At 39.9% G+C, this 72,089-nt stretch overlaps 1 long non-coding RNA gene and 1 other non-coding gene across 2 annotated transcripts; one reads left to right on the forward strand and one right to left on the reverse strand.

The window, feature by feature from the left end:
• Positions 1 to 14,745: 14,745 nt before the first annotated feature.
• LOC127108822 (small nucleolar RNA R71) lies at positions 14,746 to 14,852 on the forward strand. Its single transcript, XR_007796332.1, has one exon. It is a non-coding gene; the product is annotated as a small nucleolar RNA R71 (small nucleolar RNA).
• Positions 14,853 to 46,480: 31,628 nt separating this feature from the next.
• On the reverse strand, positions 46,481 to 49,526 carry LOC127107963 (uncharacterized). The gene is made up of 2 exons (XR_007795874.1): positions 49,312 to 49,526; positions 46,481 to 47,045 (listed from the first exon to the last, which is right to left on the reverse strand). It is a non-coding gene; the product is annotated as an uncharacterized LOC127107963 (long non-coding RNA).
• Positions 49,527 to 72,089: the final 22,563 nt, after the last annotated feature.

The following is a 72,089-nucleotide window of genomic DNA, read 5'->3' on the forward strand; positions in this document are numbered from 1 at the left end:
GAATGAAAACTATTGTTGTAGGTAAACTCAATCAAAGGTAAATAACAATCCCAAGCACCTCCCTTTTCCAAAACACAAGCCCTCAAAAGATCCTCCAGTGACTGAATCGTCCTCTCAGTCTGACCATCAGTCTGCGGATGATATGCAGAACTCAATCTCAGCTTAGTTCCCAAAGCCCTCTGCAAACCTTCCCAGAACTTCGATGTAAATCTAGGATCTCTGTCCGAAACAATACTCGACAGAATACCATGCAAACTTACAATTTTCTCAATATACAACTCAGCTAATCTCTCTAACGGATAATCCATTCTGATCGGAATGAAATGAGCCGATTTTGTCAATCTGTCAACAATCACCCAAATAGCTTCAAAATTCTTAATTATCCTCGGTAAACCAGAAACAAAATCCATACTGATACTATCCCACTTCCACTCTGGAATAGCCAACGGTTGCATTAGCTCAGACGGCTTCTGATGCTCAATCTTTGACTTCTAACAAGTCAAACAAGAATAAACAAAACTCGCAATTTCTCTTTTCATTCCCGGCCACCAAAATAACTTTTTCAAATCATGATACATCTTCGTAGCCCCAGGATGAATACTCAGGCCACTATGATGTCCTTCCTCAAGAATACTCTTCTTAAGTTCGGTAACATCCGGAATACACTCCCGATTACCAAATTTCAAAACACCATTCTCATCAACTCTGAATTCACCACCTTGACCTTGATTCACTAGAGTCAACTTATCAACCAAAAGCACATCGGATTTCTGACCCTCTCTAATCTCATCCAGAATACCACTCGTTAACTTCAACATTCCCAATTTAACACTATTGTGAGTACTCTCACACACCAAACTCAAGTCTCTAAACTGCTCAATTAAATCCAATTCCTTAACCATTAACATAGACATATGCAATGATTTCCGACTCAATGCATCAGCCACTACGTTTTCTTTACCCGGATGGTAATTCAAACCAAAGTCATAATCCTTCAGAAACTCTAACCATCTCCTCTGTCTCATATTCAGCTCTTTCTGATCAAACAAATACTTTAAACTTTTATGGTCACTGAAAACCTCAAATCTTGACCCGTACAAGTAATGCCTCCATAACTTCAGAACAAATACCACAACTGCCAACTCTAAATCGTGTGTCGGATAGTTCCTCTCATGAACCTTCAGTTGTCTCGAAGCATAAGCTGCAACCTGCTTATTCTGCATCAAAACACCACCCAAACCCAACAATGAAGCATCACAGTAAACCTCAAATGGTTCCGACGGACTTGGTAATATCAGAATAGGAGCAGTAGTTAACCTTCTCTTTAACTCTTGGAAACCTTCTTCACACTTTGAGTCCCAAACAAACGCTTGCCCCTTTCTAGTCAACATCGTCAACGGTAACGCCAACTTAGAAAATCCCTCAATGAATTTCCTATAATAACCTGCAAGTCCAAGAAAACTCCTTATCTCAGAAACTGACTTCGGAGCTTCCCACTTAGATACCGCTTCTATCTTAGAAGGATCAACAGCAACACCACCTCTTGAAACCACATGACCAAGAAAACTAACCTCTTCTAACCAAAATTCACACTTAGACAGTTTAGCAAATAACTTCTTTTCTCGAAGAACTCCTAAAACCACTCTCAAATGTTCAGCATGCTCTTCTTCAGATTCCGAATACACCAAAATATCGTCAATAAACACCACAACAAACTTGTCTAGGTACGGATGGAAAATCCTATTCATATACTCCATAAATACCCCAGGCGCATTAGTCACACCAAAAGGCATTACAGAATACTCATAATGTCCATACCTTGTTCTGAAAGCAGTCTTCTGAATATCCTCAGTTTTCACACGTATCTGATGATACCCCGATCTCAAATCTATTTTGCTGAACACACTCGCACCAACCAACTGATCCATCAAATCATCAATCCTCGGCAAAGGATACCGATTCTTGATCGTCACTTTATTCAGTTGCCTGTAGTCCACACACAACCTCATAGTACCTTCTTTCTTCTTAACCAATAACACTGGTGCACCCCACGGTGACACACTCGGACGGATAAATTTCTTATCCAACAGATCTTCCAGCTGACTCTTCAATTCAGTTAACTCAACAGCAGACATACGGTACAGAGCCATCGATATCGGCCTAGTACCAGGTACCAAATCAATCGAGAACTCAACTTCACGCTCTGGCGGTAATTCATTCACCTCTTCAGGAAACACATCAGGAAAATCATACACCACGGCTAGATCGCAAATCACCAGTTTATCCTTAGCCTCCAAAGTCGCTAACAGCATAAACAACTCTGCCCCATCTGCTACTGCCTCATTCACCTGCCTTGCTGATAGAAGCAAACTCTTCCCTTCCTCAATCTCAGGAAAGATCACAGTCTTATCAAAACAGTTGATAGAAACTCGGTTAAACACCAACCAGTTCATACCCAAGATAACATCAATCTGCACTAGTGGAAGACACACGAGGTCCATCCCAAAGTCTCTACCAAAAATACTCAAAGGGCAATTTAAACAAACTGAAGTAGTAGTCACTGAACCCTTCGCAGGAGTATCAATCACCATACTCCCATGCATCTCAGATATCTCTAATTTAAGTTTCACAGCACAATCCCAAGATATAAAGGAATGAGTCGCACCTGTGTCAATAATAGCTACAAGAGGAAAGCCATTAATATAACACGTACCTCGGATCAAACGATCATCTGCAGAAGTCTCAGAACCCGATAAAGCAAAGACCTTGCCTCTCGACTGGTTCTCTTTCTTCGGCTTAGGACACTGTGGACTGATATGACCCACCTCTCCACAGTTGAAACAAGTCATAGTCTTCAACCGGCACTCTGCAGCCAAGTGACCACCTTTTCCACACTTGAAACACTTCTTCTCAGTACTGGTACACTCATGGATACGATGTCCAGCCTGACCACATCTGTAACACTTAGCAGGGGCACTGGAGTCTCCCCCACTAGGTCTCCTCATCCCACTCTGTCTCTGGAAACCTTTGCCAGCTGCATACGGTTTCCCACGATCATTCTGATTCTTGCCTTTCCTATCAACCCTCTGCTGATAGCTCTCCGCTCTGGCCTTGGTATCCTGTTCAAAAATCCTGCAACAGTCAACCAAGTCAGAAAACACTCTAATCCGCTGATACCCAATAGCCTGCTTGATCTCGGGACGTAACCCATTCTCAAACTTCACACATTTTGAAAATTCCCCAGTAGCCTCATCATAGGGAGTGTAATACTTCGACAGCTCTGTGAACTTAGCAGCATACTCAGTAACAGACCGGTTGTCCTGCTTCAATTCTAAGAACTCTATCTCTTTCTTTCCTCTGACATCCTCTGGAAAGTACTTCCTCAGGAATCTCTCTCTGAACACCGCCCAAGTGATCTCAGCACTCCCAGCAGCTTCCAACTCAGTGCGGGCAGCAACCCACCAATTATCTGCTTCCTCTGACAGCATAAGCGTACCGAACCTGACCTTCTGGTTATCGGCACACTCAGTCACTCGGAAGATCCTTTCGATCTCCTTCAACCACTTCTGAGCACCATCTGGATCGTATGCTCCCTTGAACATTGGAGGATTGTTCTTCTGGAACTCACTCAGTTGACGAGCAGCTCCCATTCCCACAACATTCGGATTCCCTCCAAGTACTCCAGCTAGCATACCCAGAGCCTCAGCAATCGCAGCATCGTCTCTACCTCTTCCAGTCATCTCTATTCTGAGAACCCAACAAGCTAAAACAATAAGTACTGATAGGGTTACACAACACCTATCACATACAGGGAAACAGAATAATTACGACTCGACTCGACCGACTATGCTCTGATACCACTAATGTAACACCCTTCTAAAATACCCCAATAATTAATTAAAACAACATAATATAAATCAGAGTAGATATGCAATTTCAGGGTGTCACACTTGACACTTCACACCATTCACCAATATAACTTGTCATGCTCATTTATTAATCAAAATAAAACATTGCACAATTCGCAGCGGATAGAAATCCAACAACCACAAATGAAAACAAAGTAAACATCCTGTCCCGATGTTACATATACCAGAGCATGACCCACTAAGGAACTACACTAGACTCCAAGCACTAGCTTCTACTCAATCATTGCTCGTTACCTGAAACATAGTTGTAAGGGTGAGTTCCTCAATCGATATAATAAGCATTATAAAATATCATGTAATGCTAAGTAAATTAACACATTCATCACCCTAATCAGATCACACATTCAGCAACGACAACATCAACTCAAAATCATACTCAACACAAACACAAAACACACGTATAATATTGGAATACATCCATTCATATTATACGCCATACACACATTATGAAATGAGACTCCATGCATGCGGTACCGACTATTCATGAACACATAGTTCAACCTCACCGATCAAACCCAGATACGGCTACCAAGCTCACTAGTCCCACTCATTTGAGACCTAGTGACTCACTCACTAATTCCTCACCATGGGAATTAGCTACCACCATAAAGGCCATGCTATGCACGCTAAATCACCTAGCATGCAAACATCAACGACAATCCACAATGGACATATGCTCAACTCTAAGCCATAAACAACTCACTAATTCCTCACCATGGGAATTAGCTACCACCATAAAGGCCATGCTATACACGCTAAATCACCTAGCATGCAAGCATCAACAACAATCCACAATTTCATACATATTCACAACATTATGCATACCATCACACCTCATCAGCATATTTATCACCTAATCATATCATGTCATGCCACAATAATAAATCACAGTATTAGCACACTCTATTAATACCTATACTGCTCAAAACAACGGGAAATGATCCCTACTATATCATACATGCAATATATCACTCGCCAATATAGGCCAATCATCAAATATGTATACATGATTCCATTCCAAAACGTGCACAATATTTAAATACCAATTTTTTCACTTTTCAAACAGTGTTAACCGGTTAACACCCTGGGTTAACCGGTTAACGCAAAACAGAACGCGCTTCCTGGCAAATTTTAACAGTGTTAACCGGTTAACACCCTGGGTTAACCGGTTAACGCAAGACAGAATTTAATTATTTTAATATCATAACAGTGTTAACCGGTTAACACCCTGGGTTAACCGGTTAACGCAAGACAGAAAGTTGTTCCTGCGCTAACACGAACAGAATGCAGAATTACCCGCATTTTTCGCCATTGGAGGCCTTCCGGACCTCCGATTTCGATTCCGTAAAAAGCTACACGTCCAGAAAATCACAACTCATCCAATTATAGGTTCATTCACAGTTTTAATGTAACTTATTCATCCCAATTCAAAGGTATTTCTCAAAACCTAATTAGAGTCAATCAATGGCTTATTACTACCCATCACATGTTAATCCATAATACCCATTAAACGACGATAAACCCCCCTTACCTGAGTTAATCCGGCAAGTCCTTCTTTGACCTTCAACAATCGTGAATTCTCCTCTTGAGCCCTAGCCTCTTCTTCTCCCTTTCTCAGTTTCTTCTCTTTTCTCCCAATTCTTACGTGTTCTCTGTTTTCACATGTAAACAACCTTTTTACCAAATGGGACTCTTTACTGATTCCAACTTTATTATTCCAATAATAATAATCCAATAATATTCCAATTATTTAATTAAATTAATAAATATAGTATTAACTTAAATTAAATAATTATCATATTTTATCGGGGTGTTACAGTCCGCCCTACCAAGTTCAGTACCAGATACCTGCTGAACCAACTCATAATGGATCTTTCATATTATGCTTTTGTATGATCTGCAACCTTTAGATTAAATGATCTGGTAAGGATCACCTAACTTAATTAGTGCATTTCCTGATATATATATATATATATTTTTTATGTTACTTTGGGAATCATTCACTTATATTCATCGTCCTTCCACGTAGTTTGCTATTAAGATGGTGCTGACTTCTCGTATAAACTACTCGGGGTTACTATAAAACTAAAAGTTCAAGGGATTGGTATAATAGGTACTTATCCTGATCTAACATGTTGAGGTTCTTAGAGCGTTGTTATGGTAATAATTTTTGTCTTGATTTCACTCAAGTTTTATAAAATAAGCGACCTTTATACTTATTGAGTGTGATGAATTTTTGTTATGGCTCATGAAAATTGAGGGGAATAGATAATAGAAGGTTTTCACATTTGGGACTTAACTTAAAATAAATCTATATTATAAGAAATATTATTTTATTATATATATATATATATATATATATATATATATATATATATATATATATATTTTATAAGGGAAATAACAATGAAAAGAAAGATACATACTTGAAAAGGGAAAAGGAGGATAGAAAGAACATGGTTTTCCCCCCCATACTTGAATGAAACATTGTCCTCAATGTTTGAAGGGAAAAAAATGAATTACAAAAAGAAAGGAAAAAGGAAAAGAAAAAGAAACTAAAGTTAAGGTTGTCTGCCGCCTCTTGTTCTTGGACCTGGTGATCTTTGATGTATTTCTAAGTCGTCGAATCTGCTAAACAACTCAGTGAACCGCTGATCGGTTATGGCATTCCTCTCTTCCTGTTGTTGTTGCATTTGGCGCATCATTTGCATCATTTCGAGATTCTGTGCAAGCATACCATCAATAGCATCCATGATGTCGTCGTTGGTTGCAGGCCTTCTTCGTCGACGACGTCGGGAGGATGGGCCAGCTGCAGTATCGGAAGGGTTGAGCGGGACTGATTGTTGTGCATGAGCGTTATCACCTTGCTCCATTTCTTCGAACTCGTCTATAGACGGGTTTGTATGTGAAGGCTCGGTAGCTTCGGGAGCATTCAGATCATAGAGGTGGCGGTTGGGATTGGTGACATCAGTTAAGGCAATGTTGGGTAGAACAACGCTTGGGACTGCCTGGTTATTCACCATAAGGTAATATTTTCCGCCTACTCGGTTCTTTATTAGGCGGCTGGACCGACAGTAGCCTATATCCATAAAGAGGGGAGGTAAAGAGTCTAAAGTTTGGAGTCGGTCCCCTAGGTTTAAGCCAAGTGCTATGGCAGTGATTAATCCACCAATTACAAAAGGTTGACGGCCTCTAGCACATAAGGTGTGGATATGATGAAATAGGAAGGAGGCGGCGTTTACCTTAGCATTCGGTTCGAAGACGCATTCGAGGAAGAATAGTTCCTTTGCGTTAACCTTGCTGTTGTTCGGTCTTCCAAAGACTGTGTTTTGTAGGATGCGGATAAAGTACCGGATAGTTGGGTTATGTATATGGGAAACAAGGAGCTCTTCCCAGTTGTTGGCATCTACACCGGATATTTTCCTAAAGAAGTCGAAAGCAGCAACTGTGCTCCAGTTTAGGTTTGGAGGGATTCTGGGGTAGACTTGACCTTCTATGGGGAATTGTAGCATGGTACTCAATTGGTTTTGGGGTAGGGAGTACTCGGTATTGAACATACGGAAGGTTGCGGTACCGGTTAAGAATTCGTCCTCACCGGTGGGAGTGTTGTACGCATATGAACTTAAGAATTCTAAGGTTAGGGATGGGTAGGTGGGTTGATTATGCGTGCATAGAAAGGTTAGATCGGCAAGGCGGAGCATCCACTCGATACCTTGAAGTAATCCTAATTGTTGTAAACAAGTTGAATCAGGATACCTGGTAGAAGTGACACCGCGTTGTTGAAAGCGCTCGAATTGCTCCCTTTGATAGTTTTCATCTTCGGATCGGAAGATGATATTTCCGAAATTCTGATTTCCCGCCATACTGATGAGTGAGTTGGAAGAAGTAATAAAGAAAAGAAATGTATTTGATAATAGAGAGTGGTTTGTGGTGAATGAAGGAAGGTTTGGTGGGTATTTATAGGAAAAAAAAAGATTTGGAAGTTGGAAAAGATGTGGTTGAAAAGTGAATAAATGTGGGTTAATGGGAATGAATAGGGAAGGTAAAAAGTTGAAAGGGTGTAACGTTCGTCTCCAACGGCTCTGTAACTTTCACCTAGTCAGAAAGGTGTTACGCTCGTCACAGGGGCGTGACGGGTGTAACAAGTTCTTGGCGTGCCGTCCGTCATAGATTGTGTGACGCTCGTCACACAGTCTTTTTGGCATGGCTTCAGCTAGCGTTCTTCAGAATAACTTTGGTAATTTATTTTTTTATTATTTTTTATTTTGTTTTGCTTCAGATTATTCTATTTTGCTATTTAATTTTCCTGCATGCTATTCTACTTTGTATAATAGTGCATAAATGTATTATATTGATAGATATTGCATAATTCATAATAAAATAGGATAATTCAATAGCTTCATAAAATGATCATAATGTAACAATGGAGAAAAACAAAAATGCGAAAGAGAAACAAATACGAACATAACTTGAAATAACATTAAATAATAAAACTAACTAAAACTAGATAACTAAGAAAAACGACTTCTATCCATCTGCATGATCTCTGGCCGGAGGAGCAAAGGAGTTAACACGGTATAGTAACTCGTGAAACTGATTTGTCATACTGTTCATGTATCCCAGGAATTCGTGTCTCAAGCTAGTGAACTCTTCTCTGAGGGCGTCTTGTTCTGACATCAAAGCTTCAATGGCAGTGTTATAATCTGTTCCGGGCATACGATGTCTAAGGTCGGATATTGCCGATTCTTCGGTCTGAACAGGTTGAGGAGGAGGATCAATATCATAATAACCAGATGGTGTCTGAGGGTCTGATTCAGTATAAGGAATCTGGTCATCATAAATCTCATAGTCCTGGATGGATTCAGTGGATCTAGCAGGATAGGGGGTTTCGTTCAGATTGTAGAGCCAGTTATTGCGGTTATGAACACTAGTCATAGGATCGGGCATGGTGAATAGGCAAAGAACTTGGTTATTAATTATAAGCTCAAACTCATCAGATCCTAGGTTTGCTATAAACATAGTGTTGAAGAGGAAGGGTATACTCATAGTAGTAATGCCACAAAAAGGGCTTAAGTCAAGCATAGGCTGACGTAATCCGATAGCATTACCAATCATGGTTATCAAACCGCCTATTCGAATTGGTGCTCGTTCATCTTGGATAAGGTGGTCCAAATTTGCCAACATAAAAGTGGCACCGTTTACTGGACGGTTCTGGGAAGCACAAAATATGATGAAGAGTTCATCACGTGAAACTGTGGTACTGTTTGGATTCTTCCCAAATAAGGTGTGGGTAAGGATCTTATGGAAATAACGGAAGGTCAGGTTATGTATGTTTCCAGAGAGAAACTCATGTTCCTCGGGATCGTCATTTTCAGTCAAGTTACCCCAAAAGTGTTCAAGTTCTCTATATTCAAAAAGTTCTTCTTGGCTCACTGTGAATGTGTCAAAGGATGTAGGGAAACCTAAAAGGTTGGTAAAATCTTGAATATTAAATTGGTACTCCATGTTAAACATTCTGAACTGGATAAAACCTCTGCTTATTCCTTTTCCATGGTTGGGTAGATAGATCAGAGAACTAAGGAATTCTAGAGTCAGTCTCCGGTAAGTGACAAATTGTCTACGGATAGGAGCGGTTTCCCACCCTATCTGACTCAGCAAATACAGGACACTTTGTCTTAGTCCAAGGGCAGTCATTGCCCAGTCATCAGCATACAGACTAGGTAGCATCTCTCTCGTGGCTAGTTCCTCAAACTTTTGTTTCTGAGCTGTTTCTCTGAATTTGATACCCATACGATCAATTTGTCCCATCAGGTTAGTGTTAGCTAGAGAAAAGAAAAACAAGAGTTTTAGTCAGGATTTGGCCAAATGCCGAAAGAAGAGAAAAGTTTTTAATAAATTAAAATAAATTAAGAATGAATACTAAACAAAAATTAAAAGAATAATTAAGGAAGAAATAGAAAAATAAAAAAAATAATAATAGAAGAAAATAATAAAATATTTGTGGGTTGTCTCCCACTAAGCGCTTTGTTTAATGTCGCAAGCTCGACATAAAAACTATCAATTATAATCTATAAGTTCTTGAGGCATTTCGTCTAAGTGCAAGACTTGCGAATCTTTAGTGTTTTCTGTATAGTGATAATGTTTTAGACGTTGCCCGTTTACGGTAAATGGTTCCATAGATTTGCCTTTAATTTCTACTGCTCCACTGGGAAAAACATTGGTGATTTGAAAAGGTCCTAACCATCTAGATCGTAGTTTTCCCGGGAATAACTTTAGTCTGGAGTTAAATAAAAGGACTGTATCGCCTTGTTTGAAGATTTTCCTTGATATGCGCTTGTCATGCCATTGTTTTGTTCTTTCTTTGTAGATTCTGGCATTTTCGTAAGCGTCTCTTCTGAGTTCCTCTAATTCGCTTATATCAAGGATTCTCTTTTCACCGGCGGCTTTATAGTTTAAATTTAGATTTTTAATAGCCCAATAGGCTTTATGTTCTAATTCTACCGGGAGGTGACAGGATTTTCCATAAATTAGCTTAAATGGGGTTGTCCCTATGGGAGTTTTGTAAGCAGTTCGGTAAGCCCATAAAGCTTCTGGTAATTTCAATGACCAGTCTTTCCTTGAAGTGGCGACTGTTTTCTCTAGTATCTGTTTGATTTCTCTGTTAGACACTTCCACTTGCCCACTGGTTTGAGGGTGGTAAGGTGTCGCTACTCTATGTCTTACGCCATACTTAAGCAGTAGTTTTTCGAGTACCTTGGATATGAAATGCGATCCACCATCACTGACTACTATTCTTGGGACGCCAAACCTTGGAAATATTATATTCTTAAAGAGTCTAGTTACTACTCGTGTGTCGTTTGTTGGAGAAGCTATAGCTTCAATCCATTTCGATACGTAGTCAACTGCCACGAGTATGTATTTGTTACCGAAAGAGGATGGAAAAGGTCCCATGAAGTCTATTCCCCACACGTCGAAAATCTCTACTTCTAAAACGCCCTTTTGTGGCATCTCGTCACGTCTAGATATGTTTCCTGTGCGTTGACATCTGTCACATTTCTTAATAGCTGCATGTACATCCTTCCATATATTTGGCCAATAGAAACCAGCTTGTAGGATTTTAGAGCAGGTCTTGCATGTACTTGCGTGTCCACCATAAGGAGCGGAGTGACAGTGTTGGATTATATTTTCTACCTCTTCTTCGGGTATACACCGACGGAAAATACCATCGGGGACTCTTTTAAAAAGTAAGGGGTCATCCCAATAATAATGTTTTATGTCATAGAAGAATCGTTTCTTCTGTTGGTAGGATAAGGTATGTGGAACTATTCCGGCAGCTAAATAATTGACGAGGTCAGCATACCACGGTGTAACAGATATAGCTAAAGTGGTTTCTACCTGTTTATCAACGTTATTTTCTTCCAAAGTAGCTATAAGTTTATCGTACGAGAAATCATCGTTGATCGATGTTCTTTCCGGTTCAAGGTTCTCAAGTCTAGAGAGGTGATCCGCTACTACGTTTTCAGTTCCTTTCTTGTCTTTGATTTCCAAATCGAACTCTTGTAGCAACAGGATCCACCTTAGGAGTCTAGGTTTAGCATCCTTTTTTGTTAAGAGGTATTTGATAGCAGCGTGGTCAGTGTAGATGATTATTTTGGCTCCGACCAAGTAAGAACGAAATTTATCTAGCGCAAACACTACTGCTAGAAGTTCTTTCTCGGTTGTGGCGTAATTCATTTGTGCTTCATCTAGAGTTCTACTTGCGTAATATATAACATGAAGCTTTTTATCCTTTCGTTGTCCTAAAACAGCACCTACAGCGTAATCACTAGCATCACACATTATTTCGAATGGTTCATTCCAATCTGGTGTCTGCATTATGGGTGCGGAGATCAGTGCTTGTTTAAGCGTTTGAAATGCTTCTAAACATTTATTGTCGAATATGAATTCAGCATCTTTCATTAATAACCCGGTCAAAGTTTTAGTTATTTTAGAGAAGTCTTTAATGAATCGTCGGTAAAAACCAGCATGTCCTAAGAAGCTTCGTACTTCTCTCACAGTTTTCGGGGGTTGAAGATTTTCGATTACCTCTATTTTAGCTTTGTCTACTTCAATTCCTCTGTTTGAGATGATGTGTCCTAAAACAATTCCTTCTTGTACCATAAAGTGGCATTTTTCCCAATTAAGTACTAGGTTTACTTTTACACATCGCTCTAGAACTCTCTCTAGGTTTTCAAGGCATTCTTCAAAGCTTTGTCCGCATACGGAAAAGTCATCCATAAATACTTCCATGATGTTTTCTAGAAAATCGGCGAATATTGCCATCATGCACCTTTGGAAAGTTGCAGGAGCATTACACAAGCCAAACGGCATTCGTCTATAAGCGAAGGTACCAAAAGGGCACGTGAACGTTGTCTTTTCTTGATCATCAGGGTGAATTGGTATTTGAAAGAAACCTGAGTAACCGTCTAGATAGCAGAAATGAGAATGTTTTACTAATCGTTCTAACATCTGGTCAATGAATGGTAAAGGGAAATGATCTTTTCGGGTTGCTTTGTTTAGTTTCCTATAGTCAATGCACATTCTCCATCCCGATTCGATTCGTTTGGTTATAGTTTCTCCTTTTTCATTTTCAATGACTGTTATACCTCCTTTCTTTGGTACTACGTGTACAGGACTAACCCATTTGCTATCAGATATAGGATATATGATACCTGCCTCTAATAACTTGGTTATTTCCTTCTTCACTACCTCACTCAGGATCGGGTTTAGTCTCCTCTGGTGTTCCCTAGAAGTTTTACAATCTTCTTCTAGCATGATGCGGTGCATACAAATAGAGGGACTTATTCCTTTAAGATCGGTGATGTTGTAACCTAGTGCGGTTGGATATTTTCTTAAGATATGCAGGAGTTTTTCTGTTTCGAGTCTTCCTAGGTCAGCATTAACTATCACTGGTCGTTCAAGCTCTAAGTCTAGGAATTCATATCTCAGATTCTTGGGAAGTGTTTTCAGGTCTAAGGTTGGTTTCTTAAGGCATTGCATAGGGTCCGGTGTTATTGCTAAACATTGGTTAAGTTTGTCTTCTACAAGATAGTCAGATGATTTGTCTTTTTCTAACTCCGTTTCTTTTATGCATTCATCGATGATATCCATGAAGTAACATGTATCTTCTATTGCAGGTGCTTTCAAAAATTGGGAAAGAATGAACTCAATTTTCTCTTCTCCTACTTCAAAAGTGAGTCGTCCTCGTTTCACGTCTATGATTGCACCGGCAATTGCTAAGAACGGTCTTCCCAGTATAATGGGTGTAACTTCATCTTCTCTAATATCCATAATTATAAAATCAGTTGGAATGTAGAATTGACCTATGCGCACTGGAACGTTTTCAAGAATTCCTACAGGATATTTGACGGAACGATCTGCTAGTTGCACAAACATTTTAGTTGGTCTTAATTCTCCCATTTCAAGTCTCTTGCATATGGATAAAGGCATAACACTGATACCGGCTCCTAAATCGCATAAGGCTTTGTCAATGACAAATTTTCCTATGTGACAGGGTATAGAGAAACTACCTGGGTCTTTAAGTTTAGGAGGCATATTCTGGATTATAGCGCTACATTCAGCGGTGAGTGTAACGGTTTCTCTATCTTCAAGTTTCCTTTTATTAGAAAGAATTTCTTTTAAAAACTTGGCATATGAGGGCATCTGCGTAATAGCTTCTGTAAACGGAATTGTGACGTTTAATTGTTTTAGTAGGTCGACAAATTTTTTGAATTGGCCCGCATCTTTGGTTTTAATAAGCCTTTGAGGGTAAGGGATAGGTGGTTTATAAGGTGGTGGAGGTACATAAGGTTCCTTCTTTTCTACGGTTTCCTTATTACTATCTTCCTTTTCCTTAGGTTCACTTTCCTCCTCAGTTGACTTTTTAGAGTTTTGGTTTTCTATCCTTGGGTCAGACGGTCCTTCCACTTCCGTTCCACTTCTCAGTATAATTGCATGAGCGTGGCTTCTTGGGTTAGGTTGGGGTTGGCCAGGAAATGTACCAGTTGGGGCAGCAGTAGGCGCTTGTTGTTGAGCTACTTGTGAAATTTGCGTTTCCAGCATTTTGTTATGAGTAGCCAGGGCATCTACTTTACTTGCTAGTTGTTTAATTTGTTCGCCAGTGTGTACATTCTGGTTTAAGAAATCTTTATTGGTTTGCTGTTGAGAAGCTATAAAGTTTTCCATCATGATTTCCAAGTTGGATTTCCTAGGGGTGTTATTGTTAGGTGTAGATGGAATCGGCTTCTGATATCCCGGAGGTATAGCTGGGGCTTGATTTGGAGATTGTCCAGGTGCGTATAAAGCATTATTACTCTTATATGAAAAATTGGGATGATTCTTCCAATTTGAGTTATAGGTGTGCGAGTAGGGGCTTCCTTGAGCATAGTTTACTTGCTCCGCTTGAATTCCTGTTAGGAGTTGACAATCTGCAGGAGTGTGACCTTGGATTCCACAGACTTCGCAATTCTGAGTTATGGCAACTACGGTGGCTGGAGGTGATACATTTAAACTTTCAATTTTCTGGACCAGAGCATCCACTTTTGCATTAACATGATCAAGGTTACTTATCTCGTACATGCCAGTTTTCGTTTGAGGTTTTTCTACCATTGTTCGTTCGCTTCCCCACTGATAAAGGTTTTGAGCCATGCTTTCGATAAGTTGGTAAGCGTCAGCATAAGGTTTGTTCATTAGTGCACCACCTGCGGCGGCGTCTATTGTTAACCTCGTGTTGTACAGGAGACCATTATAGAAGGTATGAATTACTAACCAGTCCTCTAAACCATGGTGTGGACAAAGTCTCACCATGTCTTTGTATCTTTCCCATGCTTCGAAAAGAGACTCGTTATCTTTCTGTTTAAATCCATTTATCTGGGCTCTTAACATAGCTGTTTTGCTTAGCGGAAAATATCGAGCAAGAAAAACTTTCTTCAACTCGTTCCATGTGGTGACTGAGTTGGAAGGAAGAGATTGAAGCCATCTTCTAGCGCTATCTCTTAATGAGAAAGGAAAAAGACGAAGTCGAATTGCCTCTGGAGTGACACCATTAGCTTTAACAGTATCAGCGTATTGGACAAATACGGATAAATGAAGGTTAGGATCCTCGGTAGGATTTCCAGAGAATTGGTTCTGTTGCACTGCCTGCAATAGTGAAGGTTTGAGTTCAAAGTTGTTTGCTTCGATTGCGGGTGGAGCAATACTTGAATGCGGTTCATCTTGCGATGGAGCGGCGTAATCTCTAAGAGCACGAGTTGGTTCTGCCATCTCGGGTATCGAAGGGAAAATATTTTTGAAATCGGGAAGTTCAACAGGAGGGAGATTGTTTGCAGCACGATATTCCCGAATTCGTCGTAAGACTCGGAGATATAGTTCGATATCATTGATTCGTAACTAGAATGGCTCGCCTTGTGAGCGAGTGCGTGGCATACAAATCAACGAAAGAAAGAAAAGAGAAAGAAAAGCCTTAGTCTCTACAGCGTAACAGAAAAGTTACGATATCGACTAAATAAAAGTCCCCGGCAACGGCGCCAAAAACTTGATCGCGACTTTATGAGTCGAATTTGGGGTACAAACTGCAAGTGCACAGTTCTATCGCGTAGTTTTAAAAGATATCGATCCCACAGGGACTTATGAATCGATATACCGTTATCTAAGGTTACTTCGTAAAGCTAAGGCAGGTAATACTTTGATTGTTTGGGGGAAAAGCTAAAACTAAAATAAGATCTAAAATAAATATCTAATAAGCGGATATCGGTATGCAGTTCGTCGTAATTAGGGAATCAATTCTTTGTTGGTTTCTTGGTTTTAAAATAAATCTTTTCAGTTGATGCTATTGATTAAAAGTTTTATCTCAAACTCTCGCTCTGTTGAATAAATTATGATTTTATATTAACGTAGCTGTCACTTATAGTTAAGTCAAAAACCACTTTTTGAAAACAATAGAATCCGTAGAAACTCTTTTTAAGAAAACACTAATCGTTTAAACACCCTTATCTCAAACTCTCGCTCTGTTGACTTAGGTTATATAATTAAATTCAAATGCTTAACTCTCGTCCTCACATTCAATCTTTAAAAATACGTTTTGAAAAAGGTTAGAATTTAATTAACTCTAAAAATTGCTCTCGCCCTGATCTAGAATTAATGTCCAATTTACACTGTCCAGTCAAAAACTCAAACTCTCGCTCTATTGCTTTTAACTTCTTTATGTCTTTTACTTTCGTACAAAAACTTTGTTATTAAACCTGTAAATTGAGACCGTAAAAAGAGTGATTTTAATTTTAAACTTAATTAAACCAATTTGGTTTTGATTCCTTCATTCCGCTTACTCTACATACCGATACCTAAGTAAATCAGCCAGACATGCTAAACAGACTTAAATAATTATCATGCATAAACAGATTCATCTCAGGCAAATAATATAAATAAACAGTAAAGCAGGGCATATATAAATTCAAACAATAATTAAAGAACCTGGGAAATTAAATAGCAGTCTTAAACACTCCACCACAGGTCGGTTGGATTTGTTCTTGAATTCTTCAATCAGGCAGGAAAATAAAAGCGAAGGAATAAAAAAAACTAGATTCTAACGTAAGGTTAGATCCGGTAAAAGGTACACAATAGTTTCCGGTGTAGAAACTATTGTGAAAAAGAATTAACTAAATGCTAAAAAGGAAAATAGAAATTGCAAGGGAAATAATATAAAACTCGTACAAGCAGTGTTGTAAAACTAATGCTTAAGCTGTTGGAAAAGAAAAATGCGAAAAAGCAAAAACGACAAAGAAATATGGAAAAAACGTCGAACCGAGAGCTCTCCAAAAAGCTCTATTTATACTGATACTTATTGCAACTGCTTCCAAGGGTTTTCCGTAAATATAGCCATTACGTTGTAAAAGGGTCAAGCGTGAAAGTAGCTTCAACGTGGTCTGTTGCGTTCCTGGTGCCAAAAATATAGGGGAATGGTGTGACGTCCGTCACACCATGTGTGACGCTCGTCATAAGAGTGTGCAAGGCGTGACGCTCGTCACAGCCCTTGTGGCGCTCGTCACAGGCACAGCGCCTGTGCTTTTTGGGTTGGGCTTTGGCTTTTGATATTTGCTTCTTTTCATTCCTTTTTGCACCTCCTTTTCTTCCTTTTTTACTTGTGCTTCAAATAAACTACCTGAGATAAATAGAAAGAAAATACCGCGTAATATCTGATAAAATGAAATAAATTAAAGTAAATAATAATATAATTTAATTAAATTGAGTCCTAGAATGTGATACTATTTCATGTTATCACTGACAAACAGACATGTCTAACACACACATAGGTCCCGGAATCAACCACCCGGTACCACCCTTCCAGAAGGAAAGCCAAAAGATCATTCGAGAGTAAAAGAGATCTGCCGGAGACTAGGATATCAGGCTACAACACTATCCTGCAGGGGAGGAAGGCCACAAGAGGCTTCCGGAGGGATCGTCAGTCACAACCGGAGAAAAGAGTTCATAGCACAGGCAGACACTGCCACAACAGCAACTCATGCTGGGGGTCAAAGATACCAAGAAGCAACCAGATCTCTGGTGGGGATAGATATGCATTGATAAAGTTCATCATGCCAACAACTCCGCTGGGGATCCACCCGAGGAAATGATGGAGTATTGGGATGTCAATCCACCAAATACCGAATCTTCGAAGAAAAACACCCATGCTGGGGAGAGGAGAAGACTGCTCTGCTGGAGAGAAGAACGTTGAAGTCTTCATCAAACACTCTGCTTGGGGACTGACCCACGAAAGTGTTCAAACAGCAACCTACTGGGGATGACCCACCAAAGGGCTCAAACAGCACACCACTGGGGATGACCCACCATAGGGCTCAAACAGCACTCCACTGGGGATGACCCACCATAGGGCTAATATGGCTTGGAGGAAGAATGATGCACTGCCGGGGAAATGAAGATGGACAACTTCAAACAACACTGCACTGAGCACCCTCGCTGAGGAGAAACCATGAAAGGTTCTACAGGAAAAAGATACAGTTATGCCAGAGATATGAACAAAAGTCTTACCCTGTTGGGCATCATACCACCCTTGGGAGAGCACTGCAGATCTCCTAAGTATCCTTCCATCATCGTGAATGTTCACTTTGTTTAAGAACAATTTTGTGAAATATTTGTTTATTTTGAAAACAATGATACTTTATCAATTAAAACATGCAAAACATTTGTTGAGTTGAAACAAATAAGAGTACAAATAATTGGATAAAAGCTCAATTTGATTTGATGGAATGGTAGTCTGCGAATGGCAAGACTCCATAGATCTGTACAAGTTTGAAATTGGTGATATATATTGGAAAGGGCTACATTGAACATAATGACCATTTCTCCACCAATTCCGAATTTTGATGTATTCGAAGCTTCAGTCGACGACGAATCAAGAATTTTCTGGCGGATGAGAGATGTAGAACACAGTCTTGTCAGGATGCAGTTACTTGCCAAATCCCTAATTTTTTCCTAGATTGCCCCAGTGTGAGGTACTCAATCTAGCGGGATGCAAATTCTTTTTTTCTTTCATGTCTCTAACTTTTGCCTGGATCGCCCTTTCGGGTTTTCAATCCATCGAGACGCTCCTTTTTGCCTAAGTCGCCCTTTCGGGGGTTCAACTTAGCGAGCTATTCTGCTTTTTAGGCGAAGTATTTCTTGACTGCATCTGAATTCACAGGACGAGTGAAATCCTCCCCGTCCATTGTTGTAATTGTCAAAGCACCGCCTGAAAAGACTCTCTTGACAACATATGGACCTTCATGGAGTCCACTTGCCCCTGGAATCGGGGGCGAAAGACAAGACTTTCTTAAGCACGAGGTCACCTTCTCGGAACACACGAGGCTTGACCTTCTTATCGAATGCTTTCTTCATTCTCTGCTGATATAACTGACCATGACACGTGGCAGTTAATCTCTTCTTTTTGATCAGATTCACTTGGTCGTAACGACTCTGAATCCATTCAGCATCAGTCAACTTGAGGTTTGAGGGTGCTATTTTTCTTTTGTTTCTTTCTTTCTTTTTTCTTTCTTTTGATTTTGATTTTGATTTTGATTTTTTTCACCCTCCTCTTTCTTTTTTTTGTTTTGTTTTGATTACATGTGTAATGCCCCGGTTGGACTGTTTTGCTGATTCTCGAGATGCAGCTGAGTGATCTTCTTTTCTTGCTCACGAAGTCGGGAAATCTCATCAAGAATCCTTTCAACATCATCTTCCTCTGCTTCGAATACAGGGAATTCAAAATTGGGAGATGGCGTTGGATCATTATGTTCAATGGGTTTTAGAATCAGCCTGCATAATGATTTTGAATATAAAAGCTTTTTGGAAATCAAACAAGGCAATCATTATGCAGATGAAAAGATTGCTTTTATTCTTGTTTTTAGGGTTTTTTGTGATCACCAATTTCATGCAAAAAGCGAAAAGGGAAAACAAATGGTAAAACAAATGTTTTTAACACGAATTTATTTGAATGAAAATATCATTGCACAAATGTTGCCAACAATGTCATCACTTCTCCTTTTGGCATGGGAGAAGGGTTTTTAAACAAAGTGATTATTACTCTGACTTATGAATGACTGTAGGAACATCCACAGCGACCCAATTGTGACAGATCCCTCCAGGGATGACAAATGTCAGTATCTTCTGCATCTTCTTCCAGAATAGCAGCAGCTTCCTCACTCTGATCGGCGTGGATAAACCCTCCACTCTTGAACAACCCTTTTTCGTTGAAGACCCAAGAAGAGAAGCCAACGCCAGCCCGAGATTTGTTGTCTTCAAGCTCGATTAACATTGGGACCTACGTCCTCAAAGTTCAAAATACCTGATCTCATAAGGTCTTGAACCTTATTCTTCAACTGAAAGCAGTTGTCCACATCATGGCCAGGAGCACCCAAATGATACACACAATGCTGATCAGGCTTATACCACCACCTAGGGTTGACGGGTATAGTCGGTGGGTCTCTGGGAGTAATCAAGTTCCGCTCTATCAAAGAGGGATACAGTTCTGCATACGACATAGGAATCGGATCAAAAGTGATCTTCTTCCTCTCATTACTCATACTAGCTTGATTATCATTGCGAGGCTGGTAAGCCTGCTGTTGAGGACGATGTTGTTGATGTTGATATTGCTGAGTTTGTCTTCTTTGCTGTTGTTGAGGTTGAGTTGCTGGAATAGTCACAACAGCGACTTGACGATATTGTCTTCTGTTCACATTCCTCCGATGGTGCACAGCATTTGTTCCACCCTCTCCCCTTCTGGGTGCCCTAGAAAATGGCTTCTTAGAACTGGAAGAGCTTGAAGAGCCAGGATCTTGTATCTTTCCTACTTTGATAAGACTCTCTGTTCTTTCTCCACAGATTACAACATCTGAAAAGCTACCAAACGGGCAACTTCCCATACGGTCCATGAACACACCCTGCAGGGTTCCAATGAACATGTCAGTCAGCTCTCTCTCCAACATCGGAGGTTGCACTCTTATAGCTAATTCACGCCACCTCTGGGCGTACTCTTTGAAGCTCTCATCAGTCTTCTGACACAAGCTCTGCAGCTGAGTTCTGCTCAGAGCCATATCCATGTTGTGCTTGTACTGCCTCAAGAAGGCTTCACCCAGATCTCTCCAACTTCTAACAGATTCTCTCTTCAGATCCATGTACCAGTCCAAAGACGCTCCAGACAAGTTGTCTTGGAAAAAGTATATCCACATCTTCTCATCATCAGTGTATGCGGAGATCTTTCTGTAATAAGCCTGCACATGGGTGCGAGGACAAGAAGTACCATTATATTTGTCAAAAGATGGCGCCTTGAATTTGTAAGGGATCCTCAGCCCATCAACCAAACCCATATCGGTAACATCAAATCCCAAAGAGTTCTGACACTCCATGGCACAGATTTTCTCAGCAAGGGCATCAACTTTTCTATCCCTCTCTTCAGTCCTTACAACTTCATCATCCTCACTGAGAAGAGTAAACATGTCCCCCTGTCTGTCAACCAACGGAGCAGGATGGCGAACTGGAGCACGGGTTGCTCTGACATTAGCAGTCTCTGCATCAATAGGTTGTTCGTTAATTCTGATACCCCTCAATTCATCACCCACAGCGTAGTTACTGACGGGAATGGTAGCAGCAACGTTGTCATTAGCAGGGACTCCCTCTGGCGAAGCACGGTTGACCGGTGGAATCACGGCTTCCTGTCTCTAGGCTAAGGCTCGCAGCTCCTCTTGCCCTTGCACAACCCCTTGCATCATGCTCATAAATTGGGCCATGTTAGCCCTCATTTCTGCCAACTCAGCTTGAACTTGATCCATACTTCTCTGTTGATTCAGTCTTGTAGCGTAGCGGTGCGGACGATGATCAGCAATCCTGCCTAAAACAGGAACCAGAATGAGAAGTCTTGTTCAAGAACACCTGTTATGCAAGAATGATATGTGTATGATGCGGATGCTGTTTTATCATGAATGATCCTAGAAAAGGATATGCGTATGCGGGTTAACTTTTTCCTTTTTTGCATTTTTCATCATTCATTTTTTCATTTTTATTTTTGCGTTACTTTCTTTTGAAAATAAACATGCTATGATGCAAATGATGCAACTATGACTGGCTGGTTGTGCATCACAAGGCACAGGATCAGAGCTTCGGCATGAATTCGGAACCGGAAACCACAGATCAAAGCCATCTGGAACCCAAGGTCATCTGGAACCCATACTTCAGAACCAAGTCACCAACAAGAACCAAGAGTCACCAACAGGACACGGTCACCAACAGATCAAGTCACCAACTGATCAAGTCACCAACTGTACCTATAAATGATTCATTCCCTCCCCACTCACGGGTATCATCTAGGCCAGGGTAAGGTCAGGAGAAACACAGGATAAACAACCCTTTCAAGAATATCATCATATGCACACCAGGTGTATGCAACGATAATACCCCATCAGAATCTGAACTGCTCGTGATATCATGTTCTGCTAAGTGGCGCCACACCACCTGCTTCCCATGAATCACTCTATCCCTAGGTATCCTAAAGTCCACTCATAGCCTGGGTATTGGGCCTTTTACCTCTTGTAACTCCCACCCACAGAGCAACAGATACACAACCAACATAATGATAATATGATGCATGCAAACACATAATGCACATATATACAATCACATCATAATAAAACAAGATGCAATAAATAAAGCAGTAAAAGCAACCAACACTATCCTAAAGAGCGCTAGGATTGACTCGCTTAGGAGAGATGTTGTCCCCAGCAGAGTCGCCAGCTGTCGCATTACGCGAAAAACCGACGGGAGAAGACACAGAGCCGCCACCGTGCGTTATTTATCCCAAAGGAGAGAAAGGAAACGCTCGAAGTAAACCTGGAAAGGAATGGTCTCACGACCAGAGATGCAAGGATCGGGAGTCGGTTATGCGAAGGGAAGGTATTAGCACCCCTACGCATCCGTCGTACTCGACGGGATCCACACTCAAAAGAATAGAAGAAAGGTTGCTAAATAACTGCTCAAACACTGCACAAACTGGAATAGAACACAGAGAAAGAAGACGAAGAAAGCGGACTCGATAGGATGTCGCATCCTGGGCCTACGTAGTTTGTCAGACACAAACATCAGAGTCGGCGTAGTTCGGGGGAAGGGGAAACGTGCTCGCTAGGATGTCGCATCCTATGCATACGTATCTTCTCTAACTAGAGTAAGAATCAGAGCACTCGTAGCTCAGCTAACGCACGCCAAACAAACGCTGAAAGAAGACGCTGAGACGTCAGAGCAAACACACAAACACAAACTGGAAACGGAATGCCAATCGCTGGTCTTACATCCAACTCCACAAAAGGACATAGGAAACCGAAGGCCAATCGCTGGTCTTACATCAGACTCCAAACAAAGAAACGCAAACAGGAAACCGACTGCCAATCGTTGGGCTTACGTCAGACTCCAAACAAAGAAACGCAAACAGGAAACCGACTGCCAATCGCTGGACTTACGTCAGACTCCAAACACGCACACAAAACAGAAGGGTCTCGATTGCAACTAGGGCAAGAGAAGAGGAAGGTCTCAATCGCAACGAGGCGAGACAAAAGGAACAAAGTTAGTTGTTAGTCAAACTCGACAAGACATCGCATCTCGTGCCTACGTATCTCATCTGGACATGAGAATCAGAGTTGCCGTAGTTCGACTAAACTATTTCTATTTGTTTGATGTTTTTTATGTGAACAACGTCACTGCACAATCTACCGGATGCTCGACCTTGGGAGACTTACTCACCTGTAGTAGAAGGAGTTAAAGTGTCCTTAAGAGGGGATAATGTTTGTTTGTGTTTTAGGAAAGTTCACGCAAGAAAGGAAGTCCTAAACGAAGGAACCGTGCTACCTTAATTGACATGCAAACGACACTATGCAAAGTCTAGCAATCCTATGGGGATACAATCACACAACACAAACACATACAGCATGAAGTAAACACATCAACAAGGGGCTCAAACATCAAGGCTGAGGCTTTAGTCAAGGGGTCATATCAACCTCGACAAACCAGCCGGCTGGAAGGGTATCTGAGGGCTCTTTACCACTGACATTGACCGTCAGGGTGAGCAGATGAAAGGTAATAAGGATAGGACCTCATAGCTCTTAACCCGGGCCTGGGTGAGCTTCAATCAATGAAAACGTGGGAGTCCAGAATGGGGAACTCTACTCCACTTGACTGACTCTATATACAAGGATCTTGGGTGTTTATTCAAAATGCATTAGCACGTAGTGCGAGCAAGATGAAAGACTCAACTGAATAGCAGGGGATGGATTGCACATCCCTTCTATCTGCCAATGCCTCTTCACTTAGGAGGTCTTTGAAGTACAAGGCACAAAGATAAACAAGCACAAACATTGCCTCTTAAGGAGGGCTTCAGACAGGTGCCTGCCAAAGATAGCAGGTCTTCCAGACTACATGAAGAATAGGAAGTTACCTAGGTGGTATGCCAACCACAAGCAAAGCAAAGCAACTCAAGCAATGAGTTAAAGCTACTAAAGTACCTGTGTAAACAACCAGCCAATCAGTATGGCATTCAGACAAATTATTAACAGACAAACAGGCAGTGGTTCCAATAGACACAACAAGTCAAGCCAACAAGTAAACAACTCAAATGACTTCATCTCCAAGGAACCTACAACACAACAAATGTTAGTGGAACACATCATTTTGCATCTCAATTTATGAGATCAACATCATCCATCAAGACTAGAAGCTTGAACCTGAAATGCACAACTCAAAAGATGAGTACAAACCACTAGCACCAAGGCTAGGGTCAAAGGTAAGGCAAAAAGTTAAAACAGCAACCAATTCTCAACATGGAGCATATTTAATCTATCATGAACATGTCCTAAAAAGGACCAAGTCAAAAGCATTAAGCAAGGTCATCATTCAACCAAGAGAAGGCAAGGCAAGCAAAAGGTGCATACAATTGGTCATCAAGAATCAAAATTCCATATTAAAACAGAAATGACTCAAACAATTCTGGAAATTTTTATGAGCATACAACATGTCCAACATAATCATCATGCCAAAAATTATAAACAGGGGAGCTCAATTGGCAAGGCAATGAGAATGAATAAGATCAATATCAAATTGTGTGACATACATTGTCACACCATATTAACACATGCTTAAAACAGAAAAGGAAAATGCTAAAAATGCACAACCAAGCCTCAAAAATCACTCAACATGTTGAGAATCAGCACACAAAATTTCATGGCAATTGGATCATTATTGAGCATTTCACATTAGTTTGAATGAGGCAATGTCACAATGTATACATGTTCAATTAGTCTAACACAATTAAAATTCCAACCAGGCACAATTCCAGAAATCCACATTAAAAAATAGAAGACATTCATATGATCATATAGGAAAAAACTTGGAATTAATTGGATCATCAAGCTATTTTTGGTGATTTTTCAAAGTTGGAGAATAAAATGAAATAAAATGTGAGATAATTGGAGGGAAAGGAAAAAGTGAACTAAATTTGAGAAACGCCACCAGCTGGAATCGAAAGAGGTCCAGTGCGCCTCTCAAAACGTCAGCGTTTCACTTGGCAAGGGAAAATGAAAATAAAAACCAAAACGCTGGAGCATGGATTCGAAGTAGGTATGCTAGCTACACAAAACGGCGCCGTTTTGGATGAACCCTAAGTTCATACCAGGCGGTGGCGCTACTGCTCACACACGGCCAGGCTAGGGTGGAAACAACCGTCTTCTTCATGAAGACGGTGGATGAACAGTGAACAGCAATAATTTTTTTTTCAGAAATCAGTAATGCATACACCAATGGAAAGCTTACAACACGTAGAACTCAAATCTATCATCATCTTAGCCTAAAACAACATGCATCGTGCAAATCGAACCAAAAACATACATGAACTCAAAACTTCAATTCGTCATATCTCCATGAATACTCAACCGTTTTTCAAGATCTTTATATCAGGAGAATCAGCAAGCAGCGAACTACAAGTCTATGGCAATAAAAATAAGAATTAGGAGGTTCGAAAATCTGACCTCTTGAAGCTCCAACAATGGCAGTAATGGATTCAGGTGTCTAGCAGCATCCAAATCTCTTCTATCAACCTTGTTATCAATTCTGAAGCATAAATCAACTCCTGGAATGGCTTGGATCTAGCTAAACTTCAAAACTCCATATTCATGTTCATGTATGGAATTGCTTGATTCTTCACCAATTTCTTCAATCAATGGCTTGAATTCTACCAAATGAGGATCAAGAAAACAGAATATGCAATAAAAATCAAGTGTTCTTTGAAGAATTTTTGAATTATGGTGGAGAGAAATTTTGGAGGGAAATTTTCAATCTAGATCTAGAATTGTGAATTATGAAAATTCTGTTAGGATTTACTATTTATATGATATGTTAATCCACTTGCTAATCACAATTAAGCATGGTTAATGAGATTTTAGTGAGAAAAGAGGTGTAGTGCAAAAATTGATTTTTCACCCCATGCATGCAATCCCACGTGAACAGTAGCAAATGGCCATGCAATTTCACTTAAAACCCTCTTATGAACACAATGGCAATGGTGATTTGTTCCCATGATGCACCAATTTCAAATTTGCAATTTTCCCTCCAAAATAAGCATGAATATGCAAATGGTCGTGTAATTAAATTTCATGCAATGTGATGAATGGTTTGGAAAATACATGTCATGAGAAGAAATATGCAAAAAGAGGCACTCATTTTGGAGTTCTAGATCAAAAGTTATGGCTTGTTGAAGTTCCATGCACACTTGGCAATGATTTGATCATATCTCCTCAACCATTCATCAGATGCTCATGATCTTGGACTTTTTGGAAAAGGGAGAGAAAGATCTTCAACTTTCATGTTGGACAAAATTTCATTTGAAGCTTCTTTGATGTCGGAAAATTGAGTTGAAGTTGATCCAAAAACTTGCCATTTTTGGAAACTTGAAATTACAGGTCATTTTCCATTTTTGGAAACTTTTGATCTGGCTTCAAAATCTTCAAGGTAGATGTTTGACATGATGAATAAACCTCTTTTGGACATGAATGAAGTGTCTCAAACCATTTCTCCACCTCCTAGCCTTCAGTTGACTTGCAGTTGACTTTTATGGGCCCTAGATGACCAGAAATTGCACTGTGGACTTTGAGCCTCAAGCACTTGGTACAATGGCTTCACAATGAACCTTGATTCATGTAAGCTCTCTAGAATACTCATGTGGCCTCCCTATCAAGGAAAAACTTGCTCTCTTGCACTGATGAATCCTCTTGATGTCAGTCTAGATTGATGAGATGCAATGTGCTATGCAATGCTAATGTAATGTCAATGACCTAAAAATGAAATGAATGCATCAATGGGGGTGCAAATTTGAGGTGCTACAGCTGCCCCTATTCAATCAACTGGGAACCTGAATGGATGAGAGCAACGACTGTCAGACCTTCAAGGTAATCAGGGATTGAATACCAAAAGAACCTGGAATTTGCACTATGCGGGGGATGAAGTAAAGAAACAACGACCCGACGTCAACGGACGAATGGGAAAGATCTGAACAAGATGTCCCTGCAGGGAACATGCATGTATTGGGGAAAACGCCAATACAGCAACAATTGTCTAGAAAAGACTCTCTTGGGGAAGCAAGAAAGGGTGAGGTGTTACCAGTTAGTAGGTAACAAGCTCGGGAAGAAGGAATATCTAAGACCGGGGTACGGGTGAGAGATATCAATCAACCAAAAACATCTGAGGAAAACCTGAAGAGGCATATTTCGACTCAGGAAAATCTGACTCCACAGGGGACCAAGGTCGCAATAGGGAGCAGACAGGAAGGAACACCAAGGATACCGGGTTGTAGGCATATAACAGGTGACCGACCAAGGCGTGAATTGGTTTGTGTTCCAAAACACTCATCATCCTGAAGAGAGCTAGAAAAGCAATCTTGTAAAAGGATGGACATTCGATTCCACAAGGAATACGAATCTTACTCAGTTGGGGAAACAAACAAAGGGTTTCGACCAAAGAGTGCATGAGACATATTATCTATAGCCGTCAAAACGTAGATAATACTCTCGCGTGGAAGATTATGCATAACCGGGTTGTAGGTTGTCAAAGGATAAATCGACCGAAATCGTGAATTGGTTTGTGTTCCAAAACACTCATCATCCTGAAGCTAGCGAAAGCAAACTTGTTAAAGGATGGAGATTCGATTCCACAAGGAATACGAATCTTACTCAATTGGGAAGGACAAAACCTCGACTGAAGAGCGCATGAGATATATTATGTATAGCCGTCAAAACATAGATAATATACTCGCATGGAAGATTATCCATAACTGGGTTGTAGGTTGACAAAGGATAAATCGACCGAAATCGTGAATTGGTGTGTGTTCCAAAACACTCATCATCCTGAAGAGAGCGAAAGCAAACTTGTTAAAGGATGGATATTCGACTCCACAAGGAATACGAATCTTACTCAACTGGGAAGGACAAAACTTCAACCAAAGAGTGCATGAGATATATTATCTATAGCCGTCAAAACGTAGATAATATACTCGCATGGAAGATTATCCATAACCGGGTTGTAGGTTGACAAAGGATAAATCGACCGAAATTGTGAATTGGTGTGTGTTCCAAAACACTCATCATCCTGAAGAGAGCGAAAGCAAACTTGTTAAAGGATGGATATTCGACTCTACAAGGAATACGAATCTTACTCAACTGGGAAGGACAAAACTTCAACCAAAGAGTGCATGAGATATATTATCTATAGCCATCAAAACGTAGATAATACTCTCGCATGGAAGATTATCCATAATCGGGTTGTAGGTTGTCAAAGGATAAATCAACCGAAAAGAGAAACAATCGTTACCAACAACAACAGGGTAGACGAGAGATGACTCACTGGGGATAAATTGCGCGAACAAGGCAATTATCCAAACAACTGGGGTAGAATGAATATTCGATTCCGCAAAGGGACAACGAATCTTACTCGACTGGGGAAACACGAAGGGCTTCGACCGAAGAGTGCATGAGATGTATTACCTATAGCCGTCAAAACGTAGATAATACTCTCGCATGGAAGATTATCCATAACCGGGTTGTAGGTTGTCAAAGGATAAATCAACCGAAAAGAAAGGCATCGGGATACCAGACTAAGTATGTAAAGATGACCAATCAAAAGGGGAAACCACAAACATTACCAACAAATGGTGAATGAAAGAGGACCCACTGAGGATAAAATGGCTTACTCAGAGCAATTATCCAAAAGGAAAGGGAAGACCCGCTGGGGATAAGATTGCTTAATCAAAGCAAATATCCAAAAGGAAAAAGGACTATCAATACCGAATACTGGATAATGATAACCGCAAAGAGGGGATTACATCTACCGGTTCGTAGGTAGAAAACCACGGAAAAGTAACCGTCAACGACTAGGATGAGCGCAAGGGTTGACTCCACAAAGAGGAGAAAAGAGAGTTCACATCTACCGGTTAGTAGGTAGAAGACCACAACAATCTGCTGAGGAACAAAATGGGAGAAAATAGGATTTACAACTACTGGGTAGTAGGTAGAAGACCATAAAGATAGGACTTACAACTACCGGGTAGTAGGTAGAAGCCAACAAACCCCGCTGAGGATAAGATGAATGAGTGCCGATTAGTGAGCAACTATTCATTTATACCACAGGGAGGCACAAGAGACGGCCAATAGGAAGCCAATTTCGGATCGATCCAAAAAGGCAAACTGAATCGAGACTCATCCTAATGAGGAAAGAACTCAATAGGGAAAACCCATCCCGTTATGTGTGTAGGGAGGGAACGGAAACAACCATCATCCACGAGGATATAACTCAGTGGAGAGTGCAGAAGGAAATGGTAGACACTTTCTGCCTAAGGGGCTGACTCTATATGGAGAGATCAGACACACCAACATCTGCTTGGGGAGATCTACTAGGGAGATCTGTATCACCAATTAGCAGGAGACAACAATCAACAAATACATGGCAAAAGATGCAACATGAATATCTAAATGTTATGATTATGCGTATATGCATTATGCATGATGAATGCTGACAAACAGACATGTCTAACACACATAGGTCCCGAAATCAACCACCCGGTACCACCCTTCCAGAGGGAAAGCCAAAAGATCATCCGAGAGTAAAAGAGATCTGCCAGAGACTGGGATATCAGGCTACAACACCATCCTGCAGGGGAGGAAGGCCATAAGAGGCTTCCGGAGGGATCGTCAGTCACAACCGGAGAAAAGAGTTCATAGCACAGGCAGACACTGCCACAACAGCAACTCATGATGGGGGTCAAAGATACCAAGAAGAAACCAGGTCTCTGGTGGGGATAGATAGGCATTGATAAAGTTCGTCATGCCAACAACTCCGTTGGGGATCCACCCGAGGAAATGATGGAGTATTGGGATGTCAATCCACCAAATACCGAATCTTCGAAGAAAAACACCCATGCTGGGGAGAGGAGAAGACTGCTCTGCTGGAGAGAAGAACGTTGAAGTCTTCATCAAACACTCTGCTTGGGGACTGACCCACGAAAGTGTTCAAACAGCAACCTACTGGGGATGACCCACCATAGGGCTCAAACAGCACTCTACTGGGGATGACCCACCATAGGGCTCAAACAGCACTCCACTGGGGATGGCCCACCATAGGGCTAATATGGCTTGGAGGAAGAATGATGCACTGCCGGGGAAATGAAGATGGACAACTTCAAACAACACTGCACTGAGCACCCTCGCTGAGGAGAAACCATGAAAGGTTCTACAGGAAAAAGATACAGTTATGCCAGAGATATGAACAAAAGTCTTACCCTGTTGGGCATCATACCACCCTTGGGAGAGCACTGCAGATCTCCTAAGTATCCTTCCATCATCGTGAATGTTCACTTTGTTTAAGAACAATTTTGTGAAAGATTTGTTTATTTTGAAAACAATGATACTTTATCAATTAAAACATGCAAAACATTTGTTGAGTTGAAACAAATAAGAGTGCAAATAATTGGATAAAAGCTCAAATTGATTTGATGGAATGATAGTCTGCGAATGGCAAGACTCCATAGATTTGTACAAGTTTGAAATTGGTGATATATATTGGAAAGGGCTACATTGAACATAATGACCATTTCTCCACCAATTCCGAATTTCGATGTATTCGAAGTTTCAGTCGACGACGAATCAAGAATTTTCTGGCGGATGACAGATGTAGAACACAGTCTTGTCAGAATGCAGTTACTTGCCAAATCCCTAATTTTTGCCTAGATTGCCTCAGAGTGAGGTACTCAATCTAGCGGGATGCAAATTCTTTTTTTCTTTCATGTCTCTAACTTTTGCCTGGATCGCCCTTTCGGGTTTTCAATCCACCGAGACGCTCCTTTTTGCCTAATCCGCCCTTTCGGGGGTTCAACTTAGTGAGCTATTCTGCTTTTTAGGCGAAGTATTTCTTGACTGCATCTGAATTCACAGGACGAGTGAAATCCTCCCCGTCCATTGTTGTAATTGTCAAAGCACCGTCTGAAAAGGCTCTCTTGACAACATATGGACCTTCATGGAGTCCACTTGCCCCTGGAATCGGGCGCGAAAGACAAGACTTTCATAAGCACAAGGTCACCTTCTCGGAACACACGAGGCTTGACCTTCTTATCGAATGCTTTCTTCATTCTCTGCTGATATAACTGACCATGACATGTGGCAGTTAATCTCTTCTTTTCGATCAGATTCACTTGGTCGTAACGACTCTGAATCCATTCAGCATCAGTCAACTTGGGGTTTGAGGTGCTATTTTTCTTTTGTTTCTTTCTTTCTTTTGATTTTGATTTTTTTCACCCTCCTCTTTCTTTTTTTTCTTTTTTTTTATTACATGTGTAATGCCCCGGTTGGACTGTTTTGCTGATTCTCGAGATGCAGCTGAGTGATCTTCTTTTCTTGCTCAAGAAGTTGGGAAATCTCGTCAGGAATCCTTTCAACATCATCTTCCTCTGCTTCGAATACAGGGAATTCAAAATTGGGAGATGGCGTTGGATCATTATGTTCAATGGGTTTTAGAATCAGCCTGCATAATGATTTTGAATATAAAAGCTTTTTGGAAATCAAACAAGGCAATCATTATGCAGATGAAAAGATTGCTTTTATTCTTGTTTTTAGGGTGTTTTGTGATCACCAATTTCATGCAAAAAACGAAAAGGGAAAACAAATGGAAAAACAAATGTTTTTAACACGAATTTAATTGAATGAAAATATCATTGCACAAATGTTGCCAACAATGTCATCACTTCTCCTTTTGGCATGGGAGAAGGGTTTTTAAACAAAGTGATTATTACTCTGACTTATGAATGACTGTAGGAACATCCACAGCGACCCAGTTGTGACAGATCCCTCCAGGGATGACAAATGTCAGTATCTTCTGCATCTTCTTCCAGAATAGCAGCAGCTTCCTCACTCTGATCGGCGTGGATAAAACCTCCACTCTTGAACAACCCTTTTTCGTTGAAGACCCCAGAAGAGAAGCCAACGCCAGCCCGGGATTTGTTGTCTTCAAGCTCGATTAACATTGGGACCTACGTCCTCAAAGTTCAGAATACCTGATCTCATAAGGTCTTGAACCTTATTCTTCAACTGAAAGCAGTTGTCCACATCATGGCCAGGAGCACCCGAATGATACACACAATGCTGATCAGGCTTATACCACCACCTAGGGTTGACGGGTATAGCTGGTGGGTCTCTCGGAGTAATCAAGTTCCGCTCTATCAAAGAGGGATACAGTTCTGCATACGACATAGGAATCGGATCAAAAGTGATCTTCTTCCTCTCATTACTCGTACTAGCTTAATTATCATTGTGAGGCTGGTAAGCCTGCTGTTGAGGACGATGTTGTTGATGTTGATATTGCTGAGTTGGTCTTCTTTGTTGTTGTTAAGGTTGAGTTGCTGGAATAGTCACAACAGCGACTTGACGATATTGTCTTCTGTTCACATTCCTCCGATGGTGCACAGCATTTGTTCCACCCTCTCCCCTTCTGGGTGCCCTAGAAAATGGCTTCTTAGAACTGGAAGAGCTTAAAGAGCCAGGATCTTGTATCTTTCCTGCTTTGATAAGACTCTCCGTTCTTTCTCCACAGATTACAACATCTGAAAAGCTACCAAACGGGCAACTTCCCATACCGTCCATGAACACACCCTGCAGGGTTCCAATGAACATGTCAGTCAGCTCTCTCTCCAACATCGGAGGTTGCACTCTTGCAGCTAATTCACGCCACCTCTGGGCGTACTCTTTGAAGCTCTCATCAGTCTTTTGACACAAGCTCTGCAACTGAGTTCTGCTCGGAGCCATATCCATGTTGTGCTTGTACTGCCTCAAGAAGGCTTCACCCAGATCTCTCTAACTTCTAACAAATTCTCTCTTCAGATCCATGTACCAGTCCAAAGACGCTCCAGACAAGCTGTCTTGGAAAAAGTATATCCACATCTTCTCATCATCAGTGTATGCGGAGATCTTTCTGTAATAAGCCTGCACATGGGTGCGAGGACAAGAAGTGCCATTATATTTGTCAAAAGATGGCGCCTTGAATTTGTAAGGGATCCTCAGCCCATCAACCAAACCCATATCGGTAACATCAAATCCCAAAGAGTTCTGACACTCCATGGCACGGATTTTCTCAGCAAGGGCATCAACTTTTCTATCCCTCTCTTCAGTCCTTAAAACTTCATCATCCTCACTGAGAAGAGTAAACATGTCCTCCTGTCTGTCAACCAACGGAGCAGGATGGCAAACTGGAGCACGGGTTGCTCTGACATTAGCAGTCTCTGCAGCAATAGGTTTGTAACACCTCAAAATTTGCCCTCCTCTCTTGGGACTAGCTTAACATATTGCATATCATTTTTTTAGGTCATTAGGCATAGCATATTGCATATCATGTGGTTACATTATGCAAGTCATCCTCATAGGTCTTGATCAGGAGATGAAGAGGTCATGATGCAAGCTAGGGTTTCATTGATTGAGTGGACTGATCATTAACCATCTGAAGGTTGGTGTGTCAAATTAGGGTTTTGATTCTCAAGGAGATTGATCTTCATCTTGGTTGAAATGATACATCATCATCATCATGGTTTTGTTATCATCCAGAAGATTCAAGAGATTGATCAGGTACCTTGAGATTAGGGTTTTGAACACTGGTCAACCCTAATCAGTTGCATTGGGCCAATCAGGGCATGGCAAGGAGATGGGGTCTACAATGGATATGGGGATCATCATGTGATTATATTGAGCTTATGGAAGCTAGGGGTTCATCATTGAGCCATTTGATCAGGAGTTTGGGGCTCAACTTGATCAGTGCACAGCCAAATTCATCTATCAATTGAAAAGTCAACTGTGGTCAACTGTGCCAGATTTTATGGATTTGGAGGTGGGAGAGAGTTGGATACACTTCATTCATGTTGAAACAAGTTTCATTTGACATTTCAATCATCAAGAATGAAGAAAATAAAATCAGGAGAAAAGTTGCCAAAAGTAGAAAGTGACTTGTAATGAAGGTTTCCAAAAATGGAAAGTTTTTCACCACAAAATTACATGTCCAAAAATGATTCAAATGAAATTTTGTTCAACATGAAAGTTGTAGATCTTGCTCTCACCTTTCCAAAAAGTCCAAGAACTTGAAATTCTCATGTGTGGTTGGCAAGTTATGGTCCATTCATTTTCCAAAAATGCCTAAAATCAAAGTGGCATAACTTTCACATGGAATGGCCAATTTGGGTGATCTTTCTTTGAGAAAACCCCATTTCACATGTACTTTCATGTTGCATAATCAAAATTCATCAAAAATGCTCAAGGCAAAAAGTCATTTTTCAAGTGGATTCTTTTGAATTTTTGGTGTGAGATAGTGAATTTGAGAATTACTTGGAATTTGCACATGAGACCACTTCTAACACTTCACAAATACCATTTAGAAGTTGTGTGAGCTGTCATTTGCTGTCATAGTGCTTGATTTGGAAAAGTCATTTTTGCCCTTGCACTTAAAGTGGCATTTTCACTAATCAAGCCAATTTTTGCTAATGATGATTAAGAGGTGGATTAAGGAGATGGTATATAATGTTAATCATAACAGAAATTGCAAATCACATTCCATTTCTCAAGAACCTAATTGTTTTTCCCTCCAATTCTCTCAAATTCTCCAAAACTTCATCACATTTTTTTTCATCAATTCTTGTTGATTTCTTCATCAAACTTGCTCGTGTTCATTGGATCTACACTCCATAAGCAATTGTGAGTAACTGTTTTGCTGAATTCGTGCCAAAATCTTCAAGAAATTGGACTGTCCAAAGCTTGCACAACAATGGAGTTTTGAAGATTCTTGCAATTGGTGTTGTTTCGAGCTAGCCTAATCACTCCATTCAACTTCCTCATCAATAAGCATCATCTGTTTTTGCAATTGGTACATGGAATCAAGCTGAATCGCATCTGCCATCATCATAAGGTGCAAATTCGATTTCCTTAATTATGTAAATCATTATATGGCTTTTGTAGAGCTTTCAACATAGATCATCATGATGTTCATAGTTTTTGATTTGGTTGAGAATTGAATGAGAAATCTGAATTTGAAGTTTGATATGCATTTCTTTTTTGGATCGATCCCGTTGCTATGTTGAGAATTAGGAGAAATCGTTTACATATCCTTAATCCTTGTTGGAAGACGGTTCTAATGATTATAAGTTTGTTGATTTTGGTTGAGATTGGATGTTCTTCATTTTCTGGATTTTCTGGACTGTTCTTGATGAAGAACGCGATGAACAGTGTGTTTGATCCATTTTTTTCCTTTCCATTTTGAATATGTCGTTTGCCGCGCCCACCGTCCAATGAGAACGCGCCAACGCTTCTAATTGAAGCGGCGTCGTTTTGCCCTGGCACTTTAATATTACAGAAATGCCATTATCAGCTTATTTTGTTTTATTTCTTATTTCTTTTTTTTCCTTTTTTTTTCAATTCCATTTTTGATGCTTGATCTTTAGAAAATCATAATTGCTTCATTTTTTATCCAAATTGAGTGAGGTTTTTTTCATGATGCTCCTTATGATGTGTAGAATTTAATCATGATTTTTGTGATTTTTGTGCACGTGTAAAAAATTAAAATACTTAGGGTTTGATTGAATGTGTCACATTTGTACATGCCATGCCATATCTTTCATAAAATGATGATGCTTTCAAATAAATGGATGAAATTTTTTGTGCATATTCTGGACACTTTGATGGTAATTTTCATGTGTGGTTTGTAATTTTCGGACACTTGGTTGAGGAGATATTAATTTTTGAATTGAGGTGTGACAATTTGTGTCACACCAAGCTTGATGAATTTCATGATTTTATTTGCCTTGCTTAGGGATGTTGAATTGAGCCAATTTTTTGCATGAATGAGCATATATATGTTGAGATCACATGAGAATTTTTCTGGAATTTTTTCTTGCATCTCCTAATTGATTGGAATTTTCTCTTCTGTTGGCTCATTTTGTGACATTTTGTGATACATGATTGTATTTTGCTTGTGAAATTCTCATGATTAATTGGATGAATGTGAAATTTGGTGGAGTGATTCTAGACACATTATAGGTCATTGTGGTTTTGATCCCATTCATTTATAATGTATTATCACTGTTTTATGATTTTTGGAAGTTGATGTTTGTTTGGATACCATGTGTTGGCTTGCTTGAACTTGTCTGAACTTTATGAATTTAATTTCCATACTTCCGTTGATCCAAATGAGCTGAAAACTGATATGCTATTCATTGAATGTGTCCTGTTTAGGTTGGAATTTTTGTGGAATTAATTGAATTATTTTGGTATGCTTTTGATTGAGATCTTTCTGTTTGGTCATTTGGAGTTGCAAATTGCATGTTTGATGCTATTTTGTGCATAAAATGATAATGGTGAATGATATGAGCATGGGACCAATTGCATGTGCTTTTGATTTGTTTGAATGTGATTTTGGATAATTTTCACTTGCTGTTTTGATTTTTTCATCCCCTTTGGACCCTAGGCTTGGCCTAGTGGTCTAGTTTCTCATGTTTGGTTTGGATTTTCAGGTTGAGATGCAAAAGCCTTAAGGAGAAAATTGCAAGTTGATTGAATTGACTTGTGAATTGTTTATGACTAACATTGGCTTTGTGTTGTAGGGTTTGATGCTTGAGTTTGAGCTCATGGCTTGCACTTATGTGCATTAACTTGTGTTGACTGTACAAATTGACTGTTTGACTTTTGCTGTTTACTGTTGGTTTGTCTGAGCACTGATGATACTTGATTGATTTCAGGTACATTTAGTTGCTTACAGTTCCTTGAGAACTTGCTTGCTGTTGCTTGGTTTTTAAACCAATTGAGGTAGAATTTCTATTCTCCATGTAGTCTGGAAGACCTGGCCTGTTACTTGGCCAGGCACCTGTCTGAAGTCCTCCTTAAGAGGCGATGTTTGTGCTTGTTTACTTTTTGTGCCAAGCAGGTAAAGACCTTGATTAAGGCAATTGGTGGATCAAAGAGATATGCAATCTATCTCCCACTATTCTGTTGAGTCGTTCCTCTGCTCACACAACTGGTGTTGATGCATTGGGACACAAACCCAAGATCTTGTGTTGTTGCACAATCGAGTCAGAGTCTTGAGCGTAGAAGGGTTCCTCCATTCTGGACCCACGCTCCTTTGTCTGAAGCTCTCCCTGGTCAGGGATAAGAGCTGTGAAGTCTAATCTTCACTCACCTTTCATCAGCTTCACCTTAGCCCCTCAATGGCAAGGTTAAGAGCGAACACTACCTTGTACAGTTGACTTGCCTCGGCAGTCCACCCTTGTTTGAGCCTCACTTGACTGGATATAGTGTGTGCTATGTGAAATGTTTGTTTTATTTTGATTGATGCTTGCATGCTTGTTTTTCCTGGTTAGGATTAACTTGCTGTGGTGCAAGTAGGTAGAAACCATAACATAGGGCAATGATGCATGATAACACTAGGCTCGAGTACAACTCCCTGGTAGTGTGTCTTCCATTTGTCTCTGGCTAGAATTTCTTTCCCTTTCAGGGGAACTACGTCGCCCTGATCCTCATACCAGATGAGGTACGTAGGCAGGAGACCGAGCGAGGTCTCTCCGGGAACTTTTCTTTCTTTTTGTGTGTGTGCTTGACAGTTATAGGCTCGAGTTCCCGACTCCCTATTAACTTGTTGGTTGTTGTGTGCTTGGAAGCTGATGTAAGTCCATCGAGTGGCATTCGGGTTCCAGTGTGCGTGTGTTTGGTTCGGATGCCGATGTAAGTCCAGTGATTGGCTTTCGGGCTCCACGTTTGCCTTTTTGTGTGTGTTTTGGTTCGGGTGCTGATGTAAGTCCAGTGATTGGCATTCAGGCCCCATGTCTGCCTGTGTTTGTGTTTGTTTGTTTGGCGTGCGCGAGCCGAACTACGGCAGCTCTGATTCTCGTTCCAGACGAGATACGTAGGCATAGGATGTGATATCCTAGCGAGCCCCCTCCTCTTAATCCCACTTGTGTTGTCTTCGGTGAGTGTGTGTGTGATGTTTGTTTAGCAACCTTTTCTTTCTTTTAGAGCGTGGATCCCGTCGAGTACGACGGACGTGAGGGGTGCTAATACCTTCCCCTTGTGTAACCGACTCCCGTACCTTTCTCTTTGGTCGCGAGACCATGCTTTTCCCAGGTTTACTTCGAGCGTTTCCTTTCCCTCTTTTGGGATAAATAACGCACGGTGGCGGCTCTGTGTTGTTTTGTTTCAGCTCGCCGGTTGTTTTTCGCGGATGCGACAAGGTTGTCCGTTAATTCTGATAACCCTCAATTCATCACCCATAGCGTAGTTACTGACGGGAATGGTAGCAGCAACGTTGTCATTAGCAGGGACTCCCTCTGGTGAAGCACGGTTGACCGGTGGAATCACGGCTTCCTGTCTCTGGGCTAAGGCTCGCAGCTCCTCTTGCCCTTGCACAACCCCTTGCATCATGCTCATAAATTGGGCCATGTTAGCCCTCATTTCTGCCAACTCAGCTTGAACTTGATCCATACTTCTCTGTTGATTCAGTCTTGTAGCGTAGCGGTGCGTACGATGATCAGCAATCCTGCCTAAAACAGGAACCAGAATGAGAAGTCTTGTTCAAGAACACCTGTTATGCATGAATGATATGTGTATGATGCGTATGATGTGTATGATGCGGATGTTGTTTTATCATGAATGATCCTGGAAAAGGATATGCGTATGCGGGTTAACTTTTTCCTTTTTTGCATTTTTCATCGTTCATTTTTTCATTTTTATTTTTGCGTTACTTTCTTTTAAAAATAAACATGTTATGATGCAAATGATGCAACTATGACTGGCTGGTTGTGCATCACAAGGCACAGGATCAGAGCTTCGGCATGAATTCGGAACCGGAAACCACAGATCAAAGCCATCTAGAACCCAAGGTCATCTGGAACCCATACTTCAGAACCAAGTCACCAACAAGAACCAAGAGTCACCAACAGGACACGGTCACCAACAGATCAAGTCACCAACTGATCAAGTCACCAACTGTACCTGTAAATGATTCATTCCCTCCCCACTCACGGGTATCATCTAGGCCAGGGTAAGGTCAGGAGAAACGCAGGATAAACAACCCTTTCAAGAATATCATCATATGCACACCAGGTGTATGCAACGATAATACCCCATCAGAATCTGAACTGCTCATGATATCATGTTCCGCTAAGTGGCGCCACACCACCCGCTTCCCATGAATCACTCTATCCCTAAGTATCCTAAAGTCCACTCATAGCCTGGGTATTGGGCCTTTTACCTCTTGTAACTCCCACCCACAGAGCAACAGATACACAGCCAACATAATGATAATATGATGCATGCAAACACATAATGCACATATATACAATCACATCATAATAAAACAAGATGCAATAAATAAAGCAGTAAAAGCAACCAACACTATCCTAAAGAGCGCTAGGATTGACTCGCTTAGGAGAGATGTTGTCCCCAGCAGAGTCGCCAGCTGTCGCATTACGCGAAAAACCGACGGGAGAAGACACAGAGCCGCCACCGTGCGTTATTTATCCCAAAGGAGGGAAAGGAAACGCTCGAAGTAAACCTGGAAAGGAATGGTCTCACGACCAGAGATGCAAGGATCGGGAGTCGGTTATGCGAAGGGAAGGTATTAGCACCCCTACGCATCCGTCGTACTCGACGGGATCCACGCTCAAAATAATAGAAGAAAGGTTGCTAAATAACTGCTCAAACACTGCACAAACTGGAATAGAACACAGAGAAAGAAGACGGAGAAAGCGGACTCGATAGGATGTCGCATCCTGGGCCTACGTAGTTTGTCAGACACAAACATCAGAGTCGACGTAGTTCGGGGGAAGGGGAAACGTGCTCGCTAGGATGTCGCATCCTATGCATACGTATCTTCTCTAACCAGAGTAAGAATCAGAGCACTCGTAGCTCGGCTAACGCACGCCAAACAAACGCTGAAAGAAGACGTTGAGACGTCAGAGCAAACACACAAACACAAACTGGAAACGGAATGCCAATCGCTGGTCTTACATCCAACTCCACAAAAGGACACAGGAAACCGAAGGCCAATCGCTGGTCTTACATCAGACTCCAAACAAAGAAACGCAAACAGGAAACCGACTGCCAATCGTTGGGCTTACGTCAGACTCCAAACAAAGAAACGCAAACAGGAAACCGACTGCCAATCGCTGGACTTACGTCAGACTCCAAACACGCATACAAAACAGAAGGGTCTCGATTGCAACTAGGGAAAGAGAAGAGGAAGGTCTCAATCCCAACGAGGCGAGACAAAAGGAACAAAGTTAGTTGTTAGTCAAACTCGATAAGACATCGCATCTCGTGCCTACGTATCTCATCTGGACATGAGAATCAGAGTTACCGTAGTTCGGCTAAACTATTTCTATTTGTTTGATGTTTTTTATGTGAACAACGTCACTGCACAATCTACCGGATGCTCGACCTTGGGAGACTTACTCACCTGTAGTAGAAGGAGTTAACGTGTCCTTAAGAGGGGATAATGTTTGTTTGTGTTTTAGGAAAGCTCACGCAAGAAAGGAAGTCCTAGACGAAGGAACCGTGCTACCTTAATTGACATGCAAACGAGACTATGCGAAGTCTAGCAATCCTATGGGGATACAATCACACCACACAAACACATACAGCATGAAGTAAAGACACCAACAAGGGGCTCAAACATCAAGGCCGAGGCTTTAGTCAAGGGGTCATATCAACCTCGACAAACCAGCCGGCTGGAAGGGTATCTGAGGGCTCTTAACCACTGACATTGACCGTCAGGGTGAGCAGATGAAAGGTAATGAGGATAGGACCTCATAGCTCTTAACCCGGGCCTGGGTGAGCTTCAATCAATGAAAACGTGGGAGTCCAGAATGGGGAACTCTACTCCACTTGACTGACTCGATATACAAGGATCTTGGGTGTTTATTCAAAATGCATCAGCACGTAGTGCGAGCAAGATGAAAGACTCAACTGAATAGCAGGGGATGGATTGCACATCCCTTCTATCTGCCAATGCCTCTTCACTTAGGAGGTTTTTGAAGTACAAGGCACAAAGATAAACAAGCACAAACATTGCCTTTTAAGGAGGGCTTCAGACAGGTGCCTGCCAAAGATAGCAGGTCTTCCAGACTACATGAAGAATAGGATGTTACCTAGGTGGTATGCCAACCACAAGCAAAGCAAAGCAACTCAAGCAATGAGTTAAAGCTACTAAAGTACCTGTGTAAAGAACCAGTCAATCAGTATGGCATTCAGACAAATTATTAACAGACAAACAGACAGTGGTTCCAATAGACACAACAAGTCAAGCCAACAAGTAAACAGCTCAAATGACTTCATCTCCAAGGAACCTACAACACAACAAATGTTAGTGGAACACATCATTTTGCATCTCAATTTATGAGATCAACATCATCCATCAAGACTAGAAGCTTGAACCTGAAATGCACAACTCAAAAGATGAGTACAAACCACTAGCACCAAGGCTAGGGTCAAAGGTAACGCAAAAAGTCAAAACAGCAACCAATTCTCAACATGGAGCACATTTAATCTATCATGAACATGTCCTAAAAAGTACCAAGTCAAAAGCATTAAGCAAGGTCATCATTCAACCAAGAGAAGGCAAGGCAAGCAAAAGGTGCATACAATTGGTCATCAAGAATCAAAATTCCATATTAAAACAGAAATGACTCAAACAATTCTGGAAATTTTTATGAGCATACAACATGTCAAACATAATCATCATGCCAAAAATTATTAACAGAGGAGCTCAATTGGCAAGGCAATGAGAATGAATAAGATCAACATCAAATTGTATGACATACATTGTCACACCATATTAACACATGCCTAAAACAGAAAAGGAAAATGCTAAAAATGCACAACCAAGCCTCAAAAATCATTCAACATATTGAGAATCGGCACACAAAATTTCATGGCAATTGGATCATTATTGAGCATTTCACATTAGTTTGAATGAGGCAATGTCACAATGTATACATGTTCAATTAGTCTAACACAATTAAAATTCCAGCCAGGCACAATTCCAGAAATCCACATCAAAAAATAGAAGACATTCATATGATCATATAGGAAAAAACCTGGAATTAATTGGATCATCAAGCTATTTTTGGTGATTTTTCAAAGTTGGAGAATAAAATGAAATAAAATGTGAGATAATTGGAGGGAAAGGAAAAAAGTGAATTAAATTTGAGAAACGCCACCAGCTGGAATCGAAAGAGGTCTAGCGTGCCTCTCAAAACGTCAGCGTTTCCTTGGCCAGGGAAAATGAAAATAAAAACCAAAACGCTGGAGCATGGATTTGAAGTAGGTATGCTAGCTACACAAAACGACGTTGTTTTGGATGAACCCTAAGTTCATACCAGGTGGTGGCGTTACTGCTCACACACGACCAGGCTAGGGTGGAAGCAACTGTCTTCTTCATGAAGACGGTGGATGAACAGTGAACAGCAATAATTTTTTTTCCAGAAATCAGTAATGCATACACCAATGGAAAGCTTACAACACGTAGAACTCAAATCTATCATCATCTTAGCCTAAAACAACATGCATCGTGCAAATCGAACCAAAAACATACATGAACTCAAAACTTCAATTCGTCATATCTCCATGAATACTCAACCGTTTTTCAAGATCTTTATATCAGGAGAATCAGCAAGCAACGAACTACAAGTCTATGGCAATAAAAATAAGAATTAGGAGGTTCGAAAATCTGACCTCTTGAAGCTCCAACAATGGCAGTAATGGATTCAGGTGTCTGGCAGCATCCAAATCTCTTCTATCAACCTTGTTATCAATTCTGAAGCACAAATCAACTCCTGGAATGGCTTGGATCTAGCTAAACTTCAAAACTCCATATTCATGTTCATGTATGGAATTGCTTGATTCTTCACCAATGTCTTCAATCAATGGTTTGAATTCTACCAAATGAGGATCAAGAAAACAGAATATGCAATAAAAATCAAGTGTTCTTTGAAGAATTTTTGAATTATGGTGGAGAGAAATTTTGGAGGGAAATTTTCAGTCTAGATCTAGAATTGTGAATTATGAAAATTCTGTTAGGATTTACTATTTATATGATATGTTAATCCACTTGCTAATCACAATTAAGCATGGTTAATGAGATTTTAGTGAGAAAAGAGGTGTAGTGCAAAAATTGATTTTTCACCCCATGCATGCAATCCCACGTGAACAGTAGCAAATGGCCATGCAATTTCACTTAAAACTCTCTTATGAACACAATGGCAATGGTGATTTGTTCTCATAATGCACCAATTTCAAATTTGCAATTTTCCCTCCAAAATAAGCATGAATATGCAAATGGTCGTGTGATTAAATTTCATGCAATCTGATGAATGGTTTGGAAAATACATGTCATGAGAAGAAATATGCAAAAAGAGGCACTCATTTTGGAGTTCTAGATCAAAAGTTATGGCTTGTTGAAGTTCCATGCATAATTGGCAATGATTTGATCATATCTCCTCAACCATTCATCAGATGCTCATGATCTTGAACTTTTTCGAAATGGGAGATAAAGATCTTCAACTTTCATGTTGGATAAAATTTCATTTGAAGCTTATTTTATGTTCGAAAGTTGAGTTGAAGTTGGTCCAAAAACTTGCCATTTTTGGAAACTTGAAATTACAGGTCATTTTCCATTTTTAGAAACTTTTGATCTGCCTTCAAAATCTTCAAGGTAGATGTTTGACATGATGAATAAACCTCTTTTGGACATGAATGAAGTGTCTCAAACCATTTCTCCACCTCCTAGCCCTCAGTTGACTTGCAGTTGACTTTTATGGGCCCCAGATGACCAGAAATTGCACTGTGGACTTTGAGCCTCTAGAACTTGGTACAATGGCTTCACAATGAACCTTGATTCATGTAAGCTCTCTAGAATACTCATGTGGCCTCCCTATCAAGGAAAAACTTGCTCTCTTGCACTGATGAATCCTCTTGATGCCAGTCTAGATTGATGAGATGCAATGTGCTATGCAATGTTAATGTAATGTTAATGTAATGTCAATGACCTAAAAATGAAATGAATGCATCAATGGGGGGTGCAAATTTGAGGTGCTACAAGAAGCAATCTTATAAACACGTTTCTTGTAATCTCATTGATTGAGTTTGTATTGCTTGAGTGACTAGGGTATAGTCATAATTACTCAAGAAGACGTTGACAGTTAGTTTGTGTGTGTCTATAATCAGTTGATTATAGTGGATTAAGTCTTTGTTGATAAGGCGAAATCACTTTGGTGGGTGGACTGAAGGTAGCTTAGTTAACAGTGAACCAGGATAAAAGCAATTGTTTCATTGTTTTTATTCTTTGTTTACTATTTTTTGTGTTGGTTTAAAAAAGCTTCCATTTTTAGAAACCCAATACACCCATTCCCCCTTTCTTGTGTTTCTTGCCACCTTCACAGCTAAGGCTACGTCCAGTTTCTGAATCTCTCTGATCTTATAGAGAAACCATTAGTCAACTTCCCAATTTCACACAATCCACAATCACCTCACAAACCAAACTCAAATCTATGAATTATTCAATCAAGTCCAACTCTTTAATCATCAATGTCGCCATGTGCAAGGACTTCCAACTTAAAGCGTCTACTATAGCATTGGATTTATCAGGATGGTACTTCAAACCAAAGTCGTAGTCCTTCAAAAAAATTAACCATCTTCTCTGCCTCATATTTAGCTCCTTCTGATCAAACAAATACTTCAAACTCATGTGATCGATGATTACTTCGAATCTACAACCATACAAATAGTGCCTCTATAACTTCAGCATGAATACCACAACATCCAACTCTAAATCATTAGTAGGGTAGTTTCTCTCATGAACCTTCAGACGTCTCGAAGAATACGCTACAACATAACCATTCTATATAAGCACATTACCCAATTCCAACTTGGATGCATCACAGTATATTACAAAAGGTTCCTCTGGATCTGGAAATATCAACATTAGCGTTGTCGTCAACTTCTTTTTCAATTATCAAAAATTATACTCACATTGCATATCCCACACAAAGGCTTGACCCTTTTGATTCAACTAAGTCAAAGGTATAGCTAACTTAAAAAAGTATTTGAGAATCCTTATATAGTAACCGGCCAACCCTATGAAACTCCTGATCTTGGTAACTGATTTCGGAGCCTCCCATTGTAGCATTGCATCTACCTTAGAAGGGTTCATCGCTATACCGCCACTGGAAATCACATGACCGAGAAAACTCATTTATCACAACTAGAACTCACATTTAGATAACTTGGCATACAACCTCTTCTCTTTCAAAACATGTAGTATAGTACAAATATATCCAACATGTAGTATAGTACAAATATATCCAACACGGTCTTCATCTAATTTAGAGTACACTAGAATATCGTCAATAAACACCACTACGATCTGATCCAAATAGGGACGGAAGATCATATACTCCATAAATACACCAGGGGCATTAGACACACCAAATAACATCACCGAGTACTCATAGTGATCGTATCATGTCCTAAATGCAGTCTTCGGGATATCTTCATCCTTCGCCCGAATCTGATGATAACCCAATCTCAAGTCGATCTTACTGAAAACACTAACACCCACTAAGTGATCGATAAGGTTTTCGGTCTTGTGAAGAGGATACTTATTATTGACGGTGACCTTATTCAGGTGACGGTAATCAACCCACAATCTTATATTATCGCCTTTCTTCTTCACAACTAACAGTGGAGTTCCCCAAGGTGATATACTTGGCATGAAAATTTTCTTATCAAGCATATCTTCTAATTGAATCTTCATACAAACCAACTCTTACGCATATATCTTGTATGGTTCCGTCGATGCATGTCTAGTACCTAGTACTGAATCTATGGCGATCTCAACTTCTCACTCCGACAGCAAGTCGCAAATGCCCTCAGGAAACACACCAGGAACTCACACACCACAAAGATATAACTAGCCACACCATTGTATTCCACTCTCAAGGAAGTGAATATCTCGATAACTTTATCGTCCTCCCTCGATAACATATCGCCTTGACCGTCATAAATGGAACTCGAATATGTAAGTTAATCGTGTTAAAGAAACAACATAGCCTCACAACAACTGCACTCTCGCAATCAGCATCCAGTTCAACCAATCCTCCACACTATAAGAATCTCAGAGAAGCAGAAGCTTATCCCCCACTTGTTTCAATCTCGCTCCTACTGACAAGCAGTAAGAAAATAAACGAGTACCGATAGTGTTTCACACACATCTTACATACCAGTAAATAGATAAAATCACAACCTGGTCGGACAAACATACCTGCTCTGATACCACTATGTAACACCTTAATCCCCGAATCGACAATTAATAAAATAATTCAAATGAAACTACAAGATTAGAGTCTCACACATGCTTCACCATAGCATAAAATATCAAACACAAAATAGTCATATAAAAATAAGCAACGGAAATCAGCAAGTTCGACATATAAGTCTCACAAAAAAAACTCCAACATAAGGAAATCATAACACAAATAAAGAATGAACATCCCATCCCCAGTGCTACATATTAGAGCAACTCCTCTAATACCCAATGATAAAATCTAAAGAGGCATCGACGCCATCCTCTAACTCAAGCAGCTATTCATGTACCTGGTTGTTTGTACTCCCGAGGAGCACAAATGCCACAACAACAAATAAGAGGTGAGAATACATCTAACAAATATTAACGGTGAAATACAACATCATAATAGTAATAATGAGTTATAACATACATCATCCACACCCCAAAACACAATCAAATAGATAACAATGCAAATGAAAAATACTAATACCACCATCTCATTCTCAAAATGCATGTGGTACCAAATCTCGGGGATCAGAGATATATTACTTATTTTCCCTTGTCTCTGGTTCCTCTATGAACCATGTCCCTCTCTAGACGTGAAACCTCCATAGTTCCTCTTTGAACCAGGTCATCACTGGACTGTAGTCCTACCTATATTTGAAATAAATGAATGTATGGTCATGAACAATACAAACATGCAACATCATCAATATCATAGAATTATAGAATCACAAATCTCAAAACATCCTAAAAAAGGTCCCATTCTTGAACCTATAAGTCACCAATCACATGCCATCATTGCAATCCCTCTCGATTACTAAAATTAAATCACCAATTAGCGTCGTCATTGTAATCCTTCTGGATTATTGTACTCAAAATATGTTTTAAAACAATTTTAATTATTTTTTCAACAAAAAGGGTAAAGTTGTGTTATTACCCCAAATCTCCAACTCATCAAAATACTCAAAGAACTCATAATTCTAAAAAAAAATGAGTACCCTAAGAGTGCTTTAAGGTACCCAATGCTCTAAGGGTATGTCGTGGCGCAGAAAATACCCGAGTGCGTTGTACGCTCGGAATACAACAGAGTCGCCACCGATCTTTATTTGTTCCAAAGGAACAGGAAAATATCAAATAAAACCCGTTAAAGCTAAGGGAAATGGTCGTCGCAACCAGACCGGGTTCGGAGTCGATTAAGCAAATAGAAGGTATTAGCATCCATCACGCCAGTTGTACTCAATGAGAACCTTTGAATTAAACTTGTTATTGAATGTTAGCGTGATATTGTTAGTTTGCGATCTTCTAATTATTGAGCGAGAAAGAGAAAGAAAGAGTTTTTTTTTAGTTTTTTATTATTGTGAAAAGAAAGGGACTAAACATAAGTTTTTATTATTGTGTCTGACAAGATTTCAAAATCCTACTCCTACATATCTCTTGGTGCGATGGAGAACTCAAGGCTACATAGTTCTTTGTAGCAAAGAACTATTTGTTGGTTGCTTTTAAGGAGTGATCCTTTAGACATATCGAGTGATTAAACCTTTGTTTGTTACTCGCTCTTGGAGGTTAAAGCCTTTGTTTGTTCCACGTCAATACGAATAAAGCATACTCGCTTCTGAAAAGGTTTTTCAAATTCGCGCAAGGGTGAAAAAACAAGTTTGACGTGTTTGAATATTTTTGAGTGACTGACGAATATTCAAACGGTAGGCTAAGTGCGACCATCACTTGAATACTCGGGAAAATAGGAGAAAATTACTTCCGCCCTAATCATTTTCGTCCATGAAAGAATTAACTTAATTTAGTTATTTAAAGTGTTTTGATGTAATTGACGAATGTTCAAACGGTAGGCTAAATGCGACCATCACATGAACATTCGAAAAAGGAGAAGAAAATTACTTCTGCTTCAATCTTTTTTCAATCGAATTATTTATTGCAAAAAAGAGTTTGAAATCAGGACAACTTGATGTTGGATCAAGTGTTTGAAGTAGGTTTCCAAAAAAAATGGATTAAGCGGAAGAGATACTCGACGTTGGATCAAACACTCAAGTTGCGCTCAATTTGGATTAGATTTGTGAAATAAATTATGTTAATGAAGTGAAAATTATTTTAAAAGGATATAAACAATGGTTTGAAATTGAAATTGATTGATTTTAAAATAACGGTGAAATGTGAAAATTTTGAATTGATTTAAAATGGTCTTAGATTATTATTATTCTAAAACATCTAATTCTAAAATCAATTTTTATTCTTAGTTCTAAAAAAGGAGGAAAAATTAATCTTAATTCTAACACCTTTCTAAATTTTAAAAAAAAAGTCCTAATATTCTAAAGATTCTAAGGGTGATGTTCTAAAATTCTCAAATTAAATTCTAGTTCAAAAAATCTAAAATTTTACATATAAAACTCTATCATCACGTTTCTAATCTAGAACCTAATTCTAAAGTCTAACAAAAATTACTTCTAATACTACATATTAAAATTTAAAAATTTAAAAACATGTTATTATAAAAAAAATTAAAATCTAACTATCAAAATTATTCTAAAGAATAGGAAATAAAAAAAAAACTAATCCAAGTCCCTAATTACCACTAATTGGTGTTTATTGAGGTTTTTTTTTTCCTAAAACTAAAACTAAAATTGTCTAATACTAACACTCTTTGTAATATTAAACTAAGAACTAACTTAGAGTAACTAATATAATGGCCTGGTTATTTTGATAATAAAATCCAAAAACTACTTACAGTAACTAATATAATGGCCTAGTTATTTTTATAATAAAATCCTAAAACTACTTACACTGACTATTATACTAACCTAGTAAACTAATATACTAAACTAATTAATATGAAGTAAAACCTAGAGTAACTAAATACTAATCCAATAAATAAAAGAGCAGAACAAGGAAAGGAGTTAAGAGTTACCTTCCTTCTGTTTTTGCAAGTACCAGATTCAACGAAGCTTCTTCTTCGTTTGGCCAAACTCAAATCCGTCGGTGCGACGGAGTGCCACCACACACTAGATTCCTTTGTTTGTGTTTTGCATTTTCTTCGATCCGTGGTGAGATGCATAAATTTATATTAATTATTATAATTTTATGTGTGTACTTAATTATTATTTGTGATATAATTGAAATGTGATAAGGTAATAAGGATGGGTGATCCTTAGGTAGAGAATGGAGTGACTAATTAGAGATGGGTAGATTTATTTAAAATTATTTAATTGATTAAATAATATTTTAATATTATTATTTAAATGAAATTAAAAAATAAAAAAAATAATGCGTTTGAGATGGAAAATACGAATTATGGAGAATTAAAGAAGTGCATGATGTGATGGATAAGGATGTGGAGAATTATGGACGAGGTCTATATTGACAAATTATTTGATGTGTTATGAATGATTGGGATGATGTGTTTGATTATATTGGTGGTAGTCCATAAGGATGGATTAAGTAACTTAATGGTTGCATTTATGGGTCACTAAATATTATTAGAATTGTTATCTTAATTGTATTATTATCATGCCATACATCCATTTGATATGTTGAATGAGATAAGTCATAGGTCCAAAGGGGGACAAAAGACTTATCCGGAACTCAAAAGGAGGAGTTTGGGATTTCGAAGAGGGAATTAGGTTCGTAAGAAGAACCAAATGTTGAATTGATACCATATGCATATGAGTCGTTGTCATTATTGTGAGTCGCATAACATGAATTATTTATATGCGTGAAATATGACTGTGTGTGATTATGGTGTTGTTGTATGTGATACTGAGGATAATTTGGGAGTGAAAATATGATATGTTATTATGTATGATTGTATAGATGTTGTACTTTATTTTACATTTTATATTGTTATTATTGAAATGAATTCTCACCCCTTCTGTTTTAATGTTGTCTTTACATGGGCATCATGCGGATACTCAAGAGTAGAGATGTTGTTATGTGTGGAAGTTAGCTCCTGGAGCTATTCCTTTTAGTTTATTCATGTTAGCTTTGATTATGCTCTGATATGTAACACTGAGGAACAAATTATTTATTTTTGTTGAAATTTCCTGAGAGACAATGCATGCTCTCGTATTTGTTTTATGTTTTGGTGTGATAGCACTTGGAGAAGACTCGCGAGTTGATGCTTTTAATTTTGTAATGAAAACTATTAGGAGATTTTAAATTGGTATGTTTTTTTATTATGATTTCACTGCGAAGATATTCAAATGAGTTAGATGTCGTGTAAACATCCTAAGTGCAAATGTATGCAGTAAAATATTTTGTTGTAACCCGTGTTACAGAGCAGGGTATGATTATTGTGAGTGATACCCTAAGTGATTGTATTTCGTTAATTACATTCTTTGATAATTACGTGCGATTTTTTAGGCTGTTACAAGATGGCGTTAGTGTGAGACGGGGTGACGGTGGATTTCGGAGATGGAGCTCGTTGTTGTTGGTTCGTCGTTGTTGTTTGGGAGCTTGTGTTGTACGAGTTAATGGCGGAGAATGGTTTTGTTATGTGAAGAAAATGTGAGACGTTGGAGAAATGAGAGAAGTAGAAATGAAGAAGATGTGAGGCGTTAGAGAAATGAGAGAATGAGAGGTTGTTTGGGTTATGTGAACATGTTTTTGTTGTTTGTAGAGGAAAAGTTAGTGAGTGGGGCATGTGTTTATTATGGAGTCTAGTTTGTGTGGTTAAGAGGATGAAGGTGGAGTGTGTAATTATGGTGGAAGAGTTTTTTTTAGTTTATGGTGGAAGAGGCTTTTGTAGTTTATGATTTATGTGAGGAAGAAGAGTATTAGGTTTGTGTTCTTGTGTTGTGTTAAATAAGAGAAGAGAGGGTTTTGTTAGTGGTGAGAGCGGATCCTGAAAAGAAACAACATGGGAGAGTTTATGTATGTGAATCTTTTTGAAAAAGTCAGAGTAAAGAGAGAGTTGAAGTTGTGAAGTGTTAAAAACGTGGAGGGGGAGTAGTTGTTTTCCTCAAGAATAATTCATCTCTTTTTTTTCCTCTTACTCATCCCAAGAGGGCTTTATTTGGAAATTTTATACGGTAGGTTTGACTACCAACATGAAAAAGAAAAATGTTTTAAGGAAGAGATAGGTATGGGATGTGATACGCGTGGCAGATGCTCAGTGGATGGAGAGAAACAATGTTTGTTCTTCATTTTTTTTTTGAATTTTTAAAATACCTTTTTTTGGAAATTAAATTAAAAACAAATAACACAACATAAACTCAAATTAAATACTCAAATAATTATATTTAATTCTATCGATTATTTCACTAAAAAACAAAAATTAAAAGGGTCAAAATGAATAAAAACTGAATGCAAAAATGCTTGGAAAAAGAATATCAATGCACTAAAATAATTAGCATGAAATATACTTTCGAAAAATAAACAGGTTTTGATCGAATTTCGAAGTAAAAAATGTTGGGTTGAAAAGGCTTAGATGGATCAAAATGCAATCGTAAAAGAAGTCGAAAAAATAACACGAGCACGGCAGGTTAACCTACACAAATTGTAGATCAATAAAACTGACGCCTGCAAGCTTGATCTATAAATTTTTTGCCTGCTAACCTTGGGTCGACTTAAAAAGATGCATGAGGCGATGAACATACATGAAATGCAACTAAATGAATTTTTTATTTTAAAACAGAATGAAAGTTGACTAAATTTAGAATTTTATTGAACTAATGAATGACTAACTAAACTACTATGCAAATGCTTCGATGAATGAATGCTTGAGAGAAAATTGGGGTATGACAGCTGTCTCTATTTTAACATCTTTAACCGGGGGATATGAAGAACTCTTGTCTTCAAAGTATTATGGTGAAAGATTGTTTAAATACTAAACAGACCCAAATTTTGTCCCTGGATGTAATAGAATGATGCTCATGAAATGATGTATTGTGATTAAGAATTTCCCTTGACTTTTTAATCATCAGATGAAATGGATGAAATGTGGTTAAGAAAAACTCTTGTTTTCTTAAACATCAAATGGACAATATTGTTGGTGTAAGCCCTAGAGGCCAATACTTTTTGGTACTTGTATCGAATTATTTATTAATAATAAAAGACATTTTCTTTATTATGTTTGTTTAATAAAGTCCCTAGAATAGATAGTCCGTTTAATGTATCAAGTATGACTTAATCATGAGATCACATTAAACATAAGGACACTATTCTTAAAGTATCTGTAGTCGAGCTTTATTGTGAAGTGGGATAACATTAAAGCATTAAGACTATTATGTTTGTAGACTGATGATCACATCTCATGGATCATGGATAAAGAGTTATCAAGTCTTAAACATAGGTATGAATATTAAGAGTAATATTTATACCGGATTGACCCGCTATGAGAATACTATATAGAAAGTTATGCAATGTGTCATAAGTTATTCTCATGGTGATAATGGTGTATACCACTCTTCGACCTGAAACCACTATGGACCCTAGATGTAGAGTCGAGTGCTTTATTGCTGATCAAACGTTGTCCGTAACTGGATGACCATAAAGACGGTTGATGGGTACTCCACGAAGCATGCTGAGGGACATGAGTGTCCTAGATGGAATTTGCCCATCCTGTGTAACAGGATAAATGTCTATGGGGCCAATATTGAACTGGACAAGGGTGACACGGTCTATACCTTGTGTTCAATATAGACATAAGGGCAAAGGGGTAATTATACACATAATTATTATCACAGGAGGTTTTGTCAGATCACATGACATTTTCGTGTCTTGGGTAGCAGTGATGTGTTGCTAGATACCGTTCACTGTTTATTATGTTAAATGCGTGATTTAATATAATTGCCAACGTCGCGAAAACCTACAGGGTCACACACAAAGGACAGATTGATGAGAAATAGAGTAACTAAGGAACACCGTAAGGTACGGTGCACTTAAGTGGGAGACGAAATATGATAAGGTACCAAATACTCAAGTGATTTTGGCATATTATGAGATATGGGCCATAATACACTTAAGTGGGCTTTTTAGCTTGAAGCCCACACAAGTGGTTCTATAAATAGAACCCCTTGGGTAGAAGCATTGACACTCCACTCAGACTCAAACTCAAGTGAATACTTGGAGTTTCATTTCCCTCTCTCTCTCACTCAAAGCCTTCATTCGTACCAGCTAGCACTGAGATTGAAGGAATTCGTTCGTGTGGACTGAGTAGAGACGTTGTCATCGTTCAACATTCGTGATCGCCCCCGTGGATCTGTATCCAAGGTTTTGATCGTTACAAGAGATTTGCACCAAAGGTTTGAATCGCCACAAGAGGTAACGATTCTATCACTGATCATGCCCATTCGTAAGGATCACTAAATGGAGAAATTTTTAAATTCCGCTGCGCCTTGGATGGCAATTCTCTTACAGTGGTATCAGAGCCACTTACGAAACCATGAATCTGATAACTGTTTTTGTTCTGTAATAATATGATTAAAGACAGAATGAATCAAAGATTAAATTGATATCGATCAAGTCATATATATGATATATGTAATCTTGATGCAAAATACATTATATATGATATAGTGTTCTCGTTTCGTTCATTCAAACACTCAATGATTGTTTTCCTTTGAGCGATCAATGGTCATTTGCTTCTTGATCCGACATTAGTATGGTGAAGCAATGACATGTTGATCAATCATACTGAATTAACAATCAAGATGTGTTTGACAGTCTGAAATTGGTGCATCAGGGTTAGTGACGGCACAAGGGTTGTGTTGTCAGAGAGTTATGCGATTGGGGTTTGACTGCACAAGAGTTGTGCTTTCTAAACACTTTTTTTGGAACAGTGTTAACCGGTTAACGCGTATGGTTAACCAGTTAACGAAATACGGAATAAATTTTTTTGAGTTTTTCAACAGTGTTAACCGGTTAACGCATTTGGTTAACCGGTTAACGCAAGGCGGAAAACAGTTTTCCAAGACATTTTCAAACAGTGTTAACCGGTTAACGCATTTGGTTAACTGGTTAACGCATTTGGTTAACCGGTTAACGCAAGGCAGAAAACAATTTTTTTTAGATTTCAAACAGTGTTAACCGGTTAACGCATATGGTTAACCGGTTAACGCAAGGAAATTTTCACCCGTTCGGCTAACTCAGTGCTTTAAAAGTATCAAGTGTTGATACGAAAAGCGACATCGATTTTAAATGAATTGTTCATTAAAATATGGTGATCGGTCGTCAAGATTTAATTTGATTTTAATTAATTAAAGGAATTCATAATAATAATAAAGTGTTTATTATTGTCTTGTGGTGATCAGTTATGGCCTTAGTATTCCTTTATTTTGTTTTGGGTTTTAAAATACGACCTGCGTGTCGTGCCTCTCTCTTTATCTCCCAAATGTAACTTCTTTTCTCATCTCACTCCCTCGTATGTAAAACGAGTTTCTTTTGTAATGTAATGATATGAAGAAAGCAAAGAAGTCAGTGCCAAAGGAAGACAACCTTGAAGATCTTACTTAGATTGTTGTAGGTTAGCTTAGGTTCTCTCATTGGCTTGGGAGAACAATTGCGCTAGGGGCCATAACTGTTTCATTATGTATGTATGTTGATGCATGTGAATGTATGTTGATGCATGTGAGAGACGGTTTATATGATAAACAAGCCGGTGAGATCAGAAAATTACAATTCCCTCAAATTAAATATTAAGTTTATGCTTTCCAAGCTTTAACACTCATCAAGACTAGTATCGGATAATGTAGGTTTCGCCTACGCGAGGTGCATGTTCCGTAATTAGTAAGGTGCGATGGGATAATTGTAATATCCAACTGTTAAAACAATGGGTCAAACTTAACTAAACAAATTATAATAAGATTATATATGTTTAGAAGCAAGAGTTGGGAATAATCCATATGATGGATTGGAATAAGAAGTTATTCATCCAACTGAAATTTTCGAGAGTTGTATGAGATACAATTGGAAGGAGTTCCTACCTAAATAACCTAGTTTTGTGTAATCCGCCTACGCGGACTTAGAACGAAGTGAAACATGGATCTCGACCCACTAGAAAATCTTCCAACGGAATTTTCCGAATCAAATGATGAGGATCATTTGTTTTGAGTAAAATAGTGGGAGCATATTTAATTAAAGGCCTAATTAAATATGTCAATGATACTTATATTTTCATTAATTCTTATGTAGATTACCATGACAACAAACACCTCTAACAACATCTTGCGATCGATCCTTGACAAAGAAAAATTGTCTGGGACAAATTTTCTGGATTGGCACCGAAACCTGAGGATTATCCTCAAACATGATAAAAAGCTGTATGTCTTGGAGACACCTGTTCCTGAAGAGGAACCTCCTAGTTCTGCACCTAAGGCAGAAAGAGATGCTTATAAGAAGCATGTCGATGATGCCAATGAGACTGCTTGTCTCATGCTAACTACCATGAACTCAGAATTGCAAAAGCAACATGAGAACATGTCAGCGTTCGATATGATCGAACACCTGAAGATGCTCTATCAAGAGCAAGCAAGGCATGAGAGGTTTGAAGTTTCAAAAGCCCTTTTTCAAAGCAAGTTAGCTGAGGGAGCCCCTGTAGGTCCCCATGTGCTCAAAATGATTGGGTATGTGGAAAACCTTGAGAGATTGGGCTTTCCCCTCGAAAAGGAACTTGCGACTGATTTGATCTTGCAATCGTTGCCAGATAGATTCAGTCAATTTGTCCTAAATTTCAATATGATTGATATGGACAAATCTCTTCCTAAACTGCTCGCCATGTTAAGAACTGCCGAGAAGAATCTGAAGTCAAAAGGGAAGTCCATTCTGATGATCGGAAATGGAAAGAGACAGAACAAAAGGCCCACTAAGCAAGGTGATAAAGGGAAAGGCAAGGAAGTTGCCAAACCCAAACCCACCGTTGCTACTTTAAAGCCTAGTGGAGGCATAGCAAAAGCAGGCACCTGCTTCCATTGCGGTAATACCGGACACTGGAAGAGAAACTGCCCAAAGTACCTGGAAGATAAGAAGAATGGAGTAGAGACTTCAACTTCAGGTATTTTTGTTATTGAAATTAATTTATCCACTTCTGCATCATGGGTATTAGATACTGGATGCGGTTCTCACATTTGTACAAATGTGCAGGGACTAAAAAGGAGTAGAAAATTGGCGAAAGGTGAAGTCGACCTACGAGTTGGCAATAGAGCAAAGGTTGCTGCTTTAGCCGTAGGAACTTATGTATTGACTTTACCTAGTGGTTTAATAATTCAGTTAGAGAACTGTTATTATGTACCTGCAATTAGCAGGAATATTATTTCTGTTTCTTGTTTGGACAAGTTTGGTTTTTCATTCATAATAAAGAACAATTGTTGCTCAATTTATTTGAATGATATATTCTATGCTACTGCACAAATGAACAATGGACTATATGTCCTTGATCTTGAAATGCCTATTTATAACATTAATACTAAAAGGATGAAACCTAATGAGTTAAATCCAACTTACCTCCGGCATTGTCGATTAGGCCACATAAATGAGAAACGCATTTCCAAACTCCATAAAGATGGACTCTTAGACTCTTTTGATTATGAATCATATGAGACATGCAGATCTTGTTTAATTGGAAAGATGACAAAGTCTCCATTCACAGGAAAAGGTGAAAGAGCTAATGATCTTTTGGCCCTCATACATACTGATGTATGTGGACCACTGAACATACCAGCCAGAGGAGGTTTTCAGTACTTCATCACATTCACTGATGATTTCAGTAGATACGGTTATGTATATTTAATGAAACACAAATCAGAGTCCTTTGAAAAGTTCAAGGAATTCAAGAATGAAGTACAAAACCAACTAGGTAAGAATATTAAAACTCTTCGATCAGATCGAGGTGGTGAGTATTTAAGCCTAGAGTTTAATGACCATCTGAAAGAGTGTGGGATCCTATCCCAACTCACTCCTCCTAGAACACCCCAATGGAATGGTGTATCTGAGAGAAGAAATCGAACCCTGTTGTACATGGTCCGATCCATGATGAGTCACGCCGATCTTCCAAACTCCTTTTGGGGACATGCACTATTGACAGCAGCTCACACACTTAACCGTGTTCCATCCAAAAAGGTTGAAAAGACACCATATGAGATATGGAGTGGTAAGAAACCACATATGTCTTACATGAAGATTTGGGGTTGCGAAGTTTATGTGAAACGACATATTTCAACTAAGCTTGAGCCCAAATCTTACAAATGCTTATTTGTGGGGTATCCTAAAGAAATAAGAGGGTATTACTTCTACAATCCTTCTGAGGGCAAAGTGTTTGTCGCTCGAACTGGAGTTTTCCTAGAAAAGGATTTTATTTCCAAAGGAACCAGTGGGAGGAAAGTAGAGCTTGAAGAAATTCAAGAATCACAAAGCATCGATACACCTATGGAGGAATTAGAGCAGGAAACACAAGTGGTTGTGGAAGAGCAACCTGCTCAAGTAGAACAAGACCAGCGTAGGTCAAGCAGGATACGTCACCTACCTGAGAGATATGGATATCTCATAACAGATCAAGGTGATGTATTACTCATGGATCAAGATGAGCCTGTGACCTACCAAGAGGCCATAACTGGTCCCGAGTCTGAGAAGTGGCTAGAAGCCATGAAATCTGAAATGGATTCCATGTACACAGACCAAGTTTGGACCTTGGTAGAGCCTCCTGTAGGAGTTAATCCTATAGGATGCAAGTGGGTCTTCAAAAAGAAGACTGACATGGATGGTAAGGTACATACCTATAAGGCAAGAATGGTTGCAAAAGGATATAAACAAATTCATGGGGTTGACTATGATGAAACCTTTTCACCAGTTGCAATGCTTAAATCTGTTCGGATTTTACTTGCTATCGCTGCATATCATGATTATGAAATATGGCAGATGGATGTCAAAACTGCTTTCCTTAATGGAAATCTTCTTGAGGATGTGTACATGACATATCCTGAAGGATTTGACATACCAGAAGAAGCCCAAAAGATATGTAAGCTACAAAGATCAATCTATGGATTGAAGCAAGCTTCCAGAAGCTGGAATCTTCGTTTTGATGAGACGGTAAAACAATATGGATTCATCAAGAACGAAGATGAGCCTTGTGTCTACAAGAAGGTTAGTGGGAGCATGATCGTTTTCTTGGTATTATATGTAGATGACACATTACTCATTGGAAACGATGTCCCTACCCTACAACAAGTAAAGTCTTGGTTGGGGAAATGCTTCTCTATGAAGGACCTAGGTGAAGCAACCTATATATTAGGAATCAGAATCTATAGAGATATATCACAAAAACTGCTTGGCCTAAGTCAGAGTACATACATAGACAAAATGCTGAGACGCTTTAATATGCATGATTCCAAGAAAGGATTCATACCTATGTGTAGCATCGCGAAAAACAACCGGCGGGAAAAACACAGAGCCCCCACCGTGCGTTATTCATCCCAAAGGAGGGAAAGGAAACGCTCGAAGTAAACCTGAAAAAAGGAAAGGAATGGTCTTACGACCATAGATTGCAAGGTACGGGAGTCGGTTACGCAAGGGGAAGGTATTAGCACCCCTCACGTCCGTCGTACTCGACGGGATCCACGCTCAAAAGAATAGGATAAGGTTGCTGATAAACTGCTCAAAGAATGCACACACTGGAATAAAAACAGGAGAAAGAAAACGGAGGAAGGGGACTCGGCAGGATGTCGCATCCTAGGCCTACGTAGTTTGTCAGACACAAACATCAGAGTCGACGTAGTTCGGGGAAATGGGGAACATGCTCGCTAGGACATCGCATCCTATGCATACGTATCCTCTCTAACCAGAGAAAGAATCAGAGCACTCGTAGCTCGGCTAACGCACGCCAAAACAAAACACCGAAAAGAGACGCTGAGATGTCAAACAAAACACACAACAGGAAACGGAATGCCAATAGATGGACTTGCATCCAACTCCGAACAAACAAACGCAAACAGGAAACAGAATGCCAATAGATGGACTTATATCCGACTCCAAACGCACCCAAAAGGAAACAGATTGCAACGAGGGCAAGAGAAAAGGAAGGTCTCGATCGCAACAAGGGCGAGAGAAAAGAATCGCAACGAGGGTGAAAACCAGCAAGGATTAAATGTTAGTCGTCAGTCAAACTCGGCAAGACATCGCATCCTGTGCCTACGTATCTCATCTGAACATGAGAATCAGAGTTGCCGTAGTTCGGCTAAACTATTTCTGTTTGTTTTGTGTTTTTTAGGTGAACGGCGTTACTACGCAGTCTACCGGATGCTCGACCTTTGGAGACTTACTCACCTGTAGTAGAAGGAGTTAACGTGTCCTTAAGAGAAGATAGAGTTTGTTTGTGTTTTAGGAATGCTCATGCAAGAAAGGAAGTCCTAGACGAAGGAACCGTGCTACCTTAATTGACATGCAAACGAGAGACTATACGAAGTCTAGCAATCCTATGGGGAGACTATAAGCGAGTCTCATAAGAGAACAACAAAACTGGAAACAGAATGCCAATCAATGGACTTACATCCAACTCCACACAACAAATAGGAAACAGAAAGCCAATCAATGGACTTACATCTAACTCCTCAAACAAAGAACAAGCGACAAATGCAAACACACAAAATGCAATCATCACACTCTATATACAAACAAGAGGCTCAGACAAACGGTTGGGCTGTAGTCAAGAGGGGTCATATCAACCTCGACAAACAAGCCAAAACTGTAGGGGTGTTCTGAAGCTCTTAACCACTAACATTGAGAGTTAGGGTGAAGCTGATGAAAGGAGATGAGGATGAGACCTCATGCTCTTAACCCTGGCCTGGGTGATCTCAAATCAAAGAATGTGTGGGGATCTAGAAAGAGGGACCCTATTCCACTTGACTGACTCTATACAAGATCTTGGGTGTTTATTCAAAAGCATCAGCACGTAGTGCGAGCATAATGAACGACTCACTGAGTAACAGGGGATTGACTGCTAATCCCTTCTATCTGTCAATTGCCTCTTCACTTAGGAGGACTTATCAAGTAACATGCCTCACTTGGAGGTCTTTAGCACAAATGTAAACAAATCACAATCATTGCCTCTTAAGGAGGACTTCAGCCAAATGCCTGCCAAAAAAGCGACAGGGCTTCCAGACTACATGGAGTGAGAGAGTGGTTACCTAGGTGGTATATCAACCACAAACCAAAGCAAAGCTCAAGCAAGAGCTAAAAGCGACTAATGTACCTGTACAAAAGCCAAACAGTTAACAGTGTATTCAGAAAACCAAACAGGCAACACAGTGTAACTTTTCAATATGTACACAATGCAAGTCACAAGTGCAAGCACTCAAGTGAGTTCATCACATCACTGGACCTACAACACAACAAGGGTTAGTAATCAAAGCAAATGACATCTCAAATAATGAGGCCACACCAACCATTAGTGCTAAATACCTGAAACACAAAACACAATTGGTGAGAACAAACCACTAGTACAAAGACTAGGGTCAAAGGCAAGTCAAATGACCAAAACAGAAGTCAACATTTCATATGAAGCATGTTCAATCAAGCAAGAAGAAAACCTCAAAAGGACCAAAGCCAAATCAAAGGACAAAGCCACCAAATGAACAAAATGAAGCAAATGCAAGCAATGTGATCAAAAATGGACATCCAGAATAGAAAATCCACATTAAAACAGAAATGAATCCAATGATCATGAAAATCTTTATATGCACCAAACATGTTATGAATGAACATCATGCCAAAAATTAAATCCAGAAGAGCTCATATGATATGTAAATGAAAATGCACAAAAGCAACATCCAATATGTGACACAAATTGTCACACCACATGTTCATGTGTCCAAAACAGAGATGGAATATGATAAAAATGCCAAACAAAAACTCAAAAATCATGTCACATGTTAGGATCAGGCATGTCAAATTTCAAGGCAATTGGATAAACCATGATCATTTCACAAATCAATTAGCACAACATGTCATTTTGGCATCATGTTCAAATAAGCAAGCACATTTAAAAATCCAGCAATACAAAAATCAGGAAATAAATGCTAAAAAAAACTAGACATTAAAATGAACATGTGGAAAAAAATTTGGATTAAATTGGATATATACACTATTTTTTATGATATTTTGAAATTTGATGAAAATAAAAATGAATTAACATGAAATAATGTGGAAATGATATTGAAAAATGGAAAAAACATCAACATGCACCAGGCGGAATCGAACCAAGGCAAGGCAGGGTACAACGCTCAAGTGAGAAAACAATTGGAATAAATGGAAATATGTAAGCGCAAGGTTCGAACAGAGTACATGAAGGTTGCAAGCGCGTTCAAGCAAAACGCAGCGTTTGGATAAGTGAAAACAAATGGAATTAAAACATGGCAAGGTTCGAACCGAGGACTCAAAGGTTAACGCGCGCCTGAACTGAAACCCTAGGTCACGAACCAGATGGCCGGAATAGTTATTCCGGTCGTCTTCTCCGGTTGCATCGTCGGTGGAGGTTCCAATTTTGTTTCCAGAAACTAACATGCCATACATGGATCGAAAGGTCTTGTTACCAGGAGTAAGAATATCACAATTATTTCACCTAATTCCTAACGAATCAACCGGATCGATCAAAAACATATTGAACATCAAAAATTCAAATCATCATATCTAACTCATTTCTTGACCAAATCATGAACTAATTATATCAGCATCATCAGCATCAAAAGGTCTATCTAATCATGTACAGAAAATGGAGAAAAGAGGTGATCGAATTCCAACCTTCTTGAAGTGCAGTGAGTTGAAATCGTGGCTTCAGGTGCTATGGAGCTCCAGATTCACTTCTTTATGCGTGCCTTGAGGCTTTGTGGAAGAATTGGCAATGGAAATGGCTTGAATCTTGCTTAATTTTAGAAAACCAACTTCATGAACTTGCACTTGTGGAGCTCGAATATGCACTATATTCTTCAAACCAGATGATGAATCTTGCTCCAAACTCTTCCATGATCATGAATGTGGAAAAAAACTGATGAATTGTATGAAGAAAATTGAAGTTTGAAGTGAGAGAGAAAATGGAGGGAATCTTGAATTCTAGATCTAGAATGTGTTGTTATGGCAAATGCAGTTAGGATTAGGCTTATATATGAAGTGTTAATCATGCTGAAATCAAGTTTAAGCTTTGGTTAATTGGAAATTAATGAGAAATAAGGTGTATGACCAAAAATACAAATGTGAGGTGGCAAGGCAAATATGCATGTGAACAGTGCCATGCAAGGTGCATTTTCACTTAAAAACATCCAATGAACATGATGGAATGATCAAATGGCTTGTATGATTCACCAATTTTGAATTCTTCATTTTCCCTCCAAAATGCACTTGAATGGACAAATGATCATGAGAGTTCTTTCATGCAATGAAATAGTTGATTTGGAATCTCTTGGTCACAAGAAGCATTTTGCAAAAAGAGTGGACCATTTTGGAGTTTTGGATCAAAAGTTATGGCACTTTGAAGTTCCAAGCATACTTTGCAATCATTTGTTCATAACTCCTCAACCATTTATCAGATGATCGTGATATAGGACTTTTTGAAAAGAGGAGAGAAAGATCTTCAACTTTCATGTTGACCAAAAATCCATTTGAAGCTTCTTTGATTTTGTAAAATCAAGTTGAATATGGTCCAAAAACTTGCCATTTTTGGAAACTTTGAATTACAGGTCACTTTCCATTTTTGGAAACTTTTGATTTGACTTCAAAATCTTCAAGATAGATGTTTGAAATGATGAATAGACCTTGTATGAACATGAATGATATGCTTCCACTCACTTCCCCAACTCAAAGCCCTCAGTTGACTGCATAATTGACTTGTATGGTCCTCAGATGACCTGGAAATGTACTGATGAATTTGGGCCTCTACCACTTGGTAAAGTTGCTTCAAAATGAACCTTGGCACATATAAGCTCTATATAAGGATCATGTGGCCTTCATCTCAAGGAAAAACTTGCTCTTCTGTACAAAGGATCCTCTTGATGCCAAATCTTACTGCCATGGTACAATGCAATATGGAATGATAAATGTCCTAAAAAATGAATGAATGCATGAAAGAGGAGGGCAAATTTGAGGTGCTACAGCTGCCCCTATTCAATCAACTGAGAACCTGAACGGATGAAACCAATGGCTATCATACTTTCCAGGTAAACAGGGATTGAATACCAAAAGAACCGGAGAATTTGCACTCTGCAGGTGACGAAGTGAAGGAAAGCGAGGCCATTTATCGATGGCGGCTTCAAAACAGGATTTGATATTTTCCGATATCAAAGAAAGTGAGGCCATTTACCGATGGCGGCTGGGGAATAAAAATTGATATTTACCGATATCAAGGAAAGCGAGACCATTTACCGATGGCGGCTTCAAAACAGAATTGATATTTACCGATATCAAAGAAAGCGAGGTCATTTACCGATGGCGGCTTCAAAACAGAATTGATATTTACCGATATCAAAGAAAGCGAGGCCATTTACCGATGGCGGCTTCCACTGGGGAGGAAAAACATGTTTACAATTGAAACAAGACCAGTCATTTACCGATGACTCTACTGAGGAATTGATATTTACCGATATCAAAGAAACGCTTCACGACCGGACATTTATCGATGACTGGGAAGGGACTCGATGTTTACCGACATTGAACAATGATGTTTAGGAAGCGAAACAAGACCAGACATTTACCGATGACTGGGGAAGAAAGGATACACGACCAGACATTTACCGATGACTGGGAAGGAACTCGATGTTTACCGACATCGAACAATGATGTGTACAGACACCAAGGAAAGAACACACTTATGATACGGAACCATTTACCGATGGTCGTTATGCGGTCGATGTTTACCGACATCGAAAGATGATGTTTACCGACATCAAAAAGAAAGGACACACACGGGTGTTGACAGAACAAAAATATTTTAGACACCATGAGAGGCATGCCATTTACTGATGGTCAACGATTGGGATTCGACGCTTACCGACATCGAAAGATGATGTTTACCGACATCAAAGAAAACAGACCTTACATGGATCAACACGACACTTACCGATATCACAAGGATGACATCTACATATGTCAAAACAAGGCAGACGCTTGTCGGGGACTACACTAGGGAGATAATCAAGCTTCCCTTTCACGGACGGGTGAGGAAATAAATCTCTCTGGGGATTATCAATTCTGAATGCTGCCAAGAGCAACTGCTGCAAATGTGCTATACGGATGTTGAAAAATGATCCGCCTCTGCCGGGGATATGATCCAATCTGGCTTAACACATGTATGCATATGTGTGAGTTTTCTATGGCGTAATGCTCCACATTGAATGGAAATGCTACGCGATTTGAAAATGCAAATGCAAATGATAATTACTATATGCAAGATGCAAAGGGAGGGAAACTCCTGCTGGGAAAAAAACGGTCACTTTGCTGAGCACGCGACTCTTATTTGATCTTCCAACTCCGTGGGGAGACACAACAACTCTGCTGCGGATATGACATTTACTATTCTGACATTCTCGGAACGGCAGAGAAACCAACTCAACTGGGGAGTCACTTGTTGGGAAAACACCAACCTCTCGACCATGCTGGGGAATAGCACTGCTGTTGGGGAAAGGATAACCCTCACTGGGGACGACCTTCACTGAACCCGATTTGCTTGGGGATTTCATTAGGGAAAACAACCTTCACTAAACCCGGTCTGCTTGGGGATTTCACTGGGGAAAACAACCTTCACACACCTCTGTTAGGGAAACAGCAACCTTCAGACTGGCTGGGGAAATAACACTCTCAACCCTGCTAGGGGAAACAGCAAACTCCAGGCCTGCCTGCTGAGGGAAACACCGATCTAGAAGCTGCTGGGGAGATAAGTTATGAACCTGCTTAGACGACCCAACTTCTTACCCGACTAGACAGTGTTGAAACAACAGGGTCTTCCTTCGAACAAACTTTGGCTTATCTGCTTCAACCAACAATCAAAGATAGTAACCTGCAAAACAGCAAGACATACATGCCCCAGGGGGTCGTATGGACAAAATACACTCAAGTGTACTCAACATTCAAAATGATTTTCAAATGTTTTATCTTTCTGCACGTCATTGTATAGCATTCATGTTTTTAGATGCAATGTTTATCAAAAACTCGGACGTTTTTTGCAAACAGAACAGTAAAATAAAAAACAAGAGAGCAATTTGACTGAATAACGACTTTTATTGATTGAAAATGGCCTATAAAGGCAAATACATCAGGAAGCAATTCCTAGGAAGAGGTAATTGCGCCAAAAAAAGGAAATAAACTATCCTATTGGCAATGTGGACACGGCATTCCACTATTTTCCAATTCTGTTATGACTCACAGATCCTTAATTTCCCCCAAATTCCTTGCTTTCTGAGAAGAATGATTGGACCGATCACATCCTTCAAGATGGTAGACACTGAAACGCGATGAAGTACAGATAATTCAGACTATAGTCTTTGCTTTAATCCCTCTTTTGCCTGGACCGCCTTTTCAGGTTTTCAATCCACTGGGATACCCATTTTTGCCTAAGCCGCCTTTGCAGGTTTCCGACTTACCGGGTGTACACATTATTTTTATTCTTTATCCCTAACTTTTTCCCGAACCTTTTCTTTTTCTCTTGGTTCGCCAGGATGCCCATTTTTGCCTGGACTTTTTTCTTTTTGTCCAGCGGGTCAATTTACGCGAAGTATTTTTTGACTACATCTGAATTCACAGGGGACGGAAAATCTTCACCATCCATAGTTGTAAGCATCAAGGCTCCTCCAGAAAAGACCTTTTTAACAACATATGGACCTTCATAATTCGGAGTCCACTTGCCCCTGTTATCTGTACCTGGAGGAAGGATCCTCTTCAAAACTAAGTCACCTGTCTGATAGCTTTGAGGACGCACTTTCTGATCAAAGGCCTTCTTCATCCTCCTCTGATATAGTTATCCATGGCACACAGCTGCCAATCGCTTTTCCTCGATAAGGCTCAACTCATTGAACCTTGTCCGGACCCATTCAGCTTCGTCTAACTTGACATCCAACAGGACTCTTAGAGAAGGAATCTCCACTTCAACAGGTAGGACTACCTCCATACCATACACAAGGGAGTAAGGGGTTGCCCCGGTCGAAGTACGTACTGAGGTACGGTACCCATGCAAAGCGAAAGGCAACATCTCATGCCAATCCTTGTACGTAACGACCATCTTTTGCACAATCTTCTTAATGTTCTTGTTTGCCGCCTCTACAGCACCATTCATCTTTGGTCTGTAAGGAGAAGAATTGTGGTGTTCGATCTTAAAGTCTTTGCAGAGCTCTTTCATCATCTTGTTATTGAGATTCGAACCATTATCAGTGATGATTCTCTCAGGAACCCCATAATGACATATAATTTCCTTCTTAATGAATCGGGCAACCACTTGTTTGTTAACATTAGCATAGGAAGCTGCTTCCACCCACTTGGTAAAGTAATCGATCGCGACTAGGATGAAACGATGTCCATTAGAAGCAGTAGGTTCAATCTTCCCAATCATATCGATGCCCCACATCACGAATGGCCAAGGAGAATTCATAACATTCAGAGGGTTTGGTGGTACATGCACTTTATCTGCATAGATCTGACATTTGTGGCACTTCCGAGCGTATTTGAAACAATCGGATTCCATGGTTATCCAGTAATAACCGGCTCTTAACAACTTCTTGGCCATTGCATGACCACCAGCATGGGTACCGAAAGACCCCTCGTGTACTTCCTGCATCAACATGTCTGCTTCGTGTCTAACCACACATCTGAGCAGAACCATGTCAAAGTTCCTCTTGTACAACACATCGTCCTGATTCAAATAAAAGCTTCCAGCTAGCCTTCTCAATGTCTTCTTGTCATTCTTTGACGCTCCTTCAGGATACTCCTGGCTTTTGAGGAAATTCTTAATATCATAGAACCACGGCTTCTCATCAATAACAGACTCGGCTGCAAACACATACGCAGGCCTCTCGAGTCGATTCACAGCAATGTGTGGCACATGATTATGCCAATGAACTTTAATCATGGAAGACAATGTGGCTAAGGCATCAGCCATTTGATTTTCATCTCGGGGTACATGATACAACTTCACGGTTTTGAAGAAAGTCAGGATCCTTCTGGTGTAGTCTCTATAAGGAATCAAATGCGGCTGATGAGTATTCCAGTCTCCATTGACTTGGTTAATCACTAGAGCGGAATCTCCGTAGATGTCCAGGGTTTTGATCCTTAAATCGATGGCTTCTTCAATCCCCATGATACAAGCCTCGTACTCAGCTTCATTGTTGGTCACTTCAAAAGTCAATCTGGCAGAAAAAGGTATCTGTGAACCTTTAGGATTGATGAGTACTGCCCCAACACCATTTCCATTCACATTTACCGCCCCATCAAACATCAGCGTCCACTTGTCATCGGGATCCGGTCCTTCCTCGACAAGAGGCTCTTCACAATCTTTCATCTTTAAGTACATGATGTCTTCATCGGGGAATTCAAACATCATCGGCTGATAATCATCAATTGGTTGCTCAGCAAGGTAATCAGACAGAATACTATCCTTGATGGCCTTTTGCGACGTGTACTGGATATCATACTCTGTTAGAATCATCTGCCAATGAGCCAATCGTTCGGTAAGGGTCGGCTTTTCAAAGATGTACTTTATTGGGTCCATCTTAGAAATCAACAAGGTAGTATGGTTCAACATATACTGTCTTAGTCGGCGAGCAGCCCATGCCAAAGCGCAGCAAGTTTTCTCGAGCAGTGAATATCTTGTTTCACAGTCGGTAAACTTTTTGCTAAGGTAGTATATTGCATGCTCTTTTCGACCAGACTCGTCATGTTGTCCCAATACACACCCCATCGAATTCTCTGTTACTGAAAGATACATTATCAGAGGCCTCCCAGGAACTGGAGGTATAAGAATTGGAGGTTTCTGCAGATATTCTTTTATCTTATCAAAAGCTTTTTGACAATCATTGTTCCACCTGATTGCTTGATCTTTTCTTAGCAATTTGAATATCGGTTCGCACGTAGCTGTTAGGTGAGATACGAACCGTGCAATGTAGTTCAACCTCCCTAAAAACCCACGAACCTGCTTTTCCGTTCTTGGTTCAGGCATTTCTTGAATAGCTTTTACTTTCGCTGGATCAACCTCAATCCCTTTCTCACTGACAATGAAACCTAACAGCTTTCCGGATCTCACTCCAAACGTACGCTTATTTGGATTCAGCCTCAGTTTGAACTTTCTCAATCTTTCAAACAACTTCTGCAAGTTTACCAAGTGCCCCTCTTCTGTCTGAGACTTTGCAATCATATCATCCACGTACACTTCAATCTCCTTGTGCATCATGTCATGAAAGAGAGTCGTCATAGCTCTTTGGTAGGTAGCACCGGCGTTCTTCAACCCAAATGGCATCACCTTGTAACAGAATGTGCCCCAAGGTGTAATGAATGTTATCTTCTCCATGTCTTCTGGCGCCATCTTGATCTGATTATAGCCAGAAAATCCATCCATGAAAGAGAAAATCGAGGACTGAGCAGTGTTATCGACCAATACATCAATGTGAGGTAATGGGAAGTCATCTTTCGGACTGGCTCTGTTTAAATCTCGGTAATCGACACACATCCTGACTTTACCGTCCTTCTTCGGCACGAGTACGATGTTGGCCACCCAAGGGGGATAATTGGTAACTGCCAGAAAACCCGCATCCAACTGTTTCTGAACCTCCTCCTTGATCTTGACAGCCATATCAGGACTAGTTCTGCGGAGCTTCTGCTTTACCGAAGGACAATCTTCTCTGAGAGGTAGCCTGTGCACCACAATATCTGTATCCAAACCAGGCATATCTTGATATGACCATGCGAATATCTCCACATACTCTCGCAGCATTTCAATCAGCCCTCTCTTGACCTTTTCCTCTAAAGCAGCTCCTATCTTGATCTCTTTCCTGGCGTCCTCAGTACCAAGGTTAATGACTTCCAACTCTTCCTGATGAGGTTGAATGACCCTTTCCTCCTGTTTCAATAGTCTAGCCAATTCTTTGGGGAGTTCACAATCTTCTTCACCCTCCTCTTCGGCTTGGTAAATGGGATTATCGAAGTCATACTGAGCCATAACAGAACTGTTTCTAATGGAGTCCGCAAGATCAGTTCTGCACGAACGATGTTTAATGCCTTTTTTAGAAAAGAATTCAAGAAAGTCACAAAAAACAAAAAACATTGCCATTTTTATTGTTTCGAAAGTGAAAGTAAAAACAGAAAGACAGTGAGCACAAATTTGATTGCAAAACGTCCTTTATTAATGATAATCATTGAAAAATTCAAACATGATGTGGCCCTACAGTGAACCACTACGCCCCGGGCAGAGCGTAGGGTTTTTGTGCAAAATGAAAAACAAAAGAAAATTACTCTCTCTGAAGAGTAACTTGGACTATTTCTTCGGCAGTCCAATTGTTGATCGTCTCCCCTGGAGCACACGGGCGCACCCAACTATCCAGATCACCATCACTGTCACCGTCTTCATTGCTTGTTGCAAAGACATCACCATGATTCATCAATCCAGTGCTGGTGAAGGTACACGGCCCTTTCTGATCCTGAACACCCTGCTCTGATGACTGAAGAGGCTGATAACTAATGCCAAATTTGTCTTCCTTCACGGGCATATCAATCATCTTGCCCCAGCCTTCCGCATTACCTGAATTAATGACCTCTAGAGCTTGCTTATATGACGCAATCGAGGTGCCTGGCCTCTTCTGCTCAACAAAAGCTACCTTCTCAATATCGACGGTCTCAAAAGCTTGGCACAGAGTTTCATGAATCTCGCCATCCATCTCCACATATTTGAAGGAGGATAAATGACTCATAAGAATGTCCTCTTCGCCACACACGGTCACAACCTGACCGTTCCACACATACTTTAGCTTTTGATGGAGAGTTGAAGAAACTGCTCCGGCCCCATGTATCCAGGGACGCCCTAACAGACAACTATATGCTGGTTGAATATCCATCACATAGAAGACAATATCAAACACTTCCGGGCCGATCTTTACAGGCAACGTGACTTCACCAAAAACTGACCGCTTGGATCCATCGAAAGCACGGACAACAAGATCACTTGGTGTGAGGACAACCCCTTCAACATCAAGTTTACTCAGAACCTTCTTGGGCAACACATTCAAAGACGAACCGGTATCAACCAACACATGTGACAATACCGCGCCTTTGCATTCCATCGTGATATGCAGAGCTTTATTGTGATTGCGACCCTCAGGTGTCAAGTCTGAATCTGTGAACCCCAAACCATGTCTCGTGTTAACATTTGAAATAACACCTTCGAGCTGGTTAACAGAAATCTCTTGAGGCACATAAGTCATATTCAACATTTTCAACAAGGCGTTACGATGTGCCTCGGAACACATTAACAGAGAGAGAATAGAGATTTTCGACGGCGTCTGGTTCAACTGATCCACAATCTTATAATCACTTTTCTTGATGATTTTCATAAATTCCTCCACGTCTTTCTCGAAAGAACCCTCGGGCACTTCCTTCCGCACTGGTTCTTCCTCACCCACAACTTGTTTCCCTTTTGCTTTAGCAAGAGCCTCAGCATTGTTATCCTTTGGAATCTGTGGTGCAAACAGACGACCACTTCTTGTAAATCCTCCGGGTCCTCCTACATTATCTACAGTCGAACCCACTGTTACGGGAGTCTTATCTGACAAACCAATCGTCAGTGGAGCCTGATTTACCGGTCTGGTCTGATTTTCTGATCTTCTATTACTGCGGAAAGCATTGTCATATTGCCATGGAATTGCTCTACCATTCTCAAACGGTCTTCCACCAGAAGCAGCAATGGTGGTAGAAGCACCAACAGTTACCGGAGCAGATATGGTCACAGGAGTACCAATAGTTACAGGCACATTAACAGTTCTTAGAGCACGTCCAGGGCCTTCTGACGGTTTAAAATAAATAGTAACAGTTGTTACCTCTCCACAGTCTTTCAATACCCGACCAAACTGTAAGCAACCTTCATCCATCAATCCCTGGATACCTCTTTTCAACTTCCCACAGCCGTTCTCATGATTGTCACAATCTGCACAAGTCTCATCACAGCCCGGGAACATTCCCCCTTTAAGCAGACTTTCCTTCACCACAAACAACGAAGTCTGGACCTCATCAACGTCGACTACCAAGTCCAAAGCTTCCTCATCTTCCACACTGTTTACCCTAGGCCCTCCGTTCTAAGGCATAGGATTATTCACTACATTCGGAACAGGAGCAAAGTTAATCGCTTTAGCATCAATCAAATCCTGAACCTTATGGTGAAAAGCCCGACAATTCTCAATGTGATGCCCTGGTGCACCAGAATGAAAATCACACCGGACATTAGCATCATACCCAGCGGGAATCCTCGTTAAAGGAGCCATAGTACGAAGCTCAACAAACTTTAGCCTGAGCAGTTTAGGAAGTAACTCAGCATAAGTCATTGGCAACGGATCAAAATGACGATCTGGCATTCTCTGTCTAGGTTGGAATTGGCGTTGCTGTTGTTGTTTGTCATACGGTGAACTGACTTGGGGTGTTTTGCTTTTTAGCGCAATGTCGCGGATAGCAAGAGTCGCCACCGACTTTTCTTTTATCCAATAAGGAAAGGTGGAAAAGAACAGGAAAGACCTCAATAGATTTTGGGTT

This window comes from Lathyrus oleraceus, chromosome 7 (genome assembly GCF_024323335.1).
Source record: "Lathyrus oleraceus cultivar Zhongwan6 chromosome 7, CAAS_Psat_ZW6_1.0, whole genome shotgun sequence".
In the NCBI taxonomy this organism is placed as follows: Eukaryota; Viridiplantae; Streptophyta; class Magnoliopsida; order Fabales; family Fabaceae; genus Lathyrus; species Lathyrus oleraceus.